Below are 72,089 nucleotides of genomic sequence, written 5' to 3'. Positions count from 1 at the left end.
TTGCCAAATGCTTTTTCTGCATATATTGAAATGATCATATGATTCTTATCTTTCATTTTATTAATGCGATGTATCGATTTATGTATGTTGAACCATCCTTATACCCCAGGGATATCATACATTAGGTTTTAATTTAATGTTGTACTATTTGTACAAATACAAAATGGTCTTTGTTCATCCATCCCCTGATTCATTAATCAATATTTATCAAATTCCTAATATACCCTTTTTAGCATTCAGTGTTTTCTACATCTTTATTTTTAATATGCTGTCTTGCCTTTCTAATTTGATTCTCAAATGTTCTACTTTTTAAACATAAAAAATTCTATAACTTCCCACTGCCTACTGAAAATAAGTCCAACTCCAAACTCCTTGGTCTGACATGGTGCCTTTCCTCAATGAAGCTCCAACTCTTGAGGTTCATCACCTATTATTCCACCTATTTGACATTTCATTCAAATCTTATCTAGTCACCATTCCCTAAATATCACCTTCAATTCCCTTTGCTTATTCTCTTGCAATGTAATGGCCTACACTTCTGAGTCCCTCACATACTTTAAGAACTATCTCAGACTTTACCTCCTTTATGAGATTCTACTCCATCCCAAATCAGAAACAACCTTTCCATTCAGTAAGCTACCATTCTTTGCCTTCTATTTCTAACTCTCTCATGTCATCTATCACTTTCTACTTAATAACAGAATTATTAGCATATGTTTTATCTCCCTCTTCCAAACTGAGAGAGGACTGGGATCCTGGCATATTCATCTTGGCATCTTGAAAGCTCTTATCACACTCTCATTACCCAACCTGGGACCATCGGGACCATCATCACTCCATCCTCCTGATACTTGGAGGGATTGCCTATTCCTCGTAAAGGGTAATGCTTCCACCAGTGCACTGTATCTCATACCCTCCTTCCCACCTCCTTAAGGATCTCCTGCCACTGGCTATTCTCTTTTCCTTCTTTATTGGATTTTTCCTATCAGCATATAAACATGCTTAAGTCTCTCTTAAAACCTTCTTTTCAACCTGATACACCCTTTCAACTAGCACACTATCTCTCTTCTGCCTTAACAGTCAAACTTCCTGAAAGCATTTTCTACACTCACTGTCACCATGTCCACAGCTCCCACTCACTTCTGAACCCTGTGTGATCTGGTGTCCATCCCCATCACTCAAATGAAGCTGTTATCACAAGGGACACCAATGACCTTCTGGTTGCTAAATCCAATGGGTACTTCTTAAAACTGTTTTTTTTGGGGGGAGGGGGGTGTGCTCTCTACATCACCTAACACTATGGACCATTCTTTCCTCTTTCAAGTGCCCTCTTCCCTTGAATTTCTGTGATATGTTATGTTCCTGGATTTCCTCCTGAGTCTCGACCATCTCTTATAATGTGGGCTTTGGTCATTGTTCTGTCCTTGGCTTTCCTCTGTTCTACGTCTACACACTTTCCCTGAATGGTCATCTAATCCACAGTTTCAGATGCCATTAGACTGGTGACTTTTGTAGCTTTGTTTTATTTCCAGCCTAGATGTCTCTTCTAACTTTATACATACATAAAGCCTTCTAGACTTTTCTGTTTGGATGGTCCATATGCACCCAAAGTACAACATGTCCCAAGACAAACTCATCACATTTTCTCCCTTCACCCAAATCTGTTGGCTTTTTTTGTTCCTCATCACATTGAAAGGTAGTACCATAAATCAAGTTTCCCAAGTCAGAAACCACAGTATCTTTCCTGAATTGTCCTTCTCTTTTATTCTATATATTCAAAAAAAAATACTGAACCCTGCTGATTCTAACTTCAAAGCTTTGGAATATGGTCTCTTTTCTCCCATCTCTTTCATATTACCCTGGTTAAGACACCATAATTTTTAATCTGGATTTCTGCTGTGCTTTCTAACTCATCACTCTGCTTTCAGTCTTGGTTTCTGGAAATGGATTTTTCACACTGAATGTTGAGTAAACTTGAAAAATACAAGTCATCCCCCTGGTCAAACACATCAATCATGCTAATGATTTGTAGGAGAAAGTCTAAGAGAGTTTACAATAAGATAGCTTACAATAGTGTGCATAACCTGATTGCTACTCACTTCTCTGGCCTCATCTATGGTCACACCCCTTGAAACTCAACATTCCAGCTCTAAGTTCTCTCAACATACTGCGCTCTCTCACCTTGGGCGCTATACACGCGCTGTTCCCTATGTCTAGATCACCCTTATTCCCACCTCTCAATGCCTTTGCAAGGCTAACTCCATCTCATCTACCAAGTCTCTCAGCTTATGTCTCTTCCTTCAGAAAATTTCTACTAAATTACTGCCTCTGGGTCAGGTATTTGTCCTATGTACCTGCAGTGGCATCTTACACTTTGTAGATCAAACTTAGTTGTTCTTGCCTGTTTACCTGCCTATATGCTTATGAACTGAGACTGTCTATTATGTACACAGCTATAACCTAATGGCTAATACATGCCTAATACAATGCCTGGTACATAGCAGTGACTGATATGTATTAAAGAGATCATAGATGCTCAAAAATGTATATAGTATGTGGTGGATTTTAAAAAGTAATCAAACTTACCACAGTGGGGAGAAAAGGGCTTCTGGGCTTGGTTAGATAGTTTTCTTTTGTTTTTCACCATGTGACTGTAAGATAACAATTGTTTCATCTAAGCAAGTCAATACATGGTCATATACATAAGCCATATCATGAAATAGTAGGGCAATTCTATCAAATTATATTTTCATAGGTACATAGATGGACAAGTCTACACAGATTGCCATATCCTAACACTTGGGTCATCCTGTGGGAATCAGCACTGACCTTTAAGAGGATCCAAATAAGTGAACTGGCTAGGGGAGAGTCTGTACATTCATGACTTTAAACCCAGCCTGTTTATGTGTTTATACATTATAATATTTATATTGAAGAAGTAATTTATCATAGATTATACTGAACTATTGGAGAAATCACTTTTCTTTGGGCTGGACAATTCTAGTCGTTCACAAATTGCAATAAATTCTTCAGTTCAGTTTATAGATCTACACCAAATGCATTGAGTTAGCCAAAAAGTGCCTTCAGTTTTTAAGTAAAAATAAAAGACACATTTTTCATTTTCACCAAGAACTTTACTAAACAATGTATTCACCCTTTCGTTCCACTAACTTCTGCCATTTTTCGGGCAACTTCATAATTCCATCTTCCCAAAACTTTTTATCTTTTTGAGCACAGAACTGTTCCAAGTGCCTTTTACAGTCTTCCAGGAAATTGAGATTTTTTCCATTAAGAGAATTTTGTAAAGACCTAAATAAATAGAAATCTGAAGGTGCAATGTCTGAAGGTGAATATGGTGGAGGAATCAGAACTTCCCAGCCAAGCTGTAACAGTTTTTGCCTGGTCATCAAAGAAACGTGTGGTCTTGCGTTTATCCTGATGGAAGGTTATGCGTTTTCTGTTGACTACATCTGGACGCTTTTCGTCGAGTGCTGCTTTCAGTTGGTCTCATTGGGAGCAGTACTTGTTGGAATTAATTGTTTTGTTTTCCAAAAGGAGCTCATAATAAAGGACTCCCTTCCAATCCCACCATATACACAACATCACCTTCTTTGGATGAAGACCAGTCTTTGGTGTGGTTGGTGGTTGTTCATTTCACTTGCCCCATGATCTCTTCCGTTCCACATTATTGTACAGCACCCACTTTTCATCGCTTGTCACAGTTTCTTTTAAAAACGGAACATTTTCATTACGTTTAAGTAGAGAATTGCACACGGAAATACAGTTAAGGTTTTTTTCGCTTAACTTATGTGGAACCCAAACACCAAAGTGATTAACATAACCAAGCTGGTGCAAATGATTTTCAACGCTTGATTTGGATATCTTGAGTATGTCAGCTATCTCCCGCGTGGTATAACATTGATTGCTCTCAATTAATGTCTTGATTTGATCGCTATCAACTTCAACTGTTCTGCCCAACTGTGGAGCATCATCCAGCAAGAAATCTCCAGCACAAAACATCGCAAACCACTTTTGACACGTTTAATCAGGCACAACACCTTCTCCATACACTGCACAAATCTTTTTTTGCATTTCAGTTGCATTTTTACCTTTCTCGAAAGAGTAAAGCATAATATGCCAAAAATGTTGCTTTTTTCTTCCATCCTCAATATTAAAATGGCTACACAAAAATTCACCAATTTTGATGTTTTTTTTTTAATGCACACTGATATGACAGCTGTCACAATACAATCTAACAAAATTGTTTCCAATAAAGTTAAAGACAACTAAGTGCTACCAGAGCCATCTTATGGGAAAAAAAATGAATGAAACTTTTGGCCACCCCAATAACATTTTTAACTGTCCAAAATGGCTAACTGCATAGAAGAAATAAATAAATAGCAGTGTGCTTAAATCCTAGAGAGTGTTCAGTACCTAATTGTCAATAGTTGGACAAGCAAGGGTCATCTTTTTCAATTCCCTCCTCGTACAGATGAGGAAAAAGGAGTCCGGAGAGGTCAGGTTTCATTGTTCAGGTCACCCAGCATATAGAGGCAAATCTCCCATCTTGTTAGTGGGATCAGAGTAGAACCCATTTGGCACACCTTCCTACCCAGTCCTCTTTCCATTACAACGTGTGGTCCCTGACCACCCTCATGTCCTTTCATTTGCAGCTTGTGTAAACACCCTCAGCCTGGCTCAGAATTTCCAAGTCTTGCAACTTTGAGGAGGTATTTCAGTGACGTATGTTTCCTGGCTAAGGTTGTAAAAAAAAATTTTTTTTAATGAAATCTTATCTGGAATCACAATATAAAAAACAGATAAAATCAATGAATGAGTTTTTCAGGCAATTTAAATCTTCGTTGTTTGTGGAGCCCCTGAAGCCCTTTCAAAGGTACAAAATACCTAGGGAGGGGAGTTGGGAAACTACTCTAAACTGAGGGAACTGGATATTTGGCAGCAGGAGTTCTGGGTTCTGCCATTCTCCTTGGACTTGGAGAGAGCCGGTTGACACAGCAAAGCATTACTTTAGCATCCCTATGTGTTTTAATAGGGTTGATTTTTTTTTTTTGCCGTAATCAAGCACTGAATAATTACTACAATAAGATAATAGTGTAACTCAGAGCCCAGCCAAAATGATAGAAAACTGGGGGGAAGGAGTTCTCATGCTTTCTTCCCTTGTCATCTTACATGCATTCATTCAACAATTTTAAAACTGTTTATGTATTTATTTTTGGTACTATTTTCCCCAGAGGGGCTTTGGTCACCAGCATCTCAGTTAATGCTCCTGCATCTTAGATACCTGTCCTAGGGGAGGCAACAAATTATTTTATTAACATAGTTTATGTTGCAGACACTGGCCAGTCGTTAAAACATTTGCACGTTCCATCTGCCTTGTTTTGCTTTCTTCCCATTCCTAACTCCAAGTCTACTCCATATTTCAGTTGCTAGTAATTCTTCAATGCCTATTTCACCCTCGCTCTCTGTTGAATAAAGCCATGTCTAACTCACCTGCAGGAGACTAAGATTGCTTCCTCCTTTAAACCCTTATGGCATTTGCTCATACTTCTTTTATAATACTTGGATTTATGAGTTTTAGAGTTTTCACAGTACTTGTCTCCTCTCTGCCCCACCATCCACTCCTCTCCACACCCCACAATGCACACTTCTATTTTTGAGACACTAGCTTTCTTACTTACCTATATATCCATTGGAGCAACCAGCCCAATGCTTTTTTAAAAAAGAACAGGCTATGGGAAAGATGAATTGAATACAAATCCTTGCCTTACAATTTTTTTAACCTAATATGTTGGTTCGGTAACCTTTCTGCATCTCAATTTCCCCATCTGCAAAATGGGGAGAAGACCTATTTGTAAGCCTTTGGTTAAGATTGCAGATAATGCATATAAGGTCCTCAGCCCTGGGCTAGTCAAGGAAGTCTGTCACTATTGAATACATGAATTAATTCACAGAGCATGGAGCTTTGGTCTGCAGGTTACTGGGGCTGCAGTTAACAGTCTTTCCACCAGGTGTAGAAACCTTACATGTGTAGATACATAGGCCAGAGGTTGGTCTGTAAACTCTGTCTTGTAAAGGCAGAAAAGCTTCTTTCTACACAATCTGTTCTGTAGTCCTGAGAACACATAAGGCAGTGTGATATAATGGAAAGAACTACTCAAGAGCAAGAAAACCTTGTTTTTAACATAAGCCTTTTTTTTTTAACCTAAACTTTGTTTGTATGATACTGAGGAAGTCAGACATTTATACCCTCAGGTGTTCATGCATAAGACAAGAAGAACCCTGCCATATTTGCCTCACAGGCTTTTAGTGTGGAGCAGAGAGAATTACAGAAGTGAGAGCCATTTGGAAACTGTGAAGGGAAATACCAATATGAATTAAACATTTAGTTGGCTTTTTAAAATGTTTCGGTAGGCATTATATAAACTTTGTACACAATTTAAAAAATATAAATGGGTAGACAGTGAAAGGCAAGTCTTTCTCCCACTCCTGTCCCCCAGCCATGCAGCTCCCCTCACCAGGGGCAACAGATGTTGTACTTTTTGTTTATCTTTCTAATATATTTATATGCAATGTATTATGTAACTTTTTATAAAAATCTCCAACAGCCCCCTACACCTTCCTCCAGCCTAAGGTTCCACTTCACACTTTTAAAGCCAGCAACACCCAGGGCTGACACTTATAGCTGGCCACCTTGCACTGTTAACTGTATTTACTATTAAGAGGTACTCAGTCACTGAGAAAGATTCTGTCCTAAGTCTGAAAAAGCCATCATTCTCAGCACACAATCCCTCCAGGGAGCAGAGGGCCCAGTGAAGCCCAAAGATGCTACATCTTCTGCTCAGAACCATAATAACTAAATGGTCCCTATTCTCACACATTCCAACTGAAGCCACAATCCACTGAAAATCAGTTGTTTTACTTTTTTTCTTCCACTTGCCGTTGCTCAACTTTGATATATATGAAATGATTTATTTGGATTTTCCCCTATATTTGCTTGAAATAGTTGTTTGTATACTACTTGAAACCATCTTAACCTTCGGCTGACTTTTGTGCGATATTTACATCCTATCACATTCACAAGATTATATAACTCAGATTAATTAAGTGTCATTATACCAAGCTCTTCCAAATCTTTAGGTAAAAAGTCTTCAGTAGCTTAAGTATGTGGCTTTAAATATTAGAGAGCGTCTCTAATATTAAACTACTTCAAATGAGCGTTGTAAACCCTGAAACTTAAAGATTGTATTCTTTGAAGTCTTCTGGTAGGTACATCCTGAATTTTGAAGATCACACTTAAAATGATCAAGATTAATGTTTTAAGTGATCATCTGTGTTAGTCTTTAGTCACTTATTCAGTCAGGGTCCAATCAAAAGACAGAAACCCTGTCTGTTCTTTAAATAGAGAGAATGTAATATAACCAGGTGTTGGAGAACTGAAAAGGGCACAAAGGGAACTTGGAGGTCTCCCAGAGGTAGCAAGTGAGAAAGCAGAGGGTTCTCCTGAGCACAAAGAGAAGAGGTGGAACTGTTCAAACCTACAAGCCTGGAATTAGAAGCATGAAGGAGTTTGGTGGAGCTGAAACTCAGATCTCTGAGGATGAGACACAGTTAAACTCATGCTGCTGTGTCTGACCTACGACCTGTGACCTGGACCTCTAAGGACAGGATGCTGGTGTTTCTGACGGGATGTGATGAGGCTGACTCTACAGGCCAGGAAAACCGCAAACGGGCATCCATTGCTGCTACTGCAAAATACCACCATGGCCAAGTGGAGGAGCCCCACTGGGTGAAGTCTGAGGGCACAGGAAGCAAAAGCAGCAGTAGGAATGAAACAGGAAGCACTGAGGAAGGCAGTGCCCCTTCTCCGTCCTCCAACCCTGCACTCTCACCCCATCCTCCATCGGCAGAGCCCATTCCAGAGCAGCTGGCAAAGCAGAAACCTGTTTTGCCAGCTCCTCAACACAACAAAGCGGGGAGGGAGAAGGAGGGAGGTACAAAGCGGAGTGAAAAGAGCTTAATACCAGGCACAAAAACGTTATGTATTCAAAGGGGAACCTTTGAAAAGAGAATCATTCCCAAACCCGAGAGGCGAAAAATGAAGAGTCCATCCTTGTTTTAGGAAGACCTGGGAACTGTCCACAGCTTCTCAAACATTGGTCAGTAGAATTTATAAGTTATTCTCTTCTATGCTTTTGAGATAACAAATATATTAGAAGATTTTGATAAAACACCACAATGTTACTCTCAGTTAAGAATTAATTTAGTGGAATATAAATCATGTCTCCATCTCCACTCTACCTTAAGTGAATATCTGTCTCTTGAGATGCCTGAATTAGGTGTTTCACCCACTGAGAGATGCCATTTAAAAACAAGACATTTTGTGTTTACTTTAGGTTAAAATCAATTAAGTTGGCCTTTAATTTGGTTCTTCCCATTCGTATTATAAAACTGATTTTCTAGTTCTCTTGAACAAAGATAGTCCAAGAAACCTATAATAGACCTGGAGGGGTGTGTGTGTGTTTCTGTGAGTGTGTGTACGATCTATAAGAACTGGCATCCCAAAATAAAAGTGAGAGTTAGAATAAACCTGTTGCTATACCCTTCTTCTACTGACCTAATTCTGTTAAACTTAGCCCCAAACATATTATAGCTTCAAAAGAACACAAAAATGACATTTCAAATTAATATCACCTCTTTTGAATTATGTTGATGACCCTCTCTTGAGTTTTTGAGCCTGTGAGTTGAGGTAGATTAAAAATGGCCACAGGGCTTCCCTGGTGGCGCAGTGGTTGAGAGTCCGCCTGCCGATGCAGGGGACACGGGTTTGTGCCCCGGTCTGGGAGGATCCCACATGCCGCGGAGCGGCTGGGCCCGTGAGCCATGGCCGCTGAGCCTGCGCGTCCGGAGCCTGTGCTCCACAACGGGAGAGGCCACAACAGTGAGAGGCCCGCATACCGCAAAAACAAAAAAACAAAAACTAAAACAAAAATGGCCACAAATTCTTTACAGATTCTTCCATCAAGAAGTGGAGTCTAGGGACCTCCTTGGTGGTCCAGTGGTTAAGACGACATGCTCCCAATGCAGGGGGCCCGGGTTCGATCCCTGGTTGGGGAGCTAGAGCCCTCATGCATGCCTCAACTGGGAGCCCGCATGCCACAACTAAGAGATTCCACATGCTGCAACGAAGATCCTGCACATAGCAATGAAGATCCCATGTGCCACAACTAAGACCCAGTGCAGCCAAATAAATAAATATTAAAAAAAAAAAAAGTGGAGTCTACTTCCTCACCTCTTGAATCTGGGCTGGCTCTGTGAGTTTCTTTCATCAATAGAATGAGGCAGAAGTAACACTGTGTGACCTCCATGCCAGATCTCAAGGGGCTATTTCCTCATCTCTCCCCCTTTCTTGCAGGCCTCGGGGGCTCACTGCCCATTGCTCTCCTGTATTTCCTACCTCTTTAGGGTCTTTCCAGAGCTTCCCACTGCTGTGGATCAGACAAGAGTCCTTCCTGCCTTCCTCATAGCCTAGGACTATCTCACTTTCCATGCATGCAAAGCAGCAACGGCATGAGATATTATTTTAAGTGGTTCCATAGCAAATATTTTATTTATTTTAATGTGTATGAGAAAAAAAACATAACTAGCATGTGAAACAGATATTACTGTTTAGGTTGTTAATTTCCTTTTTAAATAAGCTATTTAGTAAAAAAAAAAAAAAAAGAAGAAGATCTACAGTTTAAACAGATCAAGTAAGTAATAGTAAAGTCTGTGTTTAAATATGGAAAACTTTTGGGAAATTCTACTGTAAGGCATATTGGCTCAAATCCCACTCAGTGAAAATACACAATCCAGTTTAGTTTCTCTCCTTTTACCAGTAGGACCCCTCTAACTTCAAAATCCTCCCCACTTCAGTTTTCTATCTTCCTTCTTTTCACTCAAATTGCCCATGAAAATGAAGCAGCTCTTTGAAGCTTCTCTAACTGATAGTGAGATGCAAAATCTTGAAATATGCTACTCTGCCTCCCAGTAAATGTAGGTGTACGTTTTTGTTTTCTCATTACGTAAGTATTGACTCTGTGATGTTACCTCTAGATTTGGTGCTAAGTCACATACCTTTCCTTTTTTCTTGGGCTTCTCGACTCCTCTGATGCACTCTGTATTTTCCGGCCCCCATGCCCACTACTGACTAAACTTAACCCTAATCACTTTATTACGTGTCTTTATTTTCTCATCACTCTCTATTTTAAGTTCTTAACTACTATTTTGTCTTCTCTTCACTTTTCTCTCTCCTTTTTATCCCTACTTCCCATCACCTTTATTCTTCATTTTATTGTGTTTCTCCCCCTACATGTGTTTTGCTAGACTTGCCTTGAAATACAGAGGAAGAGCAAGTAGGGGATTTGTAAATGTATTTGCTCATGTAAAGATGAAGAGAATCAAACATTTTTGCACTTCTGAAGTTCTTTCTGCACTTGGATCCTGCTTGATTTGTATCACCTATTCCCTTAAGAACATTCTCACTAGAAATAAATTACAAAATTTCTGGTCTAGAATTGATCGGATATAAGATTATCTTTAGTTCTTGAATGAGACTTTGTGTTTAACACAAATTACATATTCCTCATAGGTTGGTGTGCAATTTCCCACACAGATAAGGTCTTTGAAAAGTTCTTTCAAACTCAGAATGATTTTTCTATGTTTTGACAGATGTACAAATGAGTTCTTTGGAGTTTAGTGTTTCAAATGACCACTGAGTTTCCAACCTATTTGAATTTTCATGATGTTATTCTCTTTTAATTGCAGAAAAATGTCCAGCCCCTAAGTTTTGTTTCTTCACCATAGGAATTCCCTCAGATTTTGACTGAGTAGTCTAAGGTTTGGAGATTGGAAGTGATATGATACCAGTATGATTAGCACATTCATAGAAATTTATAGACTTAGAAATATAGACAGTTACTGATAAAACACTAGGAAGACAAAAGAGAAAAATTCAAGGTTCTAAATAGGTAATATTTATGGAGAGAATATGTCATATAAGGATCGATCTGAAGAAATGAAGCAGGTTTAGACTAGATAATCTAAGTTTACATTAACAAAAATCAAAATTTTCCTTTGTAACACCAAGGGTTTTCAGATTCACATCAGACTCTACCAGAATGAAAGCTGTTTTCCCAAAATACTTTCAGTGGTTCATTTACCATTTATTATCTAGAAAAATGGCTTTATTCCTTTTAAATGACTCAAAATAATGCAATATTTTCCTTCAACAGAGCATAAGATTGTTGAGAAGTTATTCTCAGGGAACAGGAACCACCTATGTTTCTTATTACCTTGCACATACAGATTTTGAATTTTACAGGGTAGTGATTCATATTTGATGTAGTTTTATAATAGAATCTGATTTGGCACAATGGATTAAATATTAATACATTTGTTTCATAAATGCTGGAGAGGGTATGGAGAAAAGGGAACCCTCTTGCACTGTTGGTGGGAATGTAAATTGATATAGCCACTATGGAGAACAGTATGGAGGTTCCTTAAAAAACTAAAAATAGGGGCTTCCCGGGTGGCGCAGTGGTTGAGAATCTGCCTGCCGATGCAGGGGACACAGGTTCGAGCCCTGGTCTGGGAAGATCCCACATGCCGCGGAGCAACTGGGCCCGTGAGCCACAACTACTGAGTCTGCACGTCTGGAGCCCGTGCTCCGCAACAAGAGAGGCTGCGATAGTGAGAGGCCCGTGCACCGCGATGAAGAGTGGCCCCCACTCGCCGCAACTAGAGAAAGCCCTCACACAGAAACGAACACACAACACAGCCAAAAATAAATAAATAAAATTATATAAAAAAAAAAACTAAAAATAGAATTACCGTATGACCCAGCAATCCCACTACTGGGCATATACCCTGAGAAAACCATAATTCAAAAAAAGTCATGTACCACAGTGTTCACTGCAGCATGATTTACAATAGCCAGGACATGGAAGCAACCTAAGTGTCCATCGACAGGTGAATGGATAAAGAAGATGTGGCACATATATACAATGGAATATTACTCAACCATAAAAAGAAATGAAATTGAGTTATTTGTAGTGAGGTAGATGGACATAGAGTCTGCCCTACAGAGTGAAGTAAGTCAGAAAGAGAAAAACAAATACCGTATGCTAACACATATATATGGAATCTAAAAAAAAAAAAAAAAAGGTTCTGAAGAACCTAGGGGCAGGACAGGAATAAAGACACAGACGTAGAGAATGGACTTGAGGACACAGGGAGGGGGAAGGGTAAGCTGGGACGAAGTGAGAGAGTGGCATGGACATACATACACTACCAAATGTAAAATAGATAGCTAGTGGGAAGCAGCCACAAGGCACAGGGAGATCAGCTCAGTGCTTTTTGACCACCTAGAGGGGTGGGATAGGGAGGGTGGGAGGGAGGGAGATGCAAGAGGGAGGAGATATGGGGATATATGTATATGTATAGCTGATTCACTTTGTTATAAAGCAGAAAGTAACACACCATTGTAAAGCAATTATACTCCAATAAAGATGTTTAAAAAAAATACATTTGTTTCCTAGATGTGGCATTTAAAAGTAGAAATGTGACAAAATCCAGTGTTAACTGGTCTAATCCAATAAGGAATTTAATGTTTGAGTCTGTTACTGCACACTGAGAAACTTAACAGATTTTTTAACATTATGTTATTCTATCCAAGAAAAGTTTCATTTTCTCAAAGGGAACTTTGGATATGCCACACTACTAAAAACCAGTTAAAATGGATGTTGATGTGACTGGACGTGGCTTGTTCTTGAATTCTTTAGTTCATTCCCCACATTTGTAAGGGACTACCTTGAATCGATTCCAAAAGGGGGCCAAGAGGGTGTCATAGCCAATAGCACTGCCTGGGTTCAAATTTCTTCTTGGCAAGAAACAGGACAAGTTCTGACAGCCTCAGTAGCCTCATCTCTAAAATGGGCATCATAACAATACCTACTGATGCTGGCTCTTGTGGGGACTAGTGAGCAGTAACAGTAGAGGTGTGTAGAAACCACCTAACAACAGGGATTAGATGGACAAAAGGTTAATGCGGGGATGCCTTTTTCTTTTTTTTTTCCCAGTAATTGACGTCTAGGGTTAACAAGTTCCTTGTAATGGAAACTGGTTGAATCAAAGGTATATATACTCATGTCTGCTTTTTATAAGCTGCACATGTGAAGATTTTTAAAAATTATGTTAGCCCTCCTAGCCACACTGTTTTTCATGGACAAGCCAGTTTGTCAAATACCATTAGGGAAGTACCCATACTGTGTCAACTGGATGGAGTTTAAATGGTTTTCAAGTAAAAGACTCAGGCAGCTAAATCAGGTTGGACTATTCCACTTCCCTCTGGTTTAATCTTCCAGACTCGTGACCTGAGAAGTTTGTGGCTAGAATTGATGAATTCGTACACTTTGTGAAAACAGTATGTGTGATTAAATTTGCTCTTAGAGAGTGCCAAGGAGCCACCAACTCAAATTCTGTGGTAAAATCTTTTTTTTATTATTGTCTATTAACATGACAGAACCAAAAAGAGAAATGAATATGTGAAAACAGTTGATAGAGAGGTTCCAAGTAACATACCTGGACAGCCTGGGGAGCTGGTTAAGAGCAGAGGATTTGGGGTCAGACAGAATGAGGTTCAGGTCACTTGAGTCCCTAAACCTCAGTTTCCTCATCAGTGAAATGTGGAAAATAATGTTTTTCAGTCTTTGTTTTAAGGAATAAACTAGATAAAAATTTGTAAAGCGAGGAGTATTCGATATAGCACATTTTATAAACCTGAAATTGCTCATTTTGGTCGTCCTAATGCCCAGGTTCTCGATGATTCCATTCATTTCATTTTTTTTCACTTACAAATGGCCTTCTGATTAGACAGGGGCAAATGTTTTATGTGTTTTCAGGCAAGTTGAAGCCAGGGAATAAGAATGGGCAGTTATTTAGTGCCTGTTTATATATCCGGCACTTTACATATTCAAAACTGTTTAATTCTGACACTAAAATTCCTCTCAGGGAAATTTTATTATTCCCATTTTACAGATGATAAAACAGAGCTTGAGAGAGATTAAACAACTTTCCAAGTCACACAGTCTCCAAGTCGTTAAGGGGCAATGTAGGAAACTGTACGCAAGACCTCTGATTCAGAAGCCTGTGTTCCTTCCACTCTATCGATGCCATTCAGCTTCAAAACATTAAAAAAATAACTGGGCTTTGTGACCACCTAGAGGGGTGGGAGGGAGACGCAAGAGGGAGGGGATACAGGGATATATGTATACATATAGCTGATTCACTTTGTCATACAGCAGAAACTAACACAACATTGTAAACCAATTATACTCCAATAAAGATGTTAAAAAAAAAAAAAGAAGAAAATAGAGGGCTCTGGAGAAAAATCAAAGAGAATAAAAGCTGATTCTTTGATATAAATATAATTGATAAATCTAAAAAAAATAAGATAAAATAACCGGGCTTTGTGTCTGAGTGGCCTTAAGGTAGTATGACATCACTGGCATGTAGCTATCAGGCACTTGGGCCAATCTTCCTACATGAAAGAATTTTCTTTTTAACTGTGTCTAAACAAGCCATGCGAGGTAGAAAATAAAGCAATTTTTAAATTATCCCAAATTATAAGAACATATTAATCACACAATCCTGGACTCACTGTTATATCTAAGAATACCTCCCCACCCCTATTCCTTTCAGCCCTTTTTCTGCCCTGTACTGGCCTAGTGTTTTCGCGTCTCTTTTTGTGGGTGTGCACATATCATCAGTACCCTCACTACAGTGCTGCTAGCTTGTCTTGCATGGTCTGCTCTTTCTACATAATTGACACAGTGCAGGCTACTGAAAATGGCAATCCATGTCGATTTGGTCAACCAGCCTGGATCAAAGTACAGTGGTGGAATACCACAGGCTGAGACTCAATGTCACCAGTGGATTCCTTCTTCTAGAACATAGGATGCACTCAGGAAATGTTTTTCTGGATTGACATTAAAAAATACTTTAGTGTTTCTATCACATAACTGATAAAGTGTAGTATATCAACTAGAAAAATTGTTCACAGGAAATGCAATGAACGAGCAGATATATACAGTGGACCCTTGAACAACACGAGCTTGAACTGTGCAGGTCCACTTATACGTGGATTGTGGATTTTTTTTAATAAATACTACAGCGCCACATGAACCTACGTTGGTTGAATCAACGGATGAGGAATCACGGATATGAAAGGCCGACTATGGGACCTGAGCATCGGAGGATTTCAATATTCACAGCGGGTCCTGGAACCAATCCCCCAAGGATACCAAGGAAGACTGCACTTTGAAGTGAAACAATAGGGAATTTTATGTAAGAGGAGCCTATTTATTATAATCAAAAGAATGCCTCTTTTACAAACCAGGAGTGTCCTTCTTAAGTGTGGCAAACAATGCTTGCTTTAATGTTTTATTTGTTTAGGTTATACTCCTTGCCAAGAGGAATGAAGCCCAAACCTCACCTTATAACGTGGTCTCTCCAATCTACCCAACCTACGTATCCGATTTCTTTTTCTATATTAATTCCATGAATTCCATTATCAAACCCATCCCAGCTAAACTAGTCTATTTTCTGCCTCTTAATGCATCTTGGTCTTTCCTTCCTCTGAACCTCTTCCAATGACACTTCTGTGGCTTTGATGTTCTCAGTCTCCTCTCCCTTAATTCAAACTTTTCCCAATGGTGAGAAAGTTACGTCCTGCAATTTTTACTACTCCCTTGGAACTATCACTTGGTGTCTGATGTTGGGACCAATATTTGAAAGCCAACTGACTTGTTGCTATTGTGCTATATGCTCTCTGAGGGCAGGGGTGACATCTGTCTTTTTAATAATACATCCTCAGGATCAGTCAGGCAATAGGCAGTCAATAAATATTTATTGAATGCCTAAAGGAAGGAAAGAAAATATGTCTGAACTCATCTTACAGACTTTTCCTGGGCAAACACTATGCTTTAGATTTTTTTTTTATCTCTTTAGCATTGAGTTCAGTGCCTTGAACAAGGTAACAATAAAAACATTCTTTTTTGATGCACTAAGTTAATCTTTGGAAAGCCACGCAAAATTGCATTTGAGGTTTCTAATAAAATTTTTAATCTTTTTTTTAATCCAGTGTTTCTTTTGTAAGATAATGGTAATTCTGATTTAAATTAAATGTATTTAAATGTACTATAATGGTTTTAAAATATCCCATTCTAGTTCTCATACAAACTAAAACTCAAGAAAAATATGTTGATCTTATCTATACCTTTAAAATTAAGGTAATTTCCTATAGTAGTGGGTTTCTTGGTAACACTTTCTGAATATGTCATAGACTATGCTGTTCCCTCTTGCTTCAAACCCTCATTGACTCCACTCCGCCATCCTTTAACCCAAGATGACTGACACATTCTCTGGGTCTCTATATTTTAGATGTTACTTCTCCCAAGAATCTTCTCCTGACACTCCACTCCAATTTCTCATGGATTTGCACAGCACCTCACTACTCACTTATTACATTACATGGTAATTACCTAATTCTCCACTAGACTAGATTCCTGAGAGCAAGTGCCCTGCTTATCCTTTTCTTCCCAGCAGCTAGCATAGTGCCAGAAATATAGTAGGTGCTCAACAAGTATTTATTAAGTGAATAAATGCCCTCATGAAGAATGAGGGGTAACTCAGGCTTAAGGTTTCCACTTAACATTGGTTCTGTGTGTAAGAGTCATCAAATCAGAGGTAATCATTAATTTTGAAGGGAATTTAGAGTCCTACTTCAAGAATTGTGTAACAGCCTCTGCCATGGAGAGGGTGGAGTAGGGAAGGGATTGAAAACTGAGCCAACAAACAAAAGAATGCCTGAAACTGATTCAGTAGAATGCCCAGGCATGGCGTGATACTGTTTTATCCAAACTTGTATTTGTATGATGGTTTCCACCAGTTCTTTTGTTCCAGTCCCCAGTGTAGAAATGTCCACTACAACACTCTATAAAGTTAAGTATATGTATAGAAGGGTCTATGTATATTTGTGTAAAATAAGAAATATGTTGGACAAATAAATGCATGTGAGGTGTTGGCCAATCATTAGGCAGAATACTATGATAAGGCTTTGATGATCTTTCAATCTATTTTCATGATTAGGCCTGTTCTATAAGGCAGTGGTTCTCCAGAACCACTAAGAATCACTGAGGATCTTAGAATCGTTGAGGATCCCAAGCAGTTTTTGTTTATGTGGATTATTTCTATCAGTATTCAACATATTAGGAATTAAAACAGAAAAATTTTTAAATTTATTTTAAAATAACTATAGCATATCTACTATGTTAGCATAAATAGCATCATGTTTTTCTGAAAATAACGTATATTTTCCAAAGAAAATAATCTAGTAAGAAAAGTGGCATTGTTTTATATTTTTTGCAAGTCTCTTTAATGTTCGGCTTAGTAGAAGACAGCTGGATCCTCCTATCGCTTCTGTATTCAATCTGTTGCGATATGCTGTTTTGTTTGAAGCAAATGAGGAATATCCGGTTTCACACAGATATGTAGTTGGAAAATGAAATAACAGTTTAATAATGTTTTCAAATAATTCTGGATATTTTTCTTTGGTGCTATACGAAAACTCAACAAGTGCTAGTTTCTTAAACTTTATAATTGCAATACGGAAGGTGAAACCACGTCAGTTAACGTTTCAAACTCTTATATTAAAATTCATTGGTCTGTCTTGGGCTTTGAATGGATCTGTAACTAATGCATGATTTTAGAACATCACACATTATTGGTCATTTGGAAAATACTGGTGCACTGCATAAGCAGACTTCCAAATATCAAGACATTTCATTGTACAATATCAAAAAACCACATTAATTAAAAAGGCCACAATCCTATTAGAAAAGAGTTTATGTTTATGAGCCTGTCAAGCTCATGGCAGCAGATACAAGTTTTCTAATTTCTATATATTTTTTTTCCTTGAAAGCTCAAATTTTTCATTGAAAATAAATACTGCCAGTTGTTTACCTTGAAGTGACAGGCTCACTTAATTTGTTTTGAAAAAAAGTGTCTGCCAAACATCAACTGTGAATAACCATAGCTTGTCTGCCAGTTGTTCTTTCAAGTAAAAATATGTTTCATGAAAAAAAACAACTAGTTTAGCTCACAACTCAATTACACAAGGGTCTTAATTCAGGACAAAGACTGTATGCAGCAGAAAAGCTTTATGTGTGTCTCTCACTTTGCTATACAGAATATTAAAAAGACAAAGTCAAGGGTTAAAATTTAATGAAATGAATAATTTCTACTGCATCAAAGGCATTCTTAGGAGAAACTGACATTTGTAGCAGTGGAGACGACAATAACTACTAGTACGGTTTGGTGCCACTGCCTTGATTCAGGCTAAGATGTTAGCAGTTTTACCCGCTATTGCTTTTGTACTATTGATATTAGCGCAAATGTCAACACAGTAAAAAAGGCAAATTACCATCTTCGAGTTAATATGATAGTACCTTGGCCTTACAGATCTCCCTGAAAGGGTCTCATGCCCCACCCCTCCACGGTTCTGGGGACCACACTCTGAGGACTGCTGCCTTAAGACAAGGGCTTGAACTAGGACTTCTCTTAAACAGACTTAAATTACACTCTTAAGTTTATAATAGTCTTGGACTTTTAATTTTTTCCCAATTGACTGAATATTTATGACTTTCATAGTTTAAAGGTAAATTGAGGGCTTCCATGGTGGCACAGTGGTTAAGAATCTGCCTGCTAATGCAGGAGACATGGGTTTGAGCCCTGGTCCAGGAAGATCCCACATGCCGTGGAGCAGTTAAGCCCGTGCGCCACAACTACTGAGCCTGCACTCTAGAGCCCACGAGCCACAACTACTGAGCCCGTGTGCCTAGAGCCTGTGCTCTACAACAAGAGAAGCCGCTGCAATGAGAAGCCCGCCCACCGCAACGAAGAGTAGTCCCCGCATGCTGCAACTAAATAAAGCCCGCGTGCAGCAACACCCAATGCAGCCAGAAATAAATAAATAAATTTATTTTTAAAAAAGTAAGTTGAAATATAAGTAATCAAATATCTGCCAAACACTTGAATACAGTATAGTACCTAATCCTCACAAAACATCTGTAAGCCAGCTATAATTTGTTCCATTTCTATATCGGAAAAAAACAACACAGAAGCTCAGTGAGATTAACCTATTTGTCCCACAGCAAATAATTCTCAGGGTTTAGAATTAAATGCAAGTCTGTCTGACTAAATAACGCATGTTCTAACTGATATGGTACATCTCCCAAGTCTCTCAAAACACACTGAGGATCCGTACATATATAAATAAAAATACAATGCCATTGGCTTTACCAATGACACATTTTTTGAGAAGACAGCTATATTGATATATGCAAATCCTGATGTTCAAAATTAGGAATATTTGGGGGAACTTTCATAAAAATACCTTTCGGGGCTTCCCTGGTGGCGCAGTGGTTGAGAGTCCGCCTGCCGATGCAGGGGACACGGGTTCGTGCCCCGGTCTGGGAGGATCCCACATGCCGCGGAGTGGCTGGGCCCGTGAGCCATGGCCGCTGAGCCTGCGCGTCCGGAGCCTGTGCTCTGCAACGGGAGAGGCCACAACAGTGAGAGGCCCACATACCGCAAAAAAAAAAACCAAAAAAAAAACTTTCACAGAGTTTTTATAGAACTTTCCCCATAGACTCCTCAGTCTGTCATTAATTGGCTGATTTAATAAGTCACTTTAACATCTTTTGGACTCAGTTTCTCCCCAATGGCAATTTTAAATCACTATCTTAATGCCTGGTTTATCTGAACTCCCATCAACACTGTGAGATTCACCAGGGAGATACTGGCGCCGCCACTGTACTGAGGCGGGAACAGATCCTCAGAGAACTTCATAGACTACTCTGCCTTTCTCTCTCCACCTGCTTTCCCCTCAGCACTGTGCAATTAAGACCAGGTATATCAAATCAGGAAAACAAACAAAAGTACAACTACAAAAATGCTTTTCTCATCATCTCTCTCCTTCCCTTCAGGGCCAAAGTACCAGGGACATGAGCTATGTTCTCTGTCCCCATGATCTCACCTTCTCTACCTGCTATTATCTGGATCCATTACACACATACAACAGAAACTACAATTGCTTAGGTCAAGATCACTGAGACATTCTGAAAAGAGTAGCAGTTGCTTTTTAGCCCAGTTGTATTGTTCACCCTGCTGCCTTCCACCTTGGTCACCAGTCCTTTCCTTCCTCAGCTTCATCAATGCCGCTCCCTCCTTGGTCTCCTCTTCCCTCTCTGGTCTCCATCTGTTTCTTTCAAAGGCTCCTCTTTCCCCATCCAGCCCTAGAACACTGGTGTTCTGCCATGTTCCATCCTAGGTCTTCTCTCCCTGGCTGCCTTGCCCCTCTCCCTGGCTTCAGGAAATATCTGAATGCTGATAATTCCTGATGGATCCTCCAGCTTGGATCTTCTCTCCTAGGAACTTTGTTTCTGGCTGCTTACAACGTACTGCACTCAGGTGTCCCAAATGCACCCCCTACTCAACAAGTTTAAGACAGAACTCATCCCATTCCTCCTAAAATTCCTCCTCTCTATATATTGTTTCTCTTGACAAATGGCACAGTCCCCTGCCTGCTTGCCCCAGCCAGAAATCTGGGAGACAGTCTAGACTCCTCCTCCTCTGCATTACCCTCCATGTGCAATCGACCACTAGGTCCTGCTTTACTATTTCCTAAATATCTCTAGAGCTGTCCCGATCTTCCAACTGGTACTTTCACTGCCCTAGTTAGGGCCTACTTTTTCCTCTGGAAATAACCTCTTCACTGTTATCTATTTGTCTTCCACCATGATTCCAGAGGTAACTTTCCAAAACTCGTATGTGATGACATTTGAAAACCTTAAACTCTGTCCTTGCTTAAAACCCTTAATAGTTTCCCAACCACGTACCACCTCCAGAAAGTTCTGGCTCTCTGGGCCTGTAGTGTGTGGTGTGGCCTGGCCTTGCTTGCTTCAGCGGCAATTCAGCCACATCTAACTTCTCCCAGTTCCCAGGACACACCGTGTACTTTGACACTTTTCTAACCTTTTCACTTGCTTCTCTCTGTTTGTGGAAGTCCTTTCCTCCCCCATCCTTGTTTGCCTGGCATTCTCTTCCTCATGCTTCAGAACTCTACACTAAAATCTCTACCAAGAGTAACTTCTAAAGGGGAATTAGCTGCTTCCCTTTCCATGCTCCTACAGGAACAGGTACAAACACATATTATAGCACTAATCACATTTTCATTGATGCCTCTGTCTCCCCACAAGGCTATAAACTTCTTAAAGGCCCAGCACTATGTCTTACCTTGAAATCTTGGCACTGAGACATGTATGGTACACAGCAGGCACTTAATAAATGTTTGCTAATGAGTTCTCCAATGACCTGTTTGGGGCCATACCTCAGAAGTGCAGAAGCCACTCTTCCAGAACTTCTGAGCAGAGATCCAGAGATCCCTTTTTCCTACCTCATTGTCTCATCTGCTAAAAACGTTTGCACAGTGATCTCAACGTCGCTTTTAGCGCTTAAAAATTCTAAGGCTTTTATAAAGCGATTTTGTGGAGTAAATCGGTTTCATAAATCCACCTACTGCAGTGTTCTCATCCAGGAGCCACAAAACTTAAGGAGCTGCATTGGGCTGCCCTCTGTGACCAGGTATTTAACAAGAATATTACCTCGGTAAGGTTGATTTTCATCTTGTCTTCATTTTTCTGTGGCAACGAGAAGCGGGCAAGTATTTTTCCTGCTTTCATTCCTGACACTATATCTTAATAAACTATATGTTCTGAGAACTTAAAGTGCAAGGGTCTACAAACCAGGTTAGCCGAAAACTAGGTTCGAAGTTGCCAAAGTGAGGTCACTAAATCACTTAGTCCCGCCCAGCCTCCGCCCTCCCGCAGCCTTTTCCTGCGCCCAGGCCAGGTTGCAAATTAGGTAACTTCTTATCATAATTACCTAGTCAGCCTTAATGGCTTCACACACTCCGCTCAGTCTCTCTGGTCCTGCAGGGCCGCTTTTCAATTGTTAAAACAGCTGCTGAGTTTCAAACCCGAGGAGGCTCGGAGTGCGCAGAGGGGGAAGCGCTCCCCGGCTGAAGGCTGTGGTAGGCAGGCGGCCGGGTGAAAAGTGGGACAGGAATGCACAGTTTGCACACTCTGCTTCCGCCTCCAACCTCTCCATTTAGCTCGTCTCCCCACCCCGCCCTCAAATTAACCCGAGTTCCCCCTTATTGTGCACCCAGGTCTCCCAGACAGGGCGATGGTCCCGTTATGCGTCTCTCTTGGTTTCGTAGCTTTGAGGGGGTCTCGGTGGGCCTCCCTCTGCTTCCCCGCAGCTGTCTGGGAGGTACGGAGGGGAGTACGCCCCCCGCGACGCCGCCCGCGAGGGTCCGTTTGGGAGGGGGGGGAGGGTGTGTGTGTGCGTGTGTGTGTACGCGCGCGCGCGCGGTGGCGCGCAGCGGGAGGGAGGGAGGAACGGAGCGGGAGGCAGCGGGCAGAGAGGGAGGGGGCGGCGGGCAGCGGTGGGGCGGGAGGGGAGCGGCTCCGGGCTTCAGCAGTGACACTCGGGAGAGATCACACACTCCCAGCTCCGAGCCGCGAGAGAGCGGAGCGAACCGAGCCGCTCACACGCCGCCGCCCCGTGCGCCCAGCTCTCCCCGCGCGGCGCTCCAGCCTGGAGCCGGTGCCCTGAGCGGCCGCCCGTGGAGCCCGCGCCGGCTCCCCTCTCAGCTGCAGCATCCTCCCGCCGCCCGGCCCCCGCACTCTCCCTGCCTTTTAAAAGGACCTTCCGCCGCTCCCTCGCTCTGCCCCGGGATCCCCCCAGTTCTGCGCTTCTCCCCGCGCCACTTCGCAGCAACTTCGGCGGCCGCGCGCCGCCAGCCCTCGCCCGCCTTTGAAGTTTGCAGCGCCGGCCGCAAAGTTGGGACACTTCGGCCCATTTCATTTTTCTCCTTTATCCGCTTCCTCCTCCACCCACCTCCCCCAAGTCCCTTTGGTTCCTGAGTACTGGTGCTTAGCATCTTGGCCGGAGCCGGGGACGTGGCCCCATCACACCTCGGGAAGGGATATTTCCTCTTCCCCGCAGGAAAACATTTTTTGTAAGGTAAGTTGCGAGAGAAAAACCCCCGACGTCCGACGCCTTAGCCCGCCACCCGAGACCTGGCGCAAGAAGCGTTCGCACCCGAGGGCTCGTCTGGGATGGGGGTGGAGGCGCGCGTCTCCTCACTTGGTGGGGCCCCGCTAGGTTCTCGGTCACAGCAGGGCGAGGGCGCCGGCTCCCGAGGAGCCGAGGGCGTGAGGGGCGTGGAGCAGGTCTCCCTCAGTTCTCCAGGCTGGCTTCGTGGCTGGGCGGCCCCAGCGGTGCTGGGAGGAGACGCAGAGAGTGCATAGGCCGGGGGCACGGGGTCCGGTGCCCAGGGGGCGGCGGAGTCCGGGGAGCCGCCCCCGAGCCCTTATCCCCGACTCGGCCTGGACACTTTCTTTGCCCGCCCGCCGGGAGGGCTGCTGCCTCCCTCCCCTGGTTCATGCCCTCCGCCGGCCGCTGGAGAAAGCCTGCGGGGCTGGTGGGGTCTTGCAGGGCGCGTCTGCGTGTGAGGCGAAAAGCGAGAAGTCAGGACAGCGCGCGGGGCTCGCCCGCCGGCGGGGCGGCGCAGGTTCCTGGCGGGCGGTCCGGAGCCGCTCAGCCCCCGGGGGCGTTGGGATCTCGCCGGCCTCGCCCGGCGGACCCCCCACCGCTCTGGCTCCTCGTTTGCCCTCTGCGTGGTAGGCGAGCAACGTTAGAGAAACTTCCTGGAGCTCAGCGGGGTGGCCTGGGACCCGATCCTACTTGTACCGGGAAAGCAGAGCGGCCACCAAGGGGACGCTCCTTCCCGCCCCAGCTGGAGCGACAGGGCATCCGGCCGTAGCACCGTCTATGAGGGAGTCTGGCGCTGCCTTCAGGACTGCAGGCGGGGCAGCTCTGACCCTCAGGAATCCGAACGATTGGCTCTAGGTCCCAGCTGTTCTCTTGGGGGCACTTCGCAAACTGCTGAATTTGGGGTGCTGTTTCGTTTCCTCGTGCGCCCTTCCTACCCCTTCCTCGCTGCACACTCCCGCCCCCAGAGGTCGAGGCGGGAGAATTCCCCGCAGCCCCCAGCCCCCGCTCCGCGCGGGTCGCCAAGGCCCCTGGAGCTCACCGCGGGCACCTCGGCGCTGCCGCTGAGCTGTCCTTCGGGTCAGGTCGCGGTTCCTCTCCCGGTCCCCTTCGGGGCGCTGTCCATCTCCTGCTCTGTAAAAGCAGTTCCCTGAAACCACCAAGACCTTGAGCGGGAAATGAACCTGAGAAAATGTTTCTGGGTTGGTTTGTTTGTGTGTTTTTAACAAAGTTCTTTTTAGCAACTTAGCTGGGTTGTAAATGTTTATTCCTCATCCCTCGATCCCGCTAAATCACGCAAAATACATATGTGTATATATTCATTTCGTTGCTGATCGCTCCGAACACGCTACCCTCTCTTCCCCCCGCACCCCTCCTCCTCCTGCCTCGTTTCCTGAACCCTTTTTCTTTTCTGAAGGAGGGAATCTCCGCACCTCCTCCTCTCTTCCTCCCACCCGATCCCTGAGCGCCTGTGAGAACCAGGGGAGTAATCAATGGAAATAAATAGGACCCCGCTCCATTCTCCGCCCCCTTCAAACAAGTAAAATCCTCCCTGGGCTTGCAGAAGTAGAGATAAAACATCCCTCCCGAGGGAGCGGTTTTGAGGATTTGATGGGATTGAATTGTGTTATTATCCTGAAAGACGTGATGGATGGATGCGAGAGCAAATATGCGTGCAGAGCAGAGGGTACTGAGGGCGATCAGTATTTATTATTACTCATTATCGTTTATTAAGAGTGATAATAAGGCCGTAACCCTGGCTGAAGACTATGTTTATATTTGGTTTTAATTTTACGTCAGTCTCTTATTACAGTGGTTTCAGAAAGTGAAAACACCAAAAGGGTATTAATTCCTCACACTCATGCTGCACATGGAATTAATCAATGTCAGAAAGATACTGTCGTTTTACCAAAGTTTTAACCCATGAACTTTTATAAGGTTGCAGTCTTATAAATGTCCTCATTTGCCTCAATCTGTCTCCTTAAAGTTCAAAAAACTTGGCAACATAATTAATTATGGTCCCAATTCCCATTTTCAATCTAAACCTATATTCAGGATTATATTAAACTATCCCATCATTTATCCTTTAAAAGTGACTCTGATGAGTTTAAATTCTTGGATGGGGAGCTGGGAATGAGGGCCCCAGAAGTTAGAGAAATTAATACTATTTCAGATTTCTCTCAAAAATCCTTCACTAATTCCTTTAAAAAAAAAAAAGAAAAGAAGAAATTACAAGTTTTTTTCTCTGCACAGTTCTTAACTTCAGCGAATCTACTTAATCTTTACCACACACTGGGAACATAACAGCTTGCAGCTCTGTCTGTATCATTGTTTTCATTTTTATGTCAGGCTGTTTTATTCATTAACCTGTATGTCGAAGTCACAGGCTCAGCGTGACAGTAACACTCTGTTTTAATTAGTAGCTATCATAAAAAAAGAAGCTAGAACTCTGTAATGGGCCTAAATTGGTATGAATTATGTGTGGTTTAAATTACGCATTTATTTCAGCAGAAATGAAACCATGAATATAAAACATCTTTTAATCACTTGCAGATACAGCTTTTATCTCTTTAAAATGTAGCAAAATATATAATTGAAAAATACCCTTGTAAGAATGAGGGAAGCCCCCGCCCTCAGTTTATTTGTCCTGGGTTTATTGAACATCCGTGTGGTGAAGTATGAATGTTAAAGAGTAAAGAATAATGGCATGCTGAGGGAACGCTACATTCGAAGTAGCCACAGTGGGTCAGTCTTCAGATAACTTAATGCAGCAACTTTTTCAGTCGGCTTCATGAGCCTGGTGATTCAGATTTTAGTTTCCTCACTTGGATTTACTGACCAGGCTCTCTGTGTGATAGTGGGGGAAATGTGTTGTAAAGCTCCGACAAATTATTTGAAATAAAGGGGGGAAAGGTAGAAATAAAGCATAAACTGTCTGTTATCTTCCTATGTTCATTTTTCTATTCAGTCTATCTAGACGTCAGAATTTTTATTTTAAAACCGACTGTGTTTTTGTTGTCATTGTTAGGACAGAACTTATTTTGCATTTTGCTATGATGGATGAGTAGATATTGGAAATGGAACGGTTGTGCCTGAACTAACAGATAGTGTGGGAGTAGTGTGATTCCACATAATTTGCATTGATTGAAATTATTGTAATCCCTCTTCCTTAGTTTTCCCAATGATTATGTGGTTGATTCTAGTAACCAAGCAGGGTTCTCTGACACTTACTTGTTCGTTGTCTTCTTGTCAGGCGTTGCTTTGGGCACCAGCGCATCCGTAGTAGCAGCCTTGTATTAATGAAACTTGCCAGGGTCAGTTGCCATCAGCCATTCACCAGAAAGAAGGCATTTCCTATGATCTGTACTGGGTCAAAGGCAAGCGTAACCTGCAAGAATCATTCAGAGTATTCATTTGACCTTGAAATGATATCGAATACCTCTAAATATTTATTTTGGAACGATTATTCTGAAGAATGTAATTTACTCTTCCCCATTGGTTCACAATCATTTAGCAGAAGCAATAGCTTTAAAAGTTACGGTTGAATAGTCAGTCACACCAGGTCTGTGCCTTGAAGACTGATTTTAAAATTAAAGTCCTCCAGTATTTAAATACCCCATTTAAAACTACTTTGTGATTTAAGTCCTGAATTTAGGCTAAATTCTGCTTTATTTTCCCACTGTATTACAATGCAAATTGACACCCAGGATACACAGTGATGTTTCCACATTGTTAATTTCTACCTAGGAAGAAAAGTAAATACTGCTGTTGTTATTGTGGTTAAAGAAAAAAAAAGAGAATCGTATAGTATGACATGGAAAAACAGAATTGCTAATATTTTATTGAATTACACAGTGGTATATTGACCATAAATTCAGTTATATTGCTGGGAAAACCAGCACCCTTTTAGTGTGAATCTGTGGTTTGGTTGTGCGTACAGACTTATGTATCTATTGCCACTTCTGAGATGACACCTGAGATTTGCTGTTCTATATCCCACCAATGCCCAAACCAGTATAGGAAGCAGGTGGTTTCGTGGCTGCTTATTTCCTAAACACGCTTCTTAAACCCAAAGATGCTATATCTGCACCTTTCCCCTTCGTTTTGGTATTTTACCAAAAACTGCAAACCAACAAATCCACACATTTTAGTCTTTTGAGATATTTGGAACACGTGAAATATATAATTTTAATTCACCCCAAATAAAAAAGGCATTGCTTGCTTTGCATTTTAAAAAGTAAGAGTGAAGCATTTGATCAGTATGGAATAAAAGCAAACTAGCAATATGTTTCTGCAGACTTTTCCCTTTGGGATGAAGAATCAGATTTGACCACAGAACAGCTGGATATTGGGTCCTGTTACAATGTCAATTTTTTAAAGAACTCATCAAGCTAGATTTGATTTAAAATTAACTTTAAAGTCTGCAGACCTCAAGTTTATAAGTATAGAAACTTCCAAAATTACATGTTATTACTCCTTCAATAAGTTCCGGATCCTTTGGAAACTGATTTATTTTAGTAAGTTGGTGAATAGTTTTTGGTTTTCATTTGTTAATTTTTTCCTGTAGCAAATTTGGACATGACATATATTTACTGTTTCATATATCTCTCTGAATTATTTATTTTTAGTTTCACTTGTAAAAACTCTGAAATGAATCTTTTCTTTGAAAAAGAAAAATGTGGCAGAATGCATATGGTTATCAAATATCTCTTTAAATTATTCTTTTGAAAGAATTTGCTGCCTTTTATATAGTTATGAGAAAAGAAAAAACATTTTTAGAAGTAACGGGGTTATATAAAGTTTGGAAGGAACACAACAAAAAACATGATTACACATGATTGAAAATCAGTTCATTTGAGTGGAACTCTTACACACGGCCTCTGCAGTGTGGAGATTTTATATATAATAACCAAATAACAAAAAAATCAAGTTATGCACTCGTGTCTGTTTTCTAGTTGGAATGATTTCACACAATAGCACAAGTAGGGGAGACCAACTGAAGTAAATGGTGACTACGTAAGATTTTTGTCTGTTAGTGTTTCTTCTCCCTAACATGAAATCAGGGTAAACGCCCTCTTCTTCCAGCTGTGTGATCAAAGAGCCTATATTCCACAATCTAAAGACATAGCCAAAAAATATGGGCTATATTCAAATGGGTGTTTTACCAACAACAAAAGATTATCATAAGTACATCTTGTTCGCTGAGGCATGTCCTTATATACACAGATCTAAGTAAAGTATAAGACTGAAATTTATCATTTTCTAAAATAATTAGTAAAAACTGAACCCATAATTAGAAAGATCTGTGAGGTGTGACACCTTTTTGAAATTACCATGATTATTTTTAAAGTTATAGAAACTATGACCAAGTGTTTATATGCAAAGATAGATAATACCATATCTAGACAGTTGACAAAATGATAAACATTGTGGTAGTTACTTGGAGATATTATGTTTAAAAGGGAAAAATCTAATGTAAAAGGGCTTGATTTATTTAGGATTAATTTCTCCAATATAGGTGCCTCTTGGAGTATAGATGGTTACAATTTATAGCACATCGCCGTGAAAAGTAAACCCTAGCAATGCATGTGAACCTAGGAGATGGCTTTGATTACTCTCTTTTGTTCAGGTCATATGTACTCTAAGCCCATAGGCCTTGCCAAGTGTAACATTATGCATTTTATTCCAGTAATAAAATGTGTTTCTGATTAAATTATCAGTCATACCAAACACACACACATACACACACACGAACATAAATGTACTTGATCCTTCTTAGTTATCTTGTTTAAAATACATTTAAAGGTAAATAATAAATACTAGTATATCTATCATGATTTAAATCTAAATATTGTTCATATGTTGATAGCACTCAGTAAATGTTGTAATTTCATATTAGATTACAGCATTCACTAAAATTCACTGATATTATCAAAAGCTTCAAATAGAGATTGATTCAGAAGTAACTGGATCCTGTAATTGAAGAGATATTTGTTGCCAACAGTGGTGACAGAGATCAGAAACAGCAGTACTGGCTAAAACACCTGGCCAACTGAGAAGAGACAGCAATCACTTACCTCTTGGCCTCTCCAAGTCTCAGTTCTAGGGCTGATCCTTCAAAATTTGCTAAAATTGCTATGAGGGACTTCCCTGGCAGTCCAGTGGTTAAGACTTCGCCTTCCAATGCAGGGGGGTGCAGGTTCGTTCCCTACTGGGGGAGCTAAGATCCCACATGCCTCACAGCCAAAAAACCAAAACAAAACAGAAGCAACATTGTAACAAATTCAATAAAGACTTTAAAAATGTTCCACATCAAAAAAATTCTTTAAAAAAATTGCTATGAAAATATATTACTTTTTAATGGAAAAATAAAACTGCCTCTTAAATAGGAGATGCAAATTTAACACTCTAACAATTGCAGTAGCAGGATTAGGTACTAGTAGATGAACCAACAGACGGGTCTCCTGAGAGACGGCCTAAGAGGTATTGGGACCCTGCCCCAAATGTCAGTATGGTCTCTCATGGTACTAAAACACCACCTAAAAAAAGATGATTTTTCATTTTTAAAGTAATTTTGTTTTTCAGTGTCCCCTATAAATATGAAAATATCCCCAAGATGGGAAACAGCGTAAGCTGCAATTGGCCAACATCTTCCAAAGATGTTAATGGCTAGATAAAGCCAGATTGAAATGAGGCTAGTTTTAGACAGAATTTTAGAGAGGAATGATGTATATCTTGGGCTGTCTTAGCCTCTCCTTCTGTAGACAACCTACCCTTAGTATGTACCTGTTCTATGGTCTCTTCCTCTAGTGATCGATTCTCAGTTTCCTATACTCTAGTATAAGTTATACTCAGGGCCAGCTTCATGGGCTGCAGTTAGGAGGAACCCCTGTGCTCAGTTGAGTAGTCTGCTGTTGTCATCTTGAAATTCTTAATTTATGAAAAAGAAATCTTGCATTGTGTCCCACAAATCATGGAAGTCACCTTCATTGTCCTTTGGTGTGAATTTAAGACAGAATCTTAATGTCAAGGAATTGGAAAGGACATTTGAGGTTATTTTTGCAAGGTTGGGTCCAGTGAATATTTGATTTAAAAACATGTCTTTAACTAAAATGAAAGAGACAGGATACTTCTTTAAACAATTGAGGTAAAGGTTTCCCATTGCCTCCAAAATTATACTGAGTAGTTATCCAGCTTCCAATAGTGTCAGTCTTGTAAAGCAAAATTCCCTAAAACAGAGTGTCCTTTTTCCCTCATTACAGAACACACGGTGTCTCATTATGATGAAAGGAGAAAATATCAGATGCTTTATTTATATTTACTTTTATGTATAAAGAAGGAAAATGTTTTGTTAATATTATTTTCAATGTATCTATTGAAAAAGGCACTCTCAGCATATCAGATGGTCATTGAACAATAAAAACAACATGGCAGAGGTGACAGCTTCTATGACGTAAAAAGACAAAGTAAAAATGACATTCTAATCAGCTTTTACGGGAAGTCAGCCCTCGCCACAGATTAACTAGAAAAAAATTTTAAATATACAATTTCATCCACTATAATTAATTATGATACTTATTCCAGTATAGAATGCCTTAAGTTATTTTATGTAAATGAAATATATCTATATATTTTAATCAGAATTCTAAGAGATTTGGAGACAACCCATTACAGAGCCAGAGGTCTTGAAAGGAGGTGGACAGGTAGCTGGAAGAACCCTCAATTAAATTAGCCACCATTATCTTCAAGGGTATTCTTAGTTATTTGTACAAACATTTCATAAGTCCTCTGTTATCGATAATTAGATATTATACTCCATTATATTCTGAAATTTCAGTATTTTAAGAGTTAAAAAAAGTTATCTAACCTTCTTAATGCTCTCATAAAAATGTATATTGTGTTACCTTTTGAAATTTTTATTTGAAATTTTATTAGTTTTCAGTATGGTTAGTTATTAACTGTGTTAAAGTTGTTTCTGTGCTTTGGGTTTCACAGAGTGAATGGAAAAGATTCTGTTTACTAATAATATTATAGCCCTTGACTGTTTACAAGGTGCTTCCACATCCATCGTTTTCTTTCATCTTCACAGGAACTCAGTGAGGAAGTTATTATATCCTCTTTCTCCTGAGAAATCTGAGACTCAGTTTCGGATTAAAAGACTTACGGAAACACACACTTTTAAAATAAAGTGATAACTCTTTGATTTTAGAAGGAAAGTTGATAGAAATGTCTAAAATTTTTTAATTTAGATTAATTGCCAAATTAATTTGCAAGGACACAATTTGCTTAGAATTTTTTTAAATATAATGATTCAAAAATATCATCAATTTAGTCTAAATCCACAAGACTTTAATCGTAAGCTTTTTATGTGCTACATGTTTGTTTGTTTGTTTTGATATTAGTTAACGTATTACGGAATCTTTTAGGGGAAAATGATTACGTTTTCCAGTTTTAAATCATTATTTAAGGTCATGCCTAAACAACTTTTCTTTGAGAATAAACACATTCTAGTTGAAAATAACACAAAGGTCCAGCAAGGATAAATAGAAAAACAATGCCCCACACCTGTCCTTCTAGAAGGTTAAAGACTTTTTTTTTAATAAGGAGAATTTTTGAAAGTGAAATGGGGTATCGATTTCTGACTATATGTGTAAGTTCTGGTGTAAACCTGCCCCACCTCCCCACAATCCCAACCTCTGTTTTCACAGATTCTACCCCAATCACAAAAGGCAAAGTAGTTCATCACTTTGCTTTATTAAATCTACATATAGCCATGGAATCAATTCTTGAAGGCAAATCTCTTTTCCTTTCTTCAGCCTTCCTCTTATGGTCTCACTGACCAGCCATCCAACCCTTGGTGTTAAAATGCCCTAAGATACGCTATTGGTTGCATCTGATGTGTGTGTGTGTGTGTCTGTGTGTAAGTGTGTGTGTATAACAAACAAAGTCTTTAACATACTTTAGAGACAAGTTGTCTGGAAAAGGAAACAATAAAACATTTTCCTCAGAAAGTGGAGACTAATAAGAAAATTAGGGATTAAAATTGAGTTATAAGTGTATTAGAGGCATATAACCTATGATTTTGACACATATTCCAAGTATATGTGGCAGGTATAGTACTGAAAAATCAATAAGCTACAGAATCCCTTTTAAAATTAGTAGTAATTAATAGTAATTAGTAGTAATTAATAGTAATTAGTAGTAATTAATAGTAATTCACACTACAGTTATTCCATTAATAATGTGACATTTTTGAGAGGTAAGATTTCAAGTTAGTTCAGTGCTAAGATTGTTTTAAACAGTGATTTCCCAAAAACTTGGATGAAATTTTATTTTTCAATGGAATAATGAGAGCTATTATAGACATATATGATAAGATATTCCAAATATCCAAAAAGTTTAAAGCCCTTTAAAACACAGTGAGGAATAAGTAAGTTCAGACAATGAAAGTATTTATACACACCCCCATATTAACACTTCAGCCACCAGATTCAGTCTATAATTGAAAAAATGTCTCTACATTTAAAGTTTATTCACACTTACAAAGCAACGACCACAAAGAAGCAGTTTGGAAACATCTTTTCTCTTGGCAGGTTCTGTCTTGTAATGAGCACTGAACACTGTTGACCCCCAACACTCACCAGCTGCAGCCTTTCCTCAATGTTTCCCTTAAAAAGTTTTTAATAAGAATAAAAGCCACACCTACCTATACATCTTACTTTTCGGGGAGGAAAGGAATGAAGTAATTGTGGGTCTGAATACCCATATTGGGTCAGTATTTTGTGATTAGTCATCTCGCTAATTGTTGCAGGCTTATATGTTTGTATTATTTCATCATAATTTGCTATAAACTCTTTATTAAAAGTGACTGTGAGATCAGTCCACATCGTCTGCCTTTTGACTGTCCTGTTCTTCAATCATCTCTTAATCCAGGAATAATAATGCAGAACATCGCAGGGACTGAGCCTAACCCTCAACTCTCTGATCTCAGCACATGCATCTTAAATCCTTTGCTGGATCTAGTGCCTAAAAAGCTGGCGCACACTCACCTTTGAATCAGTTTTAATCCAGCTTTGTTTTTATTAAACAGTACTGATGTCCTCAGATAAGGCATACCAAGGATAACAAAAAGAATATTAAGAGTTTCTACTGTCTGTGTGGTTGTTTTTAAAAACCCAACATCTTGGCCTTTCCTCCGTGTTTCTAGTCAGTCTCTTATTAAATAGGAACCTAACCTTTTACCTGATAGATTAGGTAAATAAAGGTAGAATAATCTGATGCTGAAACTCCTTCTCATATCTTGTTTTAAGAGCGAGTCAAAACCTGTATCTTTTGCCATTGAATACAATTTTGCAACTAGTTGGGTAGCTGGATTATAGTATTTGTAAATAAATAGAGCCTTCTTTACTTTAAAAAGAGCATTCATGTCTATGATTTTTTAATCTTATAACAATCCTGGGAATAATTGTCTTCATTTTGTAGATGAGGAAACTGAGACTCAAAGAGATTGAGACTTGCTCCAAGAACGAAAGCCGATAATTATTTGGTCAGAACTTCTCCAACCCAGATCTTCTTACTCTCAGTCCAGTGATTGTTTTCTATTTTAAATAGAAATTTTGGCAGCCTTTTAACTGTCCCCAAACTTGAATAAATAAATTAATACATACATAAAAATTACATGACAGGGGGAGAATGGATAAGAATAAAGAACAAGCCAAAAATTAAATTCAAGTTTTTGTAAAAATATTCAATCCTGAATTGATAGGAACCCAAGATGTGGGAATAGTCACCTGAGACACTGAGACAGGAGACAGGAGGGTGAGACAGAGAAAGACAGGAGAGAATCTCTAAATTACTAAATTGTCAGGAACCAGTGTCCTTGGAGAATATTACCTCATCTGTCCAAAGACATGGCTCTAAGTTTATAGTTTGTTTTTGGCCTTGGATTTTAAGGCCAAACAGTTTGAAAACTTTAACTTATTTCTTTTTACAAGAACAACATACTCGCATGCCCTCCTTTTTTCTGGAAATAAGAATAATCTAGGGTTAAACCATTTTGACTCTTTGAGGTCCCTGGTATATCTAGCTCACTCATCTCTCTTTCGATTACGTTATCGTGCGTACAGTTATTTCTAAATCGCTGTTTTGATCTTGTCCTGGGCTTTGGCACCGGAGACCCCTTTAAATCCTCTTTGGTAGCAGACAAGCTCTAATGCTGTCATATCAAAACAACTGCCAGGGGAGAGGAAGGAGTAAAGCTTTAGGACCATCAGATATTTGGGAAAATATGGGATTGGGTCCATGGAACCACACCCCTTCCTAGTCTATGATATTTATTATTCTATGGTAATAATAAATAATTTCTTCTTGATAGCATTTATTTACTAGGACTGTATTTGCCAACTCCAGTATGTATCACTATATGAACAAATTAGAAACTTTGGAATAACTTTGAACCTTCTCACAATTTCCCAAATGGTAAATGGTCCACTTGTCCATTATTGGGCTTTAAGATGAACCTAGACATATTCCTCAAAGGCAATAAACCTGCCTGTCATTCTTTTTTTTAATTTAAAGGAGGTAGAGAAAAGAGAAAGCTGAGAAATTGTGTGGATATAATAATAGTTCTCAAGATAAGAGGAAGAGAGGATGTGGACAACCTCTATTTCACCCATGCTTCTCCCTAAATAGATGTTTAAAATGTTAAACTTTGGTAATGAATGAAAATTAGAAATCAGAAAGTTCAAACAGTGAAAATCTTGGAGATGAAAATCATAGTGCTGATCTTACCAGATTAATAGGATTGGAAGAGTCAGAGCTACTCAAAGTACCGTCCCTGAAATATCAGCACCTGCATCTCCAGGGAGCTTGTTCGAAAGGATGAGTCTCAGGGCCAACCCCAGACCTTTGGAATCAGAGTCTGCATGTTACCAGGGAGGCTGGGTGATTTGTGTGCATAATAAGGTTTCAGAAGCACTAGTCTGTACCACTCCTATTCTCTAATCAGAATGTATCCCAACCAAACATATTTTACGTGTTTACAGAAGACAGAGGCCTTCCTGAGTAATGCACTATGTTATTCTTACCAGGACATTCTTGTGTTCTTAAGGGCAAAAGAAATGCATCCTTATACGAAGTCCCGGCACTGCCTAGCACACACCATCTGTCTGTGGCAGCCACACCAGCAGATGTCTGTGATGTCCACCTCAAAAGATTAAAGATATTCTTCCCAACTTTTTAGGTTTCACACAGTAACTATTATAAGTTTAGCGCCCATAAAATTGTCAAAAGCATCCGTAACTTATTTCCTATTTAGCTTGTATTATCTCTTGTGAAGCAGATTCCATAAATCAGCAACAACAGTCAATTTTATTATTTTCATTTCCCTTTATTCGTTACACACTCATGAAACATCATGGGCATCTGCTAGGGGTTGGGTTCCGTGATCAGCATATCACTGTTGTAGAGAGAGAGCATGTGTCCTTGCCACCCTGGGGGGGGTGTCAAGAATACGTACAGAGAATTCAAAATGGTTTGCAATAGAAGTATGAGCGTGGAACATTTAGTGCACAACTAAATTTCTCTGTGGCTGTAGATGCTGGCGTCTTGAAGAATGAGTGGGATTTTGCCACCAGAGAGGGGGCAGTGGTATCCTGGCAAAGGAGGCGGGAGCTCCTCCGCGAGCTGGGAATGTGAACAGAGTGCGGGGAAGTTGTAGGAAGTGAGTTTGTAGAGTGAGGAGGGGCCTAAAGGACCTCGCATGCATGCCCTTCATTCTGTACTTCAAGGGAAGCCTCTGACTTTTTTTAAGCAGAAGAGTGAAACAGATTCCATTTAGAAAGGGGACAGTACAGTGCTGTGCGGCACGATTGAGCAAAGATGCAGGAAATGAGTATGAGAACAGTCAGGGGAGATGCAGTAAGTGGACAATTTGAGGCGTTGGCCGTTTGGTTAGAGGAGAGAGAGCAACTTTGAGAGAAGATGCAGCAGGGAGATCATCAGGACTTGATGGGTAACGGGACACGGGGATCAAAATATCAGATAACGTTGAGGTTCTAGTTTAGCTGCTGGCAGGACCGGGCTGCTGAGGTAATACTGATGTGCACTGATGTCAAGGTAGCCCTTCAGCAGCCTCAACAGGAGCTACTGTGCCCTTTCAGACAACAAACATGGAAACCAAGGCTCAGAGCAGTTCCGCTTACTTCATCTGCCCACAGTGGCAGTGGTACCCAGGGGTTTCGACAGAGGAAGGAACCCAGGTTCAGATTCGAGCCTGACTCCTGAGTCTGGCTTGGCGAGGCCAGCCTTGAGCCACTCCACACCGTTGAGGGTTGGGTGCCTGGGAAAGGAAGGAAGATGGGTCTGGAGCTAGCAATCAGCCTTGAGGGTTTGGCCAATAACCACCCCCAACTGCCTTGCACAGTTCAGAACATTTAGGGATTTTTCTGATGGGAGACATTTCTGATTACCTTCCTCTTCCTATAAGCTTCTTGAAAACAGTATAATTAAGCAAATATTTATTTAGTGCCTATTTTATGCAAGAACTAAAAAAGTCTATGCAGGGGATATAAAGAGTAAAAAAGTAATCTTGGTCTACGGGGCACTTTCTTGAGTAAATTCATGTTATGTAAGCCTCGTGAAGAGCTTTTTTTTAGGGACAAGAAAAAATATAAAAATAGCTATAATTCAAGTGAGATAAAGTACGGAAGAATCAAAGTCTCTGGTTTCGCTGGAGGACTGTGATTCTGCCTTATCCGCCTCTGATGTCCCCAGGGAACTTACAATAGGCACTTAATAAACACTAGCTCATTTACTGACGGTGTACAGAGAGAGCTCAGATAACAGACCATCTAAGTAAACACCACCCCGCTGCAATCCTATTAAGAATCTCCCTGGGGAAAGTCAGGCAGCATCCTTCCTCTGTCAGAACACCTCCTCCTTTTTAAACTGCGCCTTCGCCCTTCAGTTTAATGGCTTTATCAGATAAATCCTTATTTTACTGAGTCCCAATGTCCTTCCCTATAATGCCGTGCCAACCACTGAGACTAGCTGGGCTAGCCAGAGGGCTTCAATCCCTCTTTTATCTGCTAAGGGGCCTTAACAATATTTGGTGTCACCCTTCCTAGCACACCCTGGGTTTAACATTGGCCAGTTGTCCCCCACCTGATGTGATTGTCACGGTCCTCAGTGCCTGTCTTCTGGTCCCCAAGGCTTGCCAGTGTGGAGGCAAAGCCTCTTGGGTGCTGAGGGTTGAAGTTAATGCACAGGTGAGGCAGATTCCCGGATGTGAAGCCCAGGAGATGAAATAGGTCCTTCCCCTCTGTCTTCCTCAGTTTCCTCATCTGTAAAAGATCCCTTCTAGTCCCAACATTCTGTGTCTCGCCATGGCTTATTTTCTCCATTCAAGTCCCTGCTGAAATGTCACTTCCTCAGAGAGGTCCTCCCTGACCACTCAGCCTAGAATCACGCTGTCCCCCCAGCTTGCCCCTCTCTGTGGCTCCCCTCCAGCCTCGTCACCAGTTTCATTTTCGTCATGGTGCTACTGCTCTCTGGAATCAGTATGTGTAGTTATTTACTTATTCATCATCTCTCTCTTACCCGCCAAAGTGTAAGCTTTGCAAGCATGAGAACCTCATGCACACATCTTGTTCACTACTGTATTTCTAGATATCAAGCGGTGCCTGGTACAGAGTAAGTGCCCCAAACTGTTTGTTGGATCAGCCAATGAGATCTGCATTTCCATCATGCTTGCTGTCCTAAAAAAACTTTCTGTTCTCATTGCCTTGTGGATGAGTACCGCTTTTTATTACATCACTAGAAGCTCTGTTATAAAACATTTCTTTGATCAAAACTTATGGAAGATGCAGCCCATGTGTTCAGCAGACATAGCTGGCAGAACTACCAAAGCAAGTTTTTTTCTTTTTAATTTATTTATTTTATTTATTTATATTTGGCTACGTTGGGTCTTTGTTGCTGCGCGTGGGCTTTCTCTAGTTGCGGCGAGCGGGGGCTACTCTTCGTTGCGGTGCGCGGGCTTCTCATTGCCGTGGCTTCTCTTGTTGCGGAGCACAGGCTCTAGGTGGGCGGGATTCAGTAGTTGTGGCACATGGGCTCAGTAGTTGTGGCTCGTGGACTCTAGAGTGCAGGCTCAGTAGTTGTGGCACACAGGCTTAGTTGCTCCGCAGCATGTGGGATCTTTCCGGACCAGGGCTCTAACCCGTGTCCCCTGCATTGGCAGGCGGATTCTTAACCACTCTGCCACCAGGGAAGCCCCCAAAGCAAGTTTTAAAACAGGTTTGTCCTGAGAACAGGACTATCTTTGAACTTGAATAATTTAAGTACCTGATTTTGTTAGTAGGGTAAATAGAACTAAAAAAGCCTTTTAGATTTTGAAGTTCCTTTGAGAAGGTAGTACGTCTGCCCTGAGATAGATGGAAAGGACATAAATAGTCAGGGTTGTTGCTGATGGATGAGTGATGAGCTTGATCACTTTTTAGAATCTTTTGTTCCTGCTACAGTATTTTGCTTTTGTCTTTTAGTTTTATCCTTGGTGTCACTAACACACAAAACCAGTAATGGTCTCATTTCAGAAGATGTAGTGATTATTCAGTTTGGCCCATCGGTCAATCAATATTTAGTGAACACTTAATTTGTGTATTACAAAATATCTGAAATGATTGCTAATTTTTCTCCCTTAGACTCTTATCTTTCAGAGCCTGGCGTCTGTCCTAATGACCCTGCCGAGGTCACATCTTTGCTTTCTCTGCTGCTTTTTCCTGCCTGTTGGTGAGCTCACGGCCTGCCTCTCCCTTGCCCACGCCTGTGTCGTCAACCTCCTTGTCATATTATCCCTCTGTCTTGGGATTCCTCTCGTGGTGCTGCTTGCCAGAAAAGTGCCTGGGAGCCTCTGCTACGTGACATTTGGCAGGTGTGGCTTCATCAGAAAGTTCATAAGTTTTATCTAGCCTATCCATTGGGACATAGCTTATAAAGGGGTCTGATCATATATGCCAAATGGCAATGGTTTCTTGTCAAATTTTCTTCATAACTTCTGTATCTGTCTTTCTTCGTTTCCTGCGCACTTACCACAAACAACCCCTTACCAGAAATTTTGACAAAATAGTTGACCTCATGCATCCTTTCCTTTGAAGCAACTACTGGTGTGTGTGTGTGTGTGTGTGTGTGTGTGTGTGTGTGTGTGTGTGTGTGTTGCCTTTCCCCAGTATGTCTCACCACCTTCCCTGTATCCGGCGGATCCCATTTCCCACCCTAACAACTGAACTCCTGCTACTTCCCACCTTGGCCTGCGCTCCTTTATGTTTGTCATAACACGAAGAGAACACCTTCCTCTTTTCTCCTCTTTTCTAATACTTTATCCAGTATAAGAATTAGCTTTCAAAAACTGCATCAAGATGGGCAGCAACTCAAAAATTATTTGATGCCAGCTGGAAATTCTGCTTGACTCATCTCATTTCCCTCTGTTTTCTTCCATCTCTTCATTACTTAGGTTTTGTCATTTTATTGTACCTGTGTTACTATAATCAAGGTGTTATCTTCGATTCCTCTCTTTTCCTCACTTCTTACCTCCAACTCACCTGCACATTCTGGTGGCCCTGCCTGTAAAACATATTCCCAATCTCTTCACTACTGTCCATCTCTGCCACGAGGTTTAAGCCATCAGCATGTCTACCGTGGACAACTGTAGTAGCCTTGCCTTCATCTGATCTTTCTGCTTTTACAGAGATGAGCTTGGTTTTTGCTTTGACAATGATCCCTTCCCTAAAACCCATTTTCTACACAGTAGACAGAGTTACACCGAAAAACCATGGACCAGATCACGGTCCTGGCCTGCTTAAAGGGCCTTCCATCACACTCAGGATAGAATCCTAACTCCTTCATATGGTCTGCACGGCTGTGTGTGATCTGCCCTTTGACCTCCACTCTGTTCCACACTGATAGCCTTTCCTCTCCATAGTGCCCCAGGCCTACTGCCAACTTAGGGCCTTCACACCTGCTGTTTCTCTGCAGGAATGCTCTTTTCCCTGCCATTTGTTTCACTGCTTCCTTTCCTTCATATCTCAGAGTAAATGTCATTTTCTCCAAGAAATCTTCTCTAAATATACCATCTAGAGTGGTCCTCACCACACTATCTTTCACACAGGCATCTTTTAATTCTCTGCATAGCAATGACTACCAGCCAATAGTGCTTTCTGACTTATGCATCTGTGTCTTGCTATGACCCCCATGAGAACATGGATTCATGAGATCATCCCTGGCCCCAGAAGAGGGCCTTGCATGTAGCAAGGACTCATTACATATATGTTAAGTAATAAAATAGTGAATGAGTGATACGGACATGATTGGACTCTGGTGTCTGGGTTGTGTAACTTTTGTCTTTATGAGTAGATTATAAATTCCTAGCATATTTCTTTTGAGCCCTTATGTCACCTACTTCAGTTTAGAATATGGAGTCAGTGCTTGGAAAATTCTTATTCTCTTGATTTTTAGCTCTTTTGACCATATTTAGTTTTTGGTATCCTAAGAAATCTATGGAGTATCTTACTGAAAAGTTCCCTTCTTGAATAAAATAACTGTAAAAATATCAAATCTATAATTCATATACTATAGTCCCAACCTCCAGGAGGTCTACAACAACTCACCTCCAGTGTTTTAATGATTATTTCCAAGAAAGTAGAATTGGGTTTACTTGCCAGTAGAATTTCACATTAATATTCTTCTGTAGTGTTACCATGGCTGTGGAAACCCTTTCTCAAGGTTAACCTACAACAACAACCATTCAATACATGAAATGGATGGACATGTTTCCGTAAAGGTAGGTTGATTTTTCTTTACTTCTGTCCTTAACCTGTTATTTCTCATCTTAGAATTAGATACAGAGGAACCCAAGTTGCATTGTGTCCTTGAGGAACTTAGTTTCTGCCCTATGCTACCAGCTTTTGTGAGAAACAGGCTGAACTAACCCTAGACTCAGGGGCTCACAGCTACAGGGTACCCTGGAGAACACCTGGGCCAACAAGCCATCAACATGAATAGCTCTCCTGCCTGCAGTGGAAGTGTCTTGACTCTCAGTCTGTGATTTTTCCACTGAACCATGCTTCTTGACCTTGGGGGTGGCGGGAGGCTCTGTGTGGAAAAGAAGAGTGATCTTCAAAAAAGTAGCTTGTCTTGATGAAATATTTGTCCTTGCCTCTGCGGTCTTTCTCTGTGATCTTAGGGACATGATGTGAAATTTTAAGGACCCTCTTCAGAATGCAGTTCCCTGCTGATCTCTCTCCTAAGAATATTTTCTTCCTTACTTCTTACTAGACCATAAACACCTCAAGAGGAGAGTATGTCTTGTGTTAACTGGCACACCGTTCTGTGTCCAGCACATGGAGGGGGCTCAGATGACATTTGTTTACTGATGCAGTTCTACTTCTCTGCCTCAACTCCCTGACCTCCCCACCTCCATCTCCCTTCCCCAAATCTAGTTCATTCTTCTCCCTTCATCCTACTTCCACTCTGATTCCCATTCTGTCCTCACCAGCTCTCGGTGACTCTTCACTCCAACCCTGTTAAGCACTTATTATCTCAACTACCCTTTTCCTCTTGGTATGCGTTAGCTCACACTGGAGGGCACTTTTATGCATGATTAATGTCCGCTTGACTCGATGGTAGAGAGTGGGACGGTATGGATGTGTATTCAATATTGTTGTACTCTCAGTGTATTTTTGGCGTGTTTTACACAGCAGGGACTCTGCTGACCATGACGATTCACTTTTGAGGCTGATATGTGCTGCTGTTAGATGCTGCTGGTACATTGCCACGTTCCATCTTAGCTAAGTTTCTGTTGAGGATGGCGTGTGTCGTTTCTTAACTGCTTTGGAGAACATTGCACAGGAAGTCATTTCCATTTTGTTGCAGATCAACAGGAAATAAGGCTTAGTTGCCAAACTAAAGTAAGAAAAGCAAGCGAGCATATTCCTCCTCCCTTAGGGGCTTTCATTATTCCAGGAATCATTAGCTTCTCCCAAGACAGTGGAAATGAGCCCAGGTATCTCAATTGCACCTACAGAGGAAATTTGGAGAGGAGGAGGATATTCAGTATCTTGTTCCAGCTTTATTTTGCATTATCTTCTAAATTGCTTTTGAATTTATCATATCTTCGAATCACCTAACTAACAGATGCATTTTAGGAGATCTGCTCCTTCCTTTAGTAAAATGAGTGTGGCTTCCTGAATCAAAGACTACTCTCTATCTCTAGTACATTTATTTTGGCCATCTCTATTGTTCATGATTCTTTCCATTGGCATTAATTATGGTAGGAATACAGGGTCACTTCCTTTCAAACCTTATCCTCTTTCAAGCTGTTTTTATTATGTAGGCTTGGCCATCTTTTAAAATTAGAGTGCCCTAGCCTTGGCCCTGCTGTGAACTGCACACCATGAGGATCAGAGGGAAGGAGATGACAGAATGGAAACTGTATTCAGATCTTTGGCATGTTTTAATTTTACATTGCTTTTTCATACTAATTTAATTTCCTTCCAGAATGAAAGTTGGCAATTATTTAGAGAAGTGGTAGAGGAGGTTGGAATCATTGCAGCTGAAATGCCTGTGAAGGTCCCTAATCCATAGATTATTGACATAATGAACTCTAAAACCCTTAATAATCATTCCACTCTGTAATGACAGCCTGCATTTAGAGAGCTTTAGCCTATGTGTTCTGTGCCCAAGGCTGGCTCTGCTCTGTTGGGCTATAGGCGTTAGAAATATTGCAGCTCACCCAGCACGGGCAGGAAACCACTCCTTAGCGCAGACCAGAAGCCCTTGACTTCTACCTGCTTCTTTCACCCTTTTCAAATATGGAAACATACCAAACCACAGAATGCTCTATTTCCCTCAAATTTGCAACCATAGTAGAGGCTACTTGTATATTTATAGGAACAACCAACTAATTTCAGTTAACATTTTCATTGTTTGCAAAAGACGGCAGAACAAAACGACTTCTGGGAATTCAGCTTTTTTCACTTTTTTCTGCCTTGAGGGAATCTGTAGGTCCAGGCTGGACATTCTACTGCGTCAAGTGCACAGACAGACCCCCCCGCCCCCGCCCCCTCTCCTTGCTCACAGATCACATCCTGGCAGGCACGGGGGCCATCCCCCCCGACCAAGCCTACGTTTTTTTCTTTCTTTACAGCTAGATCAGATGCTTCAGATTTATTATCAGATGTGGCGTGGATGATTCAAACAAAAACAAATGCCCCTGAGTTTAAAAATAGAAGTGAAAAGACTAAATATTTGCACTTAAAAAGGAAAAGAAAACAACAGAAATCTCTGCGGCAGACCATTCCCTGAAATTATCCTCACTAAATTATAATCATGCACTTTCCACTCTCTGTAATTAAACATTAGATTTTATTTATTCCAGATGCATTTGTCTCAAGTAAATTCAGAACGCCCCGTCCTTCTTTTTGGTCATTGTAAGTTCATTTCATGTTTGTGGCCTACACATGATTGGGCGCATTGGATAGTTTTTAAGTGCATTTTAATGACTCTATGAATTTTCTTTTTAATTGTATGCTATGTGTGGCCTGTTTATCCTGATGAATCTGATTATTAAGTTTTATACCATGTAATGTCTATAGGAGCTCGATGACATTTTTTACAAATACGTTCACATGTTCTACAAGGAATTTGCAGAATCTTGGTGGTTGGTGGTAAAGGGATGGAGGGATTTGCTTTGATCATATAACTCACAGGTAGGTAGAGCTGCCGGCTGCTGTTCTGAGAAATCTACAGAACTGAGAAAGGTTGCAATGCCTTAATTTATATGACATCTTCTATTCACAGAGCCTTGGAAGTTCCATGAAAACCTTAAAGAACTTTTTATTTACCAGCCTTGCAAATTTCTTAGATTAGTGAAATGATGTAACTAAACAGCAGTCTATAAATATTAAACGCAAGCATTTTAATGGTTTGAAATATTCACTACTCTTAAGACAAGGTTCTCAATTAGGATTTGTGGTTAAATTCATTGAATACCTATTTCAAAGTAAAAAAAAAATTAACCAGATTTATTTACTTACTCTCATTGTTTACACAGTTTCAAATAATAATTTTTTTTTTTTCTTGCGATACGCGGGCCTCTCACTGTTGTGGCCTCTCCCGCTGCAGAGCACAGGCTCTGGACGCGCAGGCTCAGCGGCCATGGCTCACGGGCCCAGCCGCCCCGCGGCATGTGGGATCCTCCCGGACCGGAGCACGAACCCGTGTCCCCTGCATCGGCAGGCGGACTCTCAACCACTGCGCCACCAGGGAAGCCCTCAAATAATAAATTTTTATTTTCACTAAGTGAATCAGTGGATTAACCAAGATGATAAGTTGACTATGTAACTGAAGATAACTTTTGCAAAATGACGGTAGTAGAGCTGCTGCTGACTCTCTGGGGAAAGTTTTATTTGCTTTTAGGCCTATTGTGGTTTTTTTGTGGTGATAGAGGTCATCCTGGGTGGTTAGTTGGTACACTGATAAATTATTCCAGGCCCCTTTAATTTTTTTTCTTGCATAACATTTGACCATTTTACAATTCTCAAGCATTTCCACAGGTTTGTGGGAAAAGGTTGTGCCAGGTCAGTTTGACTGTTTAAAAGCCACGTAGAATAAAATTGGGGGCTTCCCTAGTGGCACAGTGGTTAAGAATCCACCTGCCAATTCAGGGGACACGGATTCGAGCCCTGGTCCGGGAAGATCCCACGTGCTGCAGAGCAACTAAGCCCGCGAGCCACAACTACTGAGCCCAAGTGCCACAGCTACTGAAGCCCGCGTACCTAGAGCCCGTGCTCCACAACAAGAGAAGCCACCGCAATGAGAAGCCCGTGCACCACAATGAAGAGTAGCCCCCGCTCGCCGCAACTAGAGAAAGCCCACGGTGTAGCAACGAAGACCCAACGCAGCCAAAAATAAAAATAAATTAAACAAATAAATTTTTTTAAAAAAGGTCATGTTAATGCTGAAAATAAAGTCTTAGAATTATTTATGTGTTTTCAGTTACCCATTAGCTGCTCTACTCCCTACCCATTCTGGGACAATACAAATGCTTTATATCTCTACATTGGCATTTTGTTTAAAACTGATCTTCAATTCACCCACTGCGGTCCACGCTCCGCGTTCTCTCTGTGGGGTAGGGCAGCAGAGAGCCCAGCAGGGAAGGAGGCAAATGGGAGAAGCAGCTCCAGTCATCACAGCCCTCAAACATTCAAAAGCAGCTCCCCTCCACCCTTGTAGAGCTGTAGTGTTCACTCGCTCGCCAGAGAGGGGGCAGCAAATATAAAAATAAAATTGCATATTTAAAAGGTTCTTTTAGAACCATTGCTCATGTACCTTTACTCTCACATCAACTAATTGGATTCATATAGTGTATCTAAATAGCTTGAATTTAGATATCTCTGTGTGTGTGTGTGTGTGTGTGTGTGTGTGTGTGTGTGTGTAGTCTAAACTAATAATAGTTTAGTTTATTAGTTAAACTAATAAACTTTAATAATATTTAAAGTTATTTACTTTTCAGTGCCCAAACCTGTCTCTACCTTTCCAGGTATAGAATACATTGTTAATCTCATTGGACAATTATATTTCAAAACAATTTCTCCTTTTAGTCCAGGACACATTGGCATTCCAAAGGTTAAAACTACCTCATATCTCCAATAATCTGGATTCCCAATAATCTAGATTAAAGTTTGAGGTATATCAAATCAGTAGGTCATTTTTGTTTTCTCACTTCTGTTTTGGTAGGATAGGAAGGAATGTTCGAATATGGGGAAGGCCTCTGACAATATGAACAATCTCAGAGTTTTAGATTAGCATCTATGAACACGATTCACCAGAACTTTTCAATCGAAACAAAGTCAATCTTCTCAGTAATAGAATAACACCACCTAGTTTTTCTGGGCTGAAAATCATTGTGCAACCAAGTTGATTGGTCTGCCTAGTAAAATAAAAATATTTGGAACTATCCTAGCAACTTTCTACTTCTGTTGGAACTAGACCCTTGACTGTAGAAAGATAGCAAGGTTTCTTGCTGTGCAAACACATTTCCTAGATTATCCACAAGATGTCCATGACAGAAGTAATAATGCTGAATGAGAAATTCTAAGAAACGTTATTTACTTTAAACTTTAAACCTAGATAAGCTCTAGATACCTAGAAGTAACAAAAAGAAATGAGAGGAAAAGTTATGCCATTAGAGGGCACTTTTGTAATCTTAGAAGAAAAGTCTGTTCTTATAGACTGGATTACCCAAGGCTTATTCTTAAGCAGAATGTATTTTCAGTTGTTTATTTAAAAGTGACTAATTCTTAAGCTGAATGTCTAAGAGAGAACATTTTTTTTGGTAGGGAAAAAAAATCTGTAAAATTCCATCCTTTAAACAATACTTACATAAAGCTTTAAATTTGAATAAGTGAATATAAATTGTGAAAACATGCACAATATGTCTGCATAATCGTTTTTTGATTAGCTATATTCAATGCTTCTTTTAAGTACATCTTGTTAAAAAAATGCTGCCTGTAACCTGATCAAATTGAACAAATTATTAGGCTTCCCTAAAAACGGAGTATGTTTTTCCCCAGCAATACATGGATGTTATTAGATAACATTTTGAAAACAATAATCCTACAGAATATAAAGTCCTGTGTTTGGGGAATCATACTAATTTTTTCCAGTTTTATTGAAAAATAACTGACATACATCACTGTATAAGTTTAAGGCATACATCCTGGTGGTATGATTTACATACATTGTGAGATGGTTACCACAATAAGTTCAGTTAACACCCATCTTCTCCTGTAGATACAATAAAAAGAAAAGGGATCATACTCATTTTAAACACTTTTCTGAAAAGTATCTGTTTTGCCCATAGTTGATGTGGCAATTTAAATAGCTAAAATTGTTTCAGAAACGGAAAGTGTGACCTGATAGAACTTTAGTTGAGGATATACGATTTTTTTTTTTTTTTAAAGAAAGCAAAAGATAGTTTAGTCTATTCCCTATTGGTGATTATCTAAATAAAAATGTCTACCTGAGCCAGTGTGAAGTCAATAAGCCAGTAAAATAATTTAACAAGTAAAATCTTAGTGTCAATAACTGTGAAGAGTATGAAATTTTACCCTCCTTGCAAGCTAACAAGTTAGCCTGCCGTAGTTTCATGGATGCTAGATGGCATGAGACTCCTGGGTCGGCGACAAAGGACTTTATTACGCAGCAATAGCAGGAGCCACAGATCCACAGCAGCAGCATTTTCTCCCACTGCCTGACCCCCCAATTCTCGTGGGATGATTGAAAGAGGGCCTGGTGGCATCAGCCCATATAGTGGGGCTTATTATAAGAGAGCAGCCCTGAGCTTAGGGAACCCAGATTTTTATAATGGGTAACAATCACGCCTGCTCTTTGCTCCAGAAGCTTTATCTTCCAAGGCTGTTTACTATACAAACATCCTTGAAAAGATAATCTGGAACAAAGGCAGTCAGTTCTTCTGCTCCCCACATATACACAACCAAGCACAGAAACCCATGGAGTATTGGCTTTTGAACACTTACTCTGCATAATCCTATCATCTGAAGTTGTTCACTTTACTGAATATTACATGGCTAAGTAGCTGACGTGGGGGAATATATAATAATCATATTTACCACACTCCTGATAGTTTATATTTCTCATATCATATTGTATTCACTATGTGTTCTTATGTGTCCAAGCCTCAGTTTGATCATTTTTGAGATGAGATGAGATAAATAATAGGGCCTACATCATAGGCTTGTTGCTGGCATTCATGAGATAATAGACATGAAGCACTTAGAAGAGTGCCTGGCATGCAGCACATACACAACAAATTTATTAATATTGTTATTAACTCAAAATTCATCTCTGCTTATTAGCTGATTTAATAAAGAGAAAGTTCCTCCCACAGGCAGCTGAGGATGCTGGGAAAATTCCCACCAGTCATAACATGCCAGCTGTCTAACTCTGGGGCTGACCTAAATATCCCAAATACCCAGGGGCATTGGGCAGCTTGTCCTGTTCAGCTGTGCAGTGGTACTGTGCAAGTGACAGCTTTGCGGGCAAATGTGGGGCTCGTGGGAGAAGGCTGCCCTTGAGTGGTTCTAGGGCAAATACGCCCAAGTATCTCACACTCAAGTGCTGCCATGGCATGTTTGCTCTAAGTTCCTAATAAGTATGGAAAGCCAAATTCTAACCCTTTCTAAAGAGACATATTTTATTATCTGGCCCCTTCTGCTCTCAGGAGGCAAACTTTCAGAGATGCTACTACAAAGTAAACTGAATGTGTTTTATTATGCTGAAATAATAAGTATTTCTTTATAGGGGCGGCATATCAAATTCTATTCAGATTTTCCGTTTCTGTTGGCTGCAGGATGAAGGGCATCAGAGGAGAGGGACTGAGGGTCGTGAGTGGTGGTCCCATTCAGTCTACTCCACCATGTCCCTATTTGTTTTGAATAGGTTCACTGAGCTTTGATTTTTGATCCCCCCAGCCATCTTTTGTAGATATAACCTTTGTTTGCTTTTAGTAACTCCCATGACCTCTCGTTTACATCCCCGGCTTTCCTTGGGTTCCACCTTGACAATCACCTGGATATCTGAGGGACAGGTTATTTAATGAAACTCAAGGAGGCCTGTTCTTATTCCTAAACTGCTAGCTATTTGGGAAGAGGATTTCAGTGTTCAGTCTCAGAATCATCATTTGTTTTCAGAGTTTAGAGATCATCCATCCAAACCCTTCATAAAATTGAGGTCCAGAATTTTAAGTGAATTGCCTAAGATTACACTTCTAGTTAGCAGCTGAAACTAAAAAGTCAAGTTTCTTAGCTCTCAGTCAAACTCTCATTCAATGGCAATACAATTGAGAAATAGGATGGGAAATAAATGTACGGGCTCTGCAGTCAGATTCACTTGGGTTTATATCCTTTCTCTGCTTATGTTAAAGGAGGTTTATACTTATATAAGAATAGCACCTACTTCACAAGGTTATTGTGAATATAAATGCAACTTCGCACCGTGTTTTGCACATAGTAACTCCTAATTACTGCAGATATTTATATGGAAAATTGCAGAGCACATGGCAGAAAGCAAATTTTGAAAAAGTAAGTTAAAGGAACTTTCTGAGCAAGCTCACTGGGAAAAATTACTTCTCAAACTCTCATAGAAAAAAGAAAAGCTTATTCCCTTCAAAAAAATATTTTCAGTTGTATGAATCTATTTTTGGTAGCACTCAAAGAAAACTTAAAGTCAAGTGATGGTTTAAGTAGAGGTGACCGCATAGCTATAGCAATGACTATTTAGAAATAAAACTGGCATTCTCTTCATTTCCAATTATTGCAAATATTTGCATTTGACTTTCTCACTATTAAAAGTAGTTCAATGTAAAAACACTATATTTCCCTAATGCTTGAATTCCTTGATGTATATTGTCAAAGAGATAAGGGAAAACAACTCCTTACCTAGTTTTTCCTGTGAGGAAAACAGGCACCAAATCCTCAAAGGAAGCAAAGCCTTTCATTAGCACTTGAGGTGAAAAGAACTCGCCTACCTGCGTCTTCCTGTTGGGAAAGGGAAACATGTAGAAGATGGTGTCCTTGAAACAATCCCTAAAGCAAGGTGCCCTAGAGAATGATCCATGATTGCTTATAGGATTTTTAATTTTATTTTTATTTTTTTGCGGTACGCGGGCCTCTCACTGTTGTGGCCTCTCCCATTGCGGAGCACAGGCTCCGGACGCACAGGCTCAGAGGCCATGGCTCACGGGCCTGGCCGCTGCGCGACGTGTGGGATCCTCCCGGACCGGGGTACGAACCCGTGTCCCCTGCATCGGCAGGCGGACTCTCAACCACTGCGCCACCAGGGAAGCCCTGCTTATAGGATTTTTTATGAAAGTCAGTGATAAATGTCAAAGTGTAACTCAATGAAAACTGGAGCAGCAAATATATAACTCTGCTGGAGGTTAAGACAAATGACCTAAGTATAGAACTTTCCAATGGTCTTTTTTTTTTTTTTTTGGCTGCACCACAGGGCATGTGGGATTTTAGCTCCCCGACCAGGGATGGAACCCTCTCCCCCTGCATTGGAAGCGTGGAGTCTTAACCACCGGACCACCAGGGAAGTCCCCAGTGGTCTTTCTTGATTTGAAGTGGGAATCCAAGCCCACTTTTTAATATGGTAAAAGTTTATATATAAGTGTTGTGTTGAAGAGTCTGGTAAATCTGTAATATTAGACACTGGCAAATAACTCACCTTGGGATTTTAGACAAATTGCTTATCCTATAAGAAAGTTAAACTTTATAATCTCTTAAAATCTCTGATTTATGAAAATCTGATTTGCAGAATAATTCTATATATGATCCTTAATCAAATTTTAAGGACAAAGAAAAGTAACTGTGTAGTGGTAATTTTCAGGCTCTCAGTGGGTCTCTGAGACTTATGTTATGGTTTAAGCTTTGAGACATTTGTATGGAGATGTCTACAATGACCATATTGGCTTCTGCCATAATGAAGGGGGAACTTTTCTCCCTGAATACCCAAGGAAGTCAATGCACCAAGAGTCCTTTTGTTTCAAAATCTTTTTAATATCTGAAATTCTGGTGAATTCATTGTCAACTTGTTGAAATACTTTGAAAAAAAAGAACTGGAAAGTCGCCTTAAAGCTCATGTGCATGTATCCAAAATACATAATACAGCTCTTTCTGTCAAAACCAAATAGTGTGAACCCTTCAGAAAGTTCGCAACTTGCCCAAGTGTTTTGCCTGTAAAATTAATGTAAGCAATTCTTTTTTGTTGCCCCAGGATGGTGCCTCTCCACTGGTGTATGCTGTGGCTGCTGTTACCACTCAGCTCCAGGACCCAGAAGTTACCCACTCGAGATGAGGAACTCTTTCAGATGCAAATTCGGGACAAGGCATTTTTTCATGATTCGTCAGTAATTCCAGATGGAGCTGAAATTAGCAGTTATCTCTTTAGAGACACACCTAAAAGGTATTCTCCCTGCAGGGCTTCCTTTATCAATAAGCTCAGAACGGGTGTCTCTGAAAAAGAAAGTGACCTTTTAGACTTAGTTTAGGTAATTTGCAGTCAACCTCTGGATAGCATTGCCTATTTTTCTCTAAGTAAGAAAATAAAACGGCAGTGCAACGTCTAGCCATTAGACGTCTCTTTGATTCTCGCTGATTGTGATCTTTTGGGTGGAGAGAGAAGTCCTTGCGTGTCTAACGTTTTGGAATGGTCATTTTCTTTTCTTCAGGATGGTAGGAAATTTCTAAGAATGACTCTACAGGATGAATGCAATTAATTGAACACATATGATTCTTCAAGGGTTTGCATTGGCTTGTAAGGATAGTATTTCTTTGATCAATATGATTGGTTTTGAAAGCATCAAACCAAACAGAGATAAAAACTGGCCCCTCGGGCTTCCCTGGTGGCGCAGTGGTTGAGAGTCCGCCTGCCGATGCAGGGGACATGGGTTCGTGCCCCGGTCCGGGGAAGATCCCACATGCCGTGGAGCGGCTGGGCCCATGAGCCATGGCCGCTGAGCCTGTGCTCCGCAACGGGAGAGGCCACAACAGTGAGAGGCCCGTGTACCGCAAAAAAAAAAAAAAAAAAAAAACTGGCCCCTCACTTATCTTCACTCCAACATCAACATATTGAACTCACATAATGCTTCTAAGTATTTTGACCTTTAAAACTTACATATATCAACATATATCAATCAGTCCGTCAATCAATCATATAAACTAATTATATTTAAAGTTACTTACTTTGCAGTACCCAAACTCCTCTTTATCATATTTCAAAAACAGTTTCTCCTTTTAACCTAGGGCACCTTGGCATTCCAAAGGATAAAACTATGTCATGTCATCAATAATCCATTTTCCAAAGATTGAGGTGTATCAAATTATTGTCGTCTTTCTCTTGTCACTTCAGTTTTTTTTTTTTTTTTTTCTTGGTACGCGGGCCTCACTGTTGTGGCCTCTCCCGTTGTGGAGCACAGGCTCCGGACGCGCAGGCTCAGCGGCCATGGCTCACGGGCCTAGCCGCTCCGCGGCATGTGGGATCTTCCAGGACCGGGGCACAGAACCCGTGTCCCCTGCATCGGCAGGTGGACTCTCAACCACAGCGCCACCAGGGAAGCCCCGTCACTTCAGTTTTAATTGACAATAAGAATGGAACGTGGTGCTCCTCTTCCACTGAATGGCACAGACATGTTACCATCCGGTCAGTCTGTGTGAGAGTAGATAATCAGTTTTCATATTTTGACTGGTGTGACCTATTGTTTGGGTATCATTTCAGCACCATCTGAATGAAATTATTTGTTTGAATGGAAGTAATAGATTAGGAACTGATTTGTCAGTAATATATAAAATAATTATGACTCTTTCAATGACATTCCTAAGACTGAAGGCACAAAATGCAAGGATGATTACACTAAAGGAACTTGATGTCTTAGTATTTACAGAGACTTAGTCTGTGAAAAGAAGGAAGGGTAGAGGAGGCAGTTTTAATGATTCAAATTAGTCTTAAATATCAGCTGAATTCATGCCGAACCATTTTGCTTGTCATATTCTTGTCTCTTGAAACTTTTGAGTGAATCCAAATTTTTCTTTAAAAAATTACTTTGATTTCCCAAATGTACTTGTGCACTGCTTTGCAGTGTTCTTTAAAGCACAGCATTCCTCATTATGTAATCATTTCACTTAATCAAATAAATGGTTTATCTTTGATCTTTCAGTCTCTTAAAAACTAAATAAGTTTTGGTTCTAAGCGCTGTCTTAAAATTACATTTTTTTTTCTTTGAAGCAACATGTTTTTATTATAAGACATTTCAAAACAACACATGCTCCTTTCCTCCTTCAGTTTTTATTTCTTTCATTTGTTCATTCTTTTGGGTTTTTTCCCCCCCGCACAAATCATGATTGGAGACTTTGATATCTACATTTGGATGCAATGTTAACAATAGTTAAATAAAGAGTTGTGGCCACAGTCATTTCTAGGGGTAAAATATGTGATGGGAGAACCCACATAGACATTGTTGATATTACAACTAAAGATGAAATTCCAGATAAAGTTTGGAAGCAGAGAATAGCAAAAGAAAACAAATTCATTAATTATGCTTATGTTTATACATAGATTCCAAAGTCTAAATGGTTCACGGAGTGTTTATCCCTCAACTCTGGCCTTATAATTTGGAGCATATTTGTCACATTTCTGTCTCCCTCACTAGCCAGTAAATACCTGGTGCTCATAGATCGTGCCCTATCATCTCTGATTGCAGCTCCCTTCCGTGAGTGCACTGTGCATGCTAGACAATAAATGTTTGTCAAATTGTTAAAGTTTATTCAGATTGTCTTTTATCCCTAATCATAAGTGCTTCCATATGAAAATGTTGACTTAGAGGGACTCTCTGATGTTTCATATGTAAAATGATTACCCTGTGGAATGCAAGCATTGTTTTCTCTGTTATTGGTTGCTTATGGCCTGTATTAAAGTTACTAAGACACAGTTGCATACTTTTGGAAATAAACTACTTTCTTGATTGAAATGAGAACAGAAGATAATAGGTGAACATGCACATTGATTTCAGCACTGGTTAGCTCGGCTACCCACATAAAAACCAAAAACAAACAAAACTAAAAAGTTTTGAATACTTTTAAAATTACACGATGCTAAATAAATTATTTTGTCTTACCTAATTCTTTGTAATGTTCATAGGTTCAGTCATGTTTATGTGGTTAATATCACCTATGCAACCTGGCCAAAGGAACAAAATTCTACTCTCCAAAAGTTGACTGAATTTGAAAATTAAACCATCTGACACCTCTCTTTAGGGATGCTTAAGTCCATAAAATTTCCATATAGTAAAGAGTGCAATCATCTAGTTATTTTGTTTGGATGATTGCCTAAGTTTACTATATTCCGAACAAGCTTTTTTTGCTTTTATAGGGTCTTCACTTTATTTGTCCTTCCACAGCCCTATTTCCACCCTCCAGCTCCTAATTCATCTTGGAATAATGAAGGGGGGAAAGCACATATATTTCCATTCAGATTCAGTATCTTCAGGTAGAAACAGACTAAGTGTAGGTATCCTAAGGCTAGAATAAGGTAGGTGTTATGATTCTTGGGTTCTGTTTATTCATTTAGTAATGCATTCATTAAGAAGAGTTTATCAAGTACCTTCTACCTGCAGAAATCTGTGCTAAATGCTGAGAATAAAATGACATGGAAAATGAACCCTAAGTGGGCCTTTGTTGGGAAAATGACATTAATCGAATAATAATATAAATATATAGTAACAAATTGCAATAGGTGCCCAAAGTGAAAAGTATAGGACACTCGGAGTATGTGAGAGCACCTGAGCCAGAACAGTTAGAGAAGGCATCCCTGAAGAAGTGACATTTAAATATTAGTAAGGGCCTGTACATCAACTATATTTCAATTAAAAAATTATTTATTTACAAATATTAATAAGGACTAAAGGGTGTATTTCAGGCAGAGCAAACAACATCCCAATGGCTCAAAGAAGCCCTACGTGGTTCGAGCACAGAAAGCAAAAGGGATGATGACATGACAGTGAGGTAGGCAGAGGCCCCACTGCTGGGGAAGTTGTAGACTCTCTGAACAATTAAGGACTTTTTTCCCCAAAAGTGAAAAGCTAAACTTATTCATGAATCCAACAAATATTTATTAATAATTATTTTAGTCTCTAAGTCTTCATCAATGAGCTAAATGTCCTGCCCTCTTGTAGCTTTCATTCTAGTTGGGGGAGGTGGGAAAATAAAAAAACAAACAAAGGTATATCTAATACATCAGGTAGTGATAAGTGCTTTGAAGAAAAATGAAGAGGAGTAGAACAGCTTCACGGGTAGGAAGGTGATGTCTTACATAAGGGGTCAGAGTCGGTCTATGGCGAGATGGTGACCGACTCTAGAGAAGAGAGTTGATGCAGTGACTGAGCACGTAAGGTCAACAGCTGGAGGATGAGCATCTCAGATGGAGAAACAGCAAGTTCAGAGGCCCTGAGGCAAGAGTGTGCCGTAGTCATTCCACAGAGAGCAAGGAGCTGAGTAAAGAAGGGAGAGAATAGAGGAAACGAGTTTAGAGATTTGGTTGGGGACGCAAATCATTGCAAGTTCTGAATGAGACAAGAAGCTCCTGGAGGGTTTGCAGCGAGTGTGTTCAGACTTAGGTGTACATGGATATCTCCTCCTGGAAGGAGGTAAATAAACCAAGGGGGTCAAAGTGGAAACAAGGCCAGTCAGAAGGCTATTGCAATGCTCAGACAAGAAAAAATGGTGGCTTGATCTGGTGGTAACAGGGAAAGTGGAACAAAGGGATGGACTCTGGGTATATTTTAAAGATGAAGCCAAAAAAAAAAAAAAAATGACTGCTGATTCAGTGTATGTGGAGTGGAAGAGTAAGAAAAAGTCAAGAATGCCTCTAAAACGTTTGTCCTGAGCAACTGGAAGGTTAGGGCTGTCATTTACTGAGTAGAGACAGACTGCAGAAGTTGGTTTGGTGAGAGAATGAGAAGTTTGGATTAGACATCTTAAGTTTGAAACTTTCAGTAATCTCTAAAGGAAGATGGTGAGAAGATAGTTGTCTCTAAAATTTAGCTAAGAGTTCAGGCTGACAATTTACATTTGAGAATCATTAAAATAGAAGAGCTTAAAGCTGTGAGCCTGGGTGAGATCACACAGGGAATGAGCACGGGTAGAAAAGAGTGTCCTAGCACAGGCCCTTGGTTCACCCCATGGGTTAGAGGTCGGGGAGGTGAGAAGAACTGCAGAGGAGGCTGATGGAGCAGCTGGCCACGGTGGTCAGTTTGGAGAGGGTGTTGGGGTAGATATAGAGAGAATCGAGAGGCAAAGAGGTACCCAGGAGGTGCAATCTCTAGGAGGTGAAACTTGCTTATTTTTTGCCGTGAAACCAGTGAGGAAACCACTGTTTCCTCCCTTGCAAGATTATGGGCTTTGAAAGATAAATGGAATCATCTAAATTATTCAGAGTAAGAATATATAGCATTGTTATACATAGGCAATATTTTTATTCTACTTAAAAGTTCTTTTGAGACATCATTTAAAAAATCTAAGGGGAAAGCATAGAGGAGAATGTTTTGTTCTTTTAAAATGTTTTCAAATCACTAGGTTATTAATGCAACAGAAAATCTTAGTGACAGAGAAATGTGCCTTTCCACTGACTGACACAGTTATCTTTACCTTTTAAAAATATTTCTCAAATGGTCATTAGATACCTCTCTCCAAAAGGATATGGAATAGTAAAACTGTGAACAAAAGTCAAGATTGTGAAAGCCTGAATACAGTGTTATTTTGCCAGAGACCAACATGCATTTTAGAAGGACACTGCTGTGAAAATGATCTCTTGGAATGGTTGGCGCTTTAGAGTGCCCTTGGGGTAACTTATAAATTTATCGCCAAATTTATGGAAAATGCAGTACCTGTAGGGCAACGTACATGGAAATTCCTCTTGGTTGTGACTTACTTTGCACTGGTGTTAAATAACACCCCCAAACTGGTAAGTTTTGATTCTTAACTCGAGTAACACCCAAACTCCACATTTTGGTTCAATGTCTTTCAATTATTTCAGACTGTGTCGATGGTAAATCTGGTCACAGAACCTTGGGCTATTGGACTTCCACGGTTACTGCGGAAAATATCATGATTTATGTCAGATAGCCAGTTTGATTTTCTGTTAAGTGAATACAAATTAAACCAAGCGATTTTTCCCACTAATCTTGGTTGTAAGTGTTAGGATGAATTACCTCGGTCTGAAGTGGTCCACTTTCACCCAGGTATTTCTTTGTGGTTGAAGAAGACAACACGCCATTGTCAGTCACAGTGACTCCCTGCGATGCGCCCTTAGCGTGGACGCTGAGCCTCCAGGAGCTGCCAGAGGAGGCGAGCGGGGAAGGCTCAGGTAAGCGGCGCGGCAGACCTGACCCCAGACCTCTGGATGGATAGCTGAAAGGCTTATGAGACAGACAGCCTTCTCTTAGTAAGAAAAACCAGCATGGATACATGGGGGAAGCTGGAGATTTGGAGTTGGAGATGAGGGAAACGGAGGATGACATCAGATGGCGGTGATTTGGTGAAATAAAAGGTTGAGAGAGACAGGTGTGTGGGCTGAAGGAGTGAGGAAAGGCAAGGGGTGAGCATCGGCTTCCCTGGCTGTGGTTTGCAGTCTTGCCTAACCACTGGACTCACCACTGGGGGCTGTATATGCTACTGACGCCTGCATCCTACCTCCGAGGTTGTGATTTAATTGCCCTGGGGTGGGGTCTGGACACTGGGATGGTACAAGTTCCCCTCCAGGTGAATCTAATATGCACCCAAGGATAAGAGCCTCCGATCTCTGGGGAGTAAAGGGTCGCCACAAAGAGAGAACAAAAGGCCATCGAGCACCACGGAAAGTCCAGGATGAGAAGAAAGTCAGGAGGAATAGGTCAGGCATTTGAAGAAGATGCAGATGGTGGAAAGCAAATGACAGATACAAAGAAATGAGTAGAGTCTGTATGAGGCCCTGGGTTGACGCTGCTTCCCTTTACGGGGCAAAGGCATCCTAGCTTGAAGTGAAGGCTTGAGACTGGTGCCATGACAGGATGGTAGCCAGCTAGATACGTACAGTGATGTGGGAACGCTGTAATTAGGAAAATATTGAAAGGGCATATGGGGAGTGGTGAGATTGCGATAGAATGAGTAGTCACATGATGATTGTGTTAATTGCGTGGTTTAGGAATATGAAGTTCTACAAACCTCACTCTCAACCTGCAGTGATCGGCTGGAAAAGATCCATTCCCACTCTGGCTACACGGTCCTTCTCTGGGTCTTCTAACACCGATATCTGTGTGACATCTGATATTAATAGGAACAAAAAATGGAAAACGTTATTTTAGTTTCAGTACTTTCCCTGTATTCCTCCTGAGCGCGTGTTCTACACGTTGAAAATTAGGTCCTCTTACTGGTGCTTTATAGTCTATATTTTAATGAGGTTGTCCAGTCCTACTAACAAAAGTGAAATTAGTGAAATGGCTAGCCATCCAAGTGCAAACTGACAGAACTCTTCTGGTCAAAGCAGATTGACAGTAGGGATTAGTCTCTAAGAGGTTTGCAGTCTTTGACCTAAAAATTCTACCAGCTGGAATCTATCCTGAAGAAATAATGTAAAATCAGAAAAGCCTTACATATATAACAGCATTATTATAATGGTCAAAAATTAACCAACAGTTTCATTTTTATGATATAATATTAAGTGAGAAAAATGGAGGTTTCTCTAGGTACATATATGCATGATCATAAATGTTATAAAGTTGCAGAGAAAAATAAGAGAAAATAGTAACAACTGCATAAACATGTGTAGAAGGAAGACTGATAGAAATAGACCAAACTGTTAACAAAGGACTATATGGATTTGTATTAATGGATGATTTTTTTTTTATCTTGTTCTCTATCTCCCAGTTTTCTACTGGGAACATGTATTCTTTTTATAATGGAGAAAAACTAAATTAAATTGTCTTAAGAACACAATTTAAGGTTGGCAAGCCACAGCACATGCCCTGACGTGTAGGCTGTGCTTCTCTTGTGTCTTTTAGGTGACCCAGAGCCTCTGGCTCAGCAGAAGCAGCAGATCATTAATGAGGAAGGCGCAGAGTTATTCTCCTACAAAGGCAACGACGTGGAATATTTCATATCTTCTAGTTCTCCATCTGGTTTATATCAGTTGGAGCTTCTTTCAACAGAGAAAGACACACATTTCAAAGTATATGCCACCACAACTCCAGAGTCTGACCAGCCCTACCCTGAATTACCTTATGACCCAAGAGTCGACGTTACCTCCCTGGGATGCACCACGGTCACTTTGGCTTGGAAACCGAGCCCCACGGCCTCTTTGCTGAAACAACCCATTCAGTACTGTGTGGTCATCAACAAAGAGCACAATTTCAAAAGTCTCTGCGCAGTGGAAGCGAAGTTGAGTGCAGACGACGCTTTCATGATGGCACCAAAGCCCGGTCTGGACTTCAGCCCTTTTGACTTTGCCCACTTCGGATTTGCTTCGGATAATTCAGGTAAAGAGCACAGCTTCCTGACAAAGCCGTCTCCAAAACTGGGGAGGCACGCCTACTCGAGGCCCAAGGTTGACATTCAGAAAATCTGCATAGGAAACAAGAACATCTTCACCGTCTCGGATCTGAAACCCGATACGCAGTACTACTTTGACGTCTTCGTGGCCAACAGCAACAGCAATATGAGCACTGCTTACGTGGGCACCTTTGCCAGGACCAAGGAAGAAGCGAAACAGAAGACAGTTGAGCTGAAAGACGGGAAAGTTACGGATGTGTTTGTTAAAAGGAAGGGGGCAAAGTTTCTACGGTTTGCTCCAGTCTCGTCTCACCAAAAAGTCACCTTATTTATTCACTCTTGTCTGGACGCTGTCCAAATCCAAGTGAGAAGAGATGGGAAACTTCTTCTGTCTCAGAACGTGGAAGGCATTCGACAGTTTCAGCTGAGAGGAAAACCTAAAGCCAAATATCTCATTCGACTGAAAGGAAACAAGAAGGGAGCATCTATGTTGAAAATACTAGCTACCACCAGGCCCAGTAAGCAGTCATTTCCCTCTCTTCCTGAAGACACGCGCATCAAAGCCTTCGACAAGCTGCGCACCTGTTCTTCAGCCACCGTGGCTTGGCTAGGCACCCAGGAAAGGAACAAGTTTTGCATCTACAAAAAGGAAGTGGATGATAATTACAGTGAAGACCAGAAGAAAAGAGAGCAAAACCAATGCCTTGGACCAGATACAAGGAAGAAATCAGAGAAGGTCCTCTGTAAATATTTCCACAGTCAAAACCTGCACAAAGCAGTGACCACAGAAACAATCAAAGGTCTTCAGCCTGGAAAATCTTACCTGCTGGATGTTTATGTCACAGGACACGGGGGGCACTCTGTGAAGTATCAGAGTAAAGTTGTAAAAACCAGGAAGTTCTGTTAGTTACCTTGTATAGAGATATATCACTTAGAACTCCAGGAGAGACATTAAATCACTTTAAGTATAAACTGACTACTCCCACAGCTGAGAGAAGTTGTGACCTGTACTTGTACTATGGAAGAAGGGATATCAACTGATGTATATTGATGTTTATATAAGTAATTGTTGGAGGAGACTTGGTCTAGTGTGCCCCAATGGTACCTAGTGTGTATCTGATATCCACTGATGTCAAAGAGAAAGGACATCTTGAAGGAACTGCCATCCCTTGCTTTGACCACTGCATGAACTGCTTCTAAATTATTTTATCACCTAAAAATTTTGAATATGCCATTCATTGCACACATCCACAAATGCAAATTATTCCTCTCAATAGATGCTAGAATATATATAAATTATTTTATAAAGTCTTGTTTTAAATGTCAGTGTTTCTATGATTGTAAACTATTAAATTCTTTTCCTGTTAAAGTATGGATCTAATCTAAGTATATTAAGTGGACAGCCCTTTAGTCAGTTCTATTGCTATTGTAAATTCTTTTTTTTTTTTTTTTTTTCCGGTAAGTGGGCCTCTCACTGTTGTGGCCTCTCCCGTTGCGGAGCACAGGTTCCAGACGCGCAGGCTCAACGACCATGGCTCATGGGCCTAGCCGCTCCACAGCATGTGGGATCTTCCCGGACCGGGGCACGAACCCATGTCCCCTGCATTGGCAGGCGGACTCTCAACCACTGCGCCACTAGGGAAGCCCTATTGTAAATTCTTATCTGTTGAGTAAAATGTTTAAATACTGTATGTATCTCATGTACAAAGTTGACATACATTATATTCATGTATATAAAATTAAAGATATTAGATTATATACTGTTCATTTTCCCAAGCAGCTACCTTGGTGTATTCAATTTCTATTCTGTCCCCCAAACTGCGCCTTTATGTAATTTTGCACCAGGTTTGACCCTTTTTTAATAGTTAAAAGGCATGCTGCATCTCTCTAAAGTTACTGTGGCATTAGAGACAGTTATTGAAATTTGTATTTTGACATTGAATAGGAGCTAGCTGTTGTGAGAATTGAGAGCGCACCAATGGACTTGGAATAAGGCAAGCCTCAAAATACTGTAGCTCGATAAGTATTCAACAAATCATCCTTAACAACCTAAAATATATTACCTCTCTTTTAAAAATAACCATCTATTTTAAGTACAAAATTGGGATATGCCAAATATTTTCCAGCTGCTTGAATATTAGCAAAATAATTGTTTTGATTTCTAGTGGGAACAACTAAGCAACCACCAATTAGGACTTTAATTAGTAAAGAGAAAAATATGGAAGCTGCTGGTTTGTAACATTAACAGTCTGATACTTTTAGCTTTGATTTTTCATGAATCTTCAAAAAGTAATTTAGGTGTAAGATAAAATTTAGGCAAATAATAATAGGAACCTTCATTTATCAAAAACTCTTTACAGAGGGCAGTTTTAGATAGTTTCATTCTCCACAGGTTCTATACATGATGTGTCATGAAAACACTGGAGGATTTAGAAGAGTCTGGGATTTCCAGTCAACTAGGCTATGCGGCTTTAGGAAAATCTGCTACGTCCCCTTGTTCCTCTTTCCCAGTTATAAAATTAAGTGGTGATAGATGTGGATAAGATGATATCATAGGGTACCTTCTATCATGACACATTGTCTTTTGTAGAATTCTATGATTCTAAATGAGAAAGTGTCTCTGTAACTACAAGTGGGGCAGGTGTAATTCCTTAACCACTGCATTTCCCCTATGTGCTGGCACCGCCTTTCATGTGGTGGGCCTCTCACTGCTGCGGCCTCTCCCGCCGCGGAGCACAGGCTCCGGACGCGCAGGCCTGGCGGCCATGGCTCACGGGCCCGGCCGCTCCGCGGTATGTGGGATCTTCCCGGACCGGGGCACGAACCCGTGTTCCCTGCATCGGCAGGCGGACTCTCAACCACTGCGCCACCAGGGAAGCCCGAGTAGCATTCTTATGGAGTATAAAGTCACTATGGCTTGGAGAGTATAAGTGGTGGTCCTTAGGAGAAAATATCCCCTCTAAAAATGTGTCATCCAATTCATCAGTGTTAAGATATCAAAACAAAATTTATCATATCTGTATGAAGCATTGTGACACCTGAAATAATTTTTTAAAAGGAAGAAAGAGCATGTCCCCAGTGGCCACATAACCAACCAACTTGGAAGGAGAACTTTAAAATTGACAATATCCCAGAGACCTTCTTATCCTAAGTTATAAATACGGTGCCTTTGGAAGGAGAATCTACTTTCTCATATTATTCACAAATATATTATTACAGAGCAATGTGCTAAATGGGACTACAGTGAATCAAAGAGTTATTGCAGCTTCTGAAGGTGACGGACTTAACTCCCAGATATTGCTAAATGCCTGGGAAACGCTGGGAGCCAGGCCAAATCAATTTAACCAAGCTTTTATTTTTTAGCCAACTGGGATGGCGATTTCTATGTACTCTGGATATACCAGAGAATTCTTTCATGGCCCCAGTGAAATTTGCCTTTTAAAAATTATGGGAAAATTAAACACACATTGTAAAACTTCTATCACTCATAAAGGAAGAGAGAAACCTATTAAAAACAAAGCTCTCTTATTTACTAATGTGTTTAGATTTTAGGAGCATTCAGGTGAACTGAGGACAAGAAAGAAAAATTTGTTCTTAATTAACAAAAGAACTAGAAAGCTAATATGAAAGCACCACCTTTTCTCCATTAAGCTCTGGGATGGCTGTATTGAGAACAGGGCATTTAGAATACCAAGTATAGCCATAGTATCATTGAGGAGGGAGGAATCTCTGAGGACATTTTATTTGAGTTCACTGTCTTTATTTTTCAGGTGCAAAAGGAAATTGAATACCAGAGAAATAAAAAGAAAGTTCTCATAGTCGAAACAAATAAGTAATAGAATTGCTTGGACTCCAAAATCCTTACTAGAATATAAATCACCAATTCTTAGGGAAAAGAAGTCACTTATGGATTATTTTCAAAAAGGAAATAAAATTTTTGTCTTATTTATGACTTCAAAGCAACTCATTCTTAAAGACCATTTCAAATTTCGTTAAGACTGTGTGTGTAACCCATAACTGACAACTGCAAACTTGTAAGAAAAGAAAAGTTATGATTATTTTTAGAGACAGAAGGTATTCCAATCTAGGTTTGCATGTACACACAAACTGAGGCTGTTAAGTTCATTAGTCAATTATTTTAATCTAAAACTATTCAGAATCTATACAAGTTTATAGCAGATGACTTTCTTGGTTAAGTTATAATCAATGTCTAGATTAATTTTTTAAACATGCATCAGAGGATTAGTGCTGGAAAGGATATATGCACTGATTATTTTAGTTACTCCAAATACACTTGGAAAAGTTGTGATCTTTGTATCCTGAAAAGCCAAATGAAGCAACTTCAAATAAAAAATCACTTAGATGAACTTTAGAGTTTGAAATCAGTTTTAATGGTTTTTAATAGTTTGGGAGGTCCAGACACCATTGAAAACACACACACACACACACACACACACAAACACACACACACGTTTTGAATACAATTCAAGGAATTTGTTGGACCTGAAACCAACAGGAATCTCTTCCAACACATTACTAATGCCTCTTAGAGATCATCTAGTTCAACTATCTCAATTTATAGATGAGGAAATTGAGGCTCAGCTAAGACTAGAACCCAGATTCCTGTACTCCCAGTTTAATGTTCACTCCGGGAGTTCATTTTAAACACTTCTTCACTCCAGAAGACATGGAGCCGCTCACCCAGACTGTGCACCTTTGTCCCTCTTCACTGGCTGGCTTCAACACAAAAACCAGCATCTAACTTGAAGAACAAGGTCCTTTGGAGCATCTCCAGCCACTTCCTTCCCCACTTAGATATGGTGCAATAGAGATAAAGTCAGCTGGGAACTTGCCTTTGGGTCCTTCCCCCAGGACCAAGCAAAGTGACTGCAGCCCGATTTCAGCTGTACTCTGTTTGAAGTTGTCCGCAGGACCTGGGAGACATCAGGGCACACTCATCATTGTGTTTTTCCCAGAGAGTTTTGGTCAGAAAAATATGCAGTAGCTTGGGATTTGGGTCTTTGTTGTTGTTGTGAAGGTGGGAAATGGGAGAGAGGAGAACAGAGAGAGGAAATGGAGCATGGAGCAAAGTATAGTTTTATCTAATTTCTTTCTCAAAGTGGTCTGAGAGATCAAGGGAAGTGAGAGATCTAATACAGCTTAATTTTATTAAGGTTTTGGATTCTGTTCTACACACAACCTGACACCGGAAAATTTAATAGATCACCATCCGCTCTATTAAAATTGCGTCCCGCTATTTGCTAGGAATGGTTGATCATGTATCTGGGTAAGATTTCCTTCATTTCTGTTTCTTTGCATTCCCCTTCCTCAACCTTTGAGAAATAAACTTAGTAATCAAAGTTTAGAGATGAAATTACTTAGAATGGCTTTTCATATCCACCCTTATACCTCTTTCAAAGATATTTTACAATATTCTTTCAAAGTATAAAATATATAGAAGGCTACTGATCGCCATCACAGAAAAATAATTGGTGCCAAGATGGAAGAGTGCAAGGCCTTAGGGGTGGTTATGTTGCTATATTGTCATTATTCAGATTCTAATGAAGATAGTGTGGCATCTAGTGTTAGAGGGGGAAGAGAGTAGTGCCAGGAGGGACACTGCATCCTAGTAAAAGACCGCTTAGAAAACAGAAGAATGAATGTAACTTGTCATCCCATTGCCCTACAGGGGAGAATTTTCAGAAAAGTGTAAGGTTTTCTGGAAACTTGTTAGAAACTTAGAGTCTAGAAACTTTGAAGCAGGGACACGTCAAGCAGGCTCCCAGGATGTGGACATGTCCCAAGACTTAGAATTTGAAATAATTTTATGAACTGAGACTAAGGTGCAAAACAAAGAAGTTACAGCAGATGGGTTCTTGTTATGGGTGATGAGATCCAGACAGAACAGTTAAAAGTAATAATAATAATCACCATCTTACAACTAAGAGAAGCGATGAACGCGTTGCTTTGTTTTTGAGTCCGGTGCTATTGTCAGAAAGTGAGCTTTAAGAAGCAATTTCAAAATGTTTCAAGTCTCTCTCTGCTTGTGTAAATACTTGCCAATATTAATATCCAATCAAATTGTCATAATTTGGAAAGGAGCAAATATCCATTTCTTGTCTATAGTTAGGCCTTGGTATAATCTTTCTACATTGTGTAAATAAGGCAGCACAGGATTATATAAACAGTTGTTTTAAGATACACTTGACAAGACTCCCAAATGTCCATATTTAATTATAATTCTGACAGGATTTTGCTTCTGAGAAAAATTATTTGTAATAAGCAGAACCAAGTACATTAATACATAGCAGGGTTAGAGGTTTGACTGTTCAGTCTCATCCCTTCCCATAAAATGAACTCTGACCTATTAAATAAAATTAACATATTGTTACTTTTACCATGCAGGTTGCAAAATTTCCCCAATGCCGAATCAACAGGCAGTTTTTGGAAGCAGTTTGTTACCCTCAAAAGCCACAGAGATGTCGCACAGGCCTCTGCATTTGACTGACCAATTTTGTGCCCTTCTGTGGATCCATATGGTTAAAATACCTGGATTGTGGCTGAACCATGTAAGAGTTATAACCACAGATATAGTTTGCTGTGTGAGCAATTTGCTATGAGCAACTGGTGTAGTCACAAATATGGCCCATTTCCAATGGTTGTGTTCCCAAGTATCAGAGCAGCCACAAGTAGCCTTAGTGACATTTAAAGTTTCCTGGTGCTTCTGGATGTAGTAAGAACTTTACTTGAGACCAGCAAAGAGGCAAGTGAAACAACTGAGAGAGACAAATAAAGGTACATATATTTTTTAAATAACCAAATAAAATTCAACCAATTTTACTATGGTAAAATGTAATTTTAAAAACATGTTTTTAAGGAAATAACAGACTCTTTTAGCTTGCGGGCCTCTCACTGTTGTGGCCTCTTCCGTTGCAGAGCACAGGCTCCGGACGCGCAGGCTCAGCGGCCATGGCTCACGGGCCCAGCCGCTCCGCGGCATGTGGGATCCTCCCGGACCGGGGCACGAACCCTTGTCCCCTGCATCGGCAGGCGGACTCTGAACCACTGCGCCACCAGGGAAGCCCTCTTTTAGCTGTTTTTAATGGTAGTATTGAATATCTCCTTCCTGCCAAATAAAGCTTGCCGTGCTTCCTCAAGTAAAGAGGCCAAGGTCTAAATTACAGGTTGCCCAATTTTGACTTTTTCCATCATGCACACGATCACGGGTTCTCTTGGCTTATCCACAGGTGATCTTCAGGTATGGAAAAAGATGACAAAGATATGAAAGCAGGGTAAGATCCCAGCCCTTACATTTAAACTACTTTGCATTTTGTGCAAGTTCCATTGACTAATGGAACAGAGCCGGGCTTCAAATACAGCTGTGTGCTGAGCAAACTTCGCTGCTCTGAATACTGAACTCCAATTCCTTTGCCGATTCGATGGGCAAGCATTCCTAAGGCCTGAGTTCAAATGTGCAGATAAATACTCAGTGCTGGAGGTTTTGGTGCCAAAGCCTACAGAATACTTATGTTCTGCTATGGAAATCTTGGAAAAACAGAACTTCTGTTTTTAATATCTCTGAGGATTTCAGACGGTTCTTAGACTACTTATTACCTTTCATAAAACTTACTCCTCCTTTAAAAGTCTCTTGGTGGCTTACCTATATTAAAAAAAGGAAAACAACACTTTTTGATTCCACTGAGTTTTCTCTTCTCTATTGAAGATAAACAAGCTAATAAGAGAAAGGACAGCAGTGGAAGGAGTGTAGAAATGGGACTCAGGATGTGTGGTTTTTTTAACTTCTGTGGTCTTGAGCTTTTCTCATTCGTAAAATGAGAAGGGTGATGATCTCTTAAGATTCCTTTTGGTAAAGCAGGGAAACTAACAACTGAGTGCCAGCATGTGAGATACAATTATTTTATCCCCATAACAACTCTGAGATGAAGACGTTATTGCAGTCTCATTGAACAGACAAGGATCCAAAGAACAAAGAAATTACATAATGTGCTCAGGGTCACAAACTGAATAAAAAATGGATACGTCTGGCTCCAAATGTATGCATCTTTCTATTTCCATTTGTGTGGTGTGAGCTCTAGTGCTTATTAATGAACTTACAGAATAGAATACATGAGGAGACAATTGATTAAAATGTGGAAAATTTAAAACATATTCAAAGGTTGGCCTGGACATTTATCAACAAATTATCTTTGACATGGATAACTATGAAGAGCTAGAGATAAAAGAGAAATAATTCACAAAGGATCACTAAGTTCCTTTTACTGTGTAGGATTTCTCCATTTAATGATGTCTTATACTATATCACAACAACCTTTCTTTCCATTTGTTTATATATCTCATTATACAGAATTTGCTGTAATGCTTGCATAAGATAAAATGTGTCTGTAATATGATGCCAATAAACCTTTATTTAATGCTTTTGTGTTTTAGCATATAGAGTTATCGGTGGTTGTTTGGGATTTTGTTTTGTACAGATTTACTTTCTTTTGTTATAGGTTTTTTAATTGCAGATACTTACTGGGCCTTCATTTATATGCCAGCCCCCAAGCTGAGGCATATTGTGATCATCCACACAACAGTCTTATGAGGTAGATACTATTATTCCACATTTTACTGATGAAGAAACCAAGGGTCAGAGAGGTTGAGTAACTTCCCCGATATCACACAGCTAATAAGGGGTACAACTCAGTGTCAAATCCAGGGTTATAGATAAAGCCAATGATGGAAAGGGTGATTCTCATTTCCTGCCTTTGGGAAAGGTCCTCTGACTTCCCATAGAACCCACTGGCACAGATTTACTTTTAAAGTTTGCTGGACTTGTGCTCATTCTACTAAGGACTTACTTTGTTGGCATATTGAGTATTTGATACTGACATTCTCCTGATTCCCTCTCTTACACCTTTGTTCCCATATAAATTTTTCCTATGTACCTGGCATTTAAGAAGCTCACACAGCCACTGCCTGGGTCGCAGGCTGAAAGCTGGTGAACTCTGTGTCCTGCCTGGGGAAAGAGCAGCTGACGACAGGATTCGAGTATCGCCTTTGGGGCCAGTGAGTTAGTTGATATGACTTCTTTTGTTGAACTCTTTCCTAGGCAGTGCTAAGGAGAGATGAGGGCTCTGTTGCCCCCTTAGCCCTTCCCCCATTTAAAAATTATTTTTTTCCTAATTGCTAAGGTAGTGTTTGTTATAAAAAGAAAACTACAACAACTAAAAAATTACTCAAACCTATACCATGAAACTTGAACCTTCACTCTAATTCTATTCCCCAATGAAAACTATTTTTAACAATTCTGTTTACATTCCAATACTTTTTCCTTCCCTGTGTATAAACTATTATTACCATTCAGTTTTACAAAATATGGAATTATACTAAACACACAGTTTTGCAACTGGCTTTTTTCATTGAATTTGATATTTGGGCCCACATTCCATGTCAGCTTGATCCCATTTAAACATCCTTTCTTCCCATTCTCCTCAGATATGTAAAATGTGTATCAATATGAACACACAGTGATGGTCTCTATCAGTTACATGTTAAACCATCCTCAAATTCAGGACTGAACCATCGCTGACCTCTCCCGTGTTCATTGTTGCATACGGGCGTCCTCTCCCAACAAGTGACAGACTCTCTCCTTGACCTGTAGTCAGGCTGGTCTGAGCTGCCTAGGCTTGGATCTCAGTGTACATCCTGGGAGGGCCTGCATAGCCCAGTTTTAGCAAGAATCCTGCTAAGTCAGTTTAACCTAAATCCCCCACCCTGGAATCTGATGACTCTGGACATCTGGCCAAATTTCTCATCCCCTACCACCCCCCTCAGATAATATTGTATCACCCCAGTCTGCCTTCAGCAAGAATCCCATTAGGTCAGTTTAACAAGAATCACCATACTCTCATCATAATTTTTCATCCACTGACTCCCTCCTCCCACCCTGTTCTTTGGCTGTAAATCTCTACTTTTCTTTGTTGTATCCTGAGTTAAGCCCAATCTCTCCTTGCTGCAAAACCCCATTGCAGTAGTCCCTACACCTACTGCAACAGTCCTGAATACAGTCCACCTTACCATCTGAACAAGTATCAGAATGCATTTTTTTAGCACAAGTAAACTACTTCCAGACCTTGTCTTCATCTTCAGCCTTGTCAGTATCTCTGTGGGAGTGCTCACCCACCATGTGGAATACTGCTTAGGGGTTCATGCACACATGATACCCACAATCAGGCAAATATATTCAAATGTAAGTTCAAAGGAAATGTTTCCAAAGCCCAGTTGACATGATTGTTATATTCACATTTATATTTAACACTCTTGGGAGGATCTGTGTTTCTGATCCACGCTACTCAAGTTGACATTGGCAAGGAAAGCTGAGATGCTACGTAGAAATTGTCCCTGAGTCCATGTGACACAGAAGTTGGGTTAAAAGCAGGTCATTCCCTGGCTTCTCTTTTATGATCACCCTCATAAAGCTCTACCCCACCCCAGCCACTTAATACCATGAGAGCAAGGAACCAAGTCCTTTCAATCAAAGCTTCAGTCTACATGTGTCGTGGATCGTAATCAGTTTCCCGGGAGGGGTGAGAATAGTGAGGCAGGAAAGTCTCTTATCTATTCACCCGGCGCTCCCAAACAATTCTGTCGGAGATGGAAACGACACACATCTTCAAGCCACCCTGAGGCTTTCTCCTTTGCAGGCAGCTCTTTGAAGCATTCAGGTAGGGGGCTGAATGGCAGGCACCAACGGGGGCAGAGACTTGTTCAGTATCTGGATCCTCTCGGGGTTAAATGTCATGACACTCTTCTCTGACAAGAGCTTGAGCAAATACCTTTAAAATTCCCATTTCATGCTCATTACAAATTCAGGTTAAATGAAGTAACCATAAAAAAGTAAAATGAAACTACTCTCAAGGGCTCTATAGAGGACTGAACTAAGAATTGGAAAGTACTTTTAAAGACTATATAATAAAAATGATTATTGCATTTTGGGTAAGATAAAATACAGATAAAATCAAAGTTAATGCCAACATCTGGTTTGTTGTACAAGTCCTGATTTTACATGTGTTTACAAAAATTATGTATATTTTATATAAATACACAGAGAATATAAAGTTATTTACAAAACCATATATAGACTATAACCATAAAATATAAAAAAAAATTTACAAAACCATATATAGACTATAACCATAAGACATAAAATATGCTTTCATGTCCCAGAATGAGAATGTCTTCTAATTTTTCTTTCTCAGACTGCCTTTGTCTGGTTTTCTTATAAAGGTTTTCTTTGCTTCACAAAATTGATTGGAAAGCTTTCCTTCTCTCTCTATCCTCAGGAACAATTTGTATACTATTAGGAGTTACTGGTTTCTTGACTGCTTGATAAAACACACCTGGGAACCATCTGGTTCTATTATCCTTTGGAGCGTTGTGACTATTCTATTTATTTACTGATAGTATTCTCTCAAGTTTTCTATTTTATCTTAAATCAAAAATTTATATTTTCTTTAAAACTTGTCATTTTACTTAAATTTTCAAATGCACTGCTCCAAATTTATTCATAGTATTATGTTCTTTAAATATTTTACATACTTTTAATCTTATTTCCTTTATTATTTTTAAATTATTTGTCTTATTTTCTTAAATCTTCCCAAGAGCTTGTCAATTGTTTTCTTTTTCTCAAAAAAAGCAGCTTTTGGTTTTATTACTCTTTTAAATTGTTTGTTTTATGTTTTGTTAATTTCTAATGTTATCTCTATTGCTTTCCTCCTTCTGCTTTCTTTGCATTTAATTGCATGAGTTGATTGATCACTTAGCTTAAATATTTTCACTTTTTTATTTTCTAACTGTACAGTTTAATGTATGCAAATTTTAAGAAATCATCTAGGAGGCCAGGGGATCCCAAAAGGGAATACAGATCTTGGCCAGAGGATCTAATTGTATTACAAATGCATGTGAAACCACACCACTGAAGGGGATGGTTTTGCTGAGGGCGGGCGGGAGGGGAGGGAATTGCTGACCTAAGTAAATTTGGAAATGAAATGGAATTTGTAAAACTAAGAGCAAAAGAAACTTACATGAGCACTATAGTCCAGTTGACAAAGTTGTTTCCCATGGGGATAAGTATTAACAATTCTGGTACTGCTATAAGTATATACTGGAATTGTACAATCGGGTAAATGCATGGCAGATGGGGGAAGCCGGTTTTTCACCGTTGGAATGGGAGATTACTGATAAACAAGGAGAGGAGGCTACAATGATCCATGTGATGGTGATGAAATAGAGTTGGAGATGCCAGTATAAACTCATGTTTAGAATAATATAAATACAGATGGTTAGTATAGAAAAGTTTATCAATACGTGTATATACACGGATTAGTATACACACATGTATTTCTATGCTCTGTCAATGAGAGAGTGTAGAAGCAGTGACACCCCAGTAGCAATAAACACAGCTCTCACCCAGATCTTGGTTTCTGTCTCAGTGAAACAGAACAGAACCCTATGGTCCCTGCCCCTCATGTCCTCAGCCTGCCTTTTGTCTGTGGAAAAACTTTAGCTAAAGAAGAAGTTTAATCAGAGAAGTGAGAAAATGCAGAAACAAAGGAAAACAGTCCAACAAGACTAAATAATAATACTTTAGTCATTAAGCAAAGTCAAGGACCTTTAGTTCCTCTTCAAGGGCTATAGATATAT

General features: G+C 40.2%; 1 protein-coding gene across 1 annotated transcript; it reads left to right on the top strand.

The window, feature by feature from the left end:
* The first annotated feature begins 23,092 nt into the window (after positions 1 to 23,092).
* NDNF (neuron derived neurotrophic factor) lies at positions 23,093 to 61,025 on the top strand. The gene is made up of 4 exons (XM_082652851.1): positions 23,093 to 23,205; positions 51,085 to 51,273; positions 57,101 to 57,225; positions 58,898 to 61,025. The coding sequence occupies exons 2-4, from the start codon at positions 51,086 to 51,088 to the stop codon at positions 60,289 to 60,291; spliced, it is 1,707 nt and encodes a 568-aa protein (XP_082508977.1). The 5' UTR covers positions 23,093 to 23,205; position 51,085; the 3' UTR covers positions 60,292 to 61,025.
* The last annotated feature ends 11,064 nt before the right edge of the window (positions 61,026 to 72,089 follow it).

This window comes from Grampus griseus (genome assembly GCF_964374135.1).
Source record: "Grampus griseus genome assembly, chromosome: 4".
Taxonomy (NCBI): domain Eukaryota; kingdom Metazoa; phylum Chordata; class Mammalia; order Artiodactyla; family Delphinidae; genus Grampus; species Grampus griseus.
The sequence above is the reverse complement of the archived record's forward strand: the minus strand, read 5'-3'. Positions and strand labels throughout refer to the sequence as shown.

What these genes read in the sequence shown, in the direction of transcription:
- NDNF (XM_082652851.1), top strand. Translation starts at nt 51,086, where the DNA reads ATGGTGCCTCTCCACTGGTGTATGCTGTGGCTGCTGTTACCACTCAGC. An exon ending in TTTAGAGACACACCTAAAAG is followed by an intron (nt 51,274 to 57,100) that starts GTATTCTCCCTG and finishes ACTTTCACCCAG; the next exon opens with GTATTTCTTTGTGGTTGAAG. An exon ending in GGCGAGCGGGGAAGGCTCAG is followed by an intron (nt 57,226 to 58,897) that starts GTAAGCGGCGCG and finishes TGTGTCTTTTAG; the next exon opens with GTGACCCAGAGCCTCTGGCT.